Source organism: Falco cherrug, chromosome Z (assembly GCF_023634085.1).
Source record: "Falco cherrug isolate bFalChe1 chromosome Z, bFalChe1.pri, whole genome shotgun sequence".
Taxonomy (NCBI): Eukaryota; Metazoa; Chordata; class Aves; order Falconiformes; family Falconidae; genus Falco; species Falco cherrug.
In genome coordinates this window covers 27535675-27606491 of record NC_073720.1, presented here as the reverse complement: position 1 = coordinate 27606491, position 70817 = coordinate 27535675, and the positions used below count along the sequence as shown (strand labels likewise).

Genomic DNA, 70817 nt, shown 5'->3' with positions numbered 1-70817 from the left:
TAGAGACACTGAGCTAATCTCTCCTAATGGATATATAGGTAGATCAGGACCTTGGGTGTAAGCCCAGGTTGCTCATCAGCCAGAAGTCTATCTCTCAATGCTACTATCATCCACTGCATGAAACTGAAGGGAAAGCCAACAGACATCTTGTAGTCGTGCTTTCCATTATCATACACATACATCTTATAGGACTAGTTTGCAAATTACAGGCTGTGAGGTCATGGGAAGTAGTCCACAGAACCAAAGTAAACTGTGAAGTTTATATTGTTCCTAATTCAAAAACTTTGATGGTAAGACTGCATGAGAAATTTGGAAGCTGAACATGGTTTGTTGGGGACCACTGCTTTAAAGAGACAGAGAGTACAAGATTTTCTGATTTTTATGGGTTTAGGACAGATCCAGACAAGTATTTTAAAGCAAGCTTGTTTGTGTAAGTATGGCTTTATTAATTTTCCTGCTCAACAATTCACCACAAACATCTGGAACAGCATTAGTAGTAGTTTTGAGGCCACATTAATTCTGCATGTTCCTAAATAGCATTTTTACAGATACTTAAGAACACTTAAGAAAGGAACACTTTTGAAGGCTCTTGGCAGAACATGAGAAGATTAAAATAGACTCTCAGTTACCTAGTCTTATTCTGTGAAGCCTGATGATTGCAAGGACTAAGTAATCTGATTCCAGACATTTTAACAGAGTGAAATGTGTCTTACAGAGCTGGTATTTCTGTGGTGTAGATTGTAACTTTTGAACATGTTGCCTACAGCAGGGGTTGTTTCCCAGGCATTCTTATATGCACAAGTAGCCTCAGTATCCCATCAGCCTATGTCTGTTTAATGAGAAGGACTTAAAAGAACACACTTATTTTAAAAGACTTGTTTATGTACTCTCTCAAAGCCTTTATTTGAGACTTTATTGTTCTTGTGTACAAAGGAAACCGGTGAATTGGATCCTGCCACAGAGCCCCTGTATTATACAGAGGTTTAAATCCTTCATGGTGTTGGTTTGAATTTTATCTTTTTTATTAGCAAGCCTTTGTAGAAGATTAATTCACTGTTGATGTAGTGCTGCTGCATTTAGATCTGCAGCAAAACCTTTTTTAAAAAGAAAAAAGTTTATGAGTGAAGAAATGTCACATCATAATAGGCAAAGAAGCCTTGCAAGTTCAATGTTCAACTGTGAGAGGAAACCAGATTTCTTAGGTGAACCATATTCCAAAAAGGCCTGTTATGTCTCTGCTCTATAGTTTGGACAATTTAGTTAAGCACAAGTCAAAGGGCTTAAACTTGGAAGAATGTGTAGTGTGGGTAAAGCTTCAAAACTTCCTTCATACAGTCATTGTGGCATTCACTCTGGTTATTGATTTGATCTTCAAAGCTCTGCTCTATTTCAGGCTAATGGAGTTTAATTAGAGATCTGATTGCTGCTGAAAGTAGTAAAAATGAAACTGTTGATGCTTTATTTGAGCTAAACATTTTCTGGCAGTTCTCCCAACCTCCAGGGCATGTCTGAACATGTTTTTACTTTCCTACCTGAAGAAGGAGCCAGTTGGCATGTCAACATATGTATATTTTGGCTTAAAGAAAAGACAGTAGTTTGGAAGTACAAAAGACAGCTTCTGTCTTTTGTAACAAGTCGTGTGTTAAAATGTAAAAGAGGTAATACATTAAATTAGAAAGAATTTTGAAGTGCATAGTTGGAAGATAGCTAACTGATCACTTGGGCTTTCTTAAAGAAATGTATTTAAGGTTTTAGTTAACAGGCAATTTCCTTTTCAGAATCTACTTTCATCTGTATGTAAACTTAGAATTTTGCTCAAATAGAATAACAAAGCCTCATGACTCACCACATCCAAATAATTGATTGGAAGAATCATCCGGTTTTCCTTAAAGGAGTAATGCAAATTCAGCTGTGGAAGCACTCCTACCCTGTGCTGGCTAAAAGATTAGAAGATTCCCACCAGTACATTCCCTAGACATCTCTGAAATTAACTGCTTATCACAATAAACTGCACATATCCTGAAGTATTCTAGATAGAAATATACTTTGCAAGCTTTGTCATATCACAATAAACAGATGGGGGCAGGGGCTGGCAGCCTTAAGACAGTGGTCCTCACATAGCAGTTGTAAAGCACATATAAATGGATTTTGTAGCTCAAAAATAATAGTTCACCAAAATATTTAAGCAGATAGCTCTAAGTGCTCAGTAGCTTGTGTGAAATGCTGGTACAGTTACAGCACACACACAGACACACAAGCCCAGCCTACAGTATGCACAAGCCCAGCCAGAACTTGTGTTTGTACACGTGCTATCTCATTTTCTCAGCTAGAAACATAAAAATTAAATTTGTGGATAACCAATTATATTAAAATTCATCAGGTTTGGAAATCTGGCTTCGAAAATTTCTACAGCAAATTTTACGTGTTCATTGTTCATATGGAGATTGAAAAGACAAGTAAACTTCAATAAGTATTAATACGACTGCCAGATTTTCATGGAAATGAAAGCTGCATGCATATGCAAGCAGAATCCTAAGATTTGCCTAGAGGATTATCTGAGCTCCTATGACTAAGATGCTAAGAAAGACCTTCTGTTTCTTTTCTGCTGAAGTACATTTCAAGAAGCTTTTCTTCTGCTGAGGGTCTTTGAGATTCCAGTAAGTTAAATGGGGATAAATCTTTGAGGTACAAGATGTCTGACAAAAATCATAAATGCTTTCATCAGATGCCATTGGTTTTCCCATATCACAGTCAGATTAAAAGAAAAAAGAAATATTAAAAAAAAAAAAAAACAACAAAAAAACCATAGAATTCTCCTTTACAATTGACAGCGGATTCCATACAGTTTTTATAAAATCAATAAATAAAATAATTTTATGTTGCTTCTCTGAGCAGGTCTAGTGAAGATGTGTTTCTGCAAAACAGCTGTGTTGTCCAAGAGCAAAACAGGTTTAAATTTTCTAGAGTTCCTACTTCTTATTTCCCACCAAATAGCATTAACATGTGGACTTCTAAATCATGCATTAAGTAATGTGATGTCATTTAGCTTTTTCATGCTAATGAATCTCAATAAACAGACCATAGAAATTAAAATACATATAAAACACAGGGCTCCCAGCCCATCCAAATATAAAGCATAAAATTTTGTCCATGATCTTTATTTATTTATGTAAATTTTAGTAAATCTAAACGAGTAATGTTTAGACTCCTTAACCTGTCAGTGTTTTTCTTCTGGTATATCCTAAATGTTCTATGTATTTCGGCATACCTCGTTATACTCCTGTATGAGAAATAAGCTCCAAAAAATCCAGTCCATTGCTTTAAAGGACCAAAAGAAAAAGATCCTTTAATAATTTATTACTACAACAAGGTTTTTACGAAGAGGAAATGTCTTCAAACCTTCGTTCTTCGTCTAGTGTTATAGTTACAGTGCCACAACTACTACCATGGAATTACCGCCACATTCAACCGTTTACTTGCTAGGTGCGGTGCTTTACACAGCTCTTTTTAAACAGTGACAGTCATGAAGTCTGGGCTGAGTTCTGCAGCCATCTCCCCCCACTGTCCCTCACAGCGAGGTGGCAGGAGCCTGCCCCAAGTCAGCACCTCTGCAGGCAGGGAGGACATCAACACCCTCTCTGTCGGACGGGGGGCAAGAACATGGCACCAGGTAAGGCAAGAAACTGCCCAAAGCTCATGAGAAACCACGTTCAACTCACTGTTTAGGCAATCCCTTATCATGGACAAACATCAGACATTTGAAAAGGGATCAAGTGAATCCTGGCTTTGTTGAAGACAGTAGACAGATGATCGGAGACATGGTTTTGTCTCACTAATTATTACAGAGCTAGGCAATTATGTTTAGTGAAACAGACATGTATTTATATTACCTAGGCTCACAAAGGTAAAATAACTCCACCCTTCCCTCTTTAAATACAACCCTCCTCCCTCTTTTATTATTACTTACGGTACAATTACTTATTCTTTATAGATAAACACATGCTTAAGGAACTCATGACAATGGTATTTTTTCCTTTCTGCATGTATTTATTTCTCATTGCACATTCCTGTCTTGCTCCATCTTGGTGCAGTGCATTCAGGCCATGTCCTAACTGTTAACAACATACAATTCTCTTAGCTGCCCTCCTAGCTTAGCAGTACTTGTCCGTAAAGGTAAAAGGAGCCGCAGAGAGAGGGGAGCCTGCCAATTGCATGGCCAAAATATACTCAGTCACACCCTGGTAATGGACTGATTTTGGAAGGATTGCACAGATTCCACCCCAATAGGTTTTGCTGCCACACCCCCTCCCTGATCGACTTATTTCAGTAAATCCCATAGCCGTGAAAAGATAGGTCTGACCTGATAATGCCTGGAGGCATAGTTGTCCTCCCTGCCCTGATCTGAACCAGCAGATTAACTCAAAGTTTCTGAAGCAAATTTCCTCAGCATTATTCAATTAAGAGCAAAACCCAGCTCCTGTGAAGTCAATGGGAGTTTTGCCAGTGAACGTCAATGCCTCTGCTATTTTATTCCTTGTCTTCGCAAGCAGGAACTGCCAATCATGCTGTATTACACAGTAAATTTATTAGGCATCCAATCATGCTTTCAGTGAAGTAGAGACAAGTTACCCTTTGCCTTTGCCAGAAAGAGAACTAGGTGCCTTCAGCAAACCACCAAATTCTATACATTTTTTTTTTTGTTGGAAGACACAACTCTAAATGACTTCAAACCATTCTGACTTCTGAATTGAAAAACTAAAACATTATGCCATTACATATATGTAGCATCAAACTCCTGTCTGCAAGCCTATTTTCTGGCTTCTTTCCCCTCTATTTTTTTTTCCTCTCTATTTTTGAGACCTAAATATTTTCCCATTTCCTTCCTAACAGCAAAACCTGTAAACTAGACATTGGTAGATTCTATGTTGTATCATGCTGCTAATATGAAGTGGCAAGAAAACAGAAGAAAATTTAAAAAATCCAAATCTTATTTTTCATCAGCAACTTGAACTTTATAAAAATGTGTAATTATTACTTTAGACTCTGCCTAGAGGTATGTATTTTTGACTGAGGGGTCTTTGATTATTTTTTAAAAATAATAAATCTACATATGACAAAACATATGGCTAATGATACGAGGTAATCTTACAATATTGGCATCTTGACACAGCAGCTTTTTGGCAGAACTGAAAGCAGTAGACAGATACGGCTTTACACTGTCTTCTTCTCTTTGTTTCCCTTTCCTCCAGTTCCAGCTACAGCCAAAGCAAAAAGCCACCTCCAAGCTTCTTTTCACAATGTTTACATTCAGTAGCCCTCAGGGAGGGAAAGCAGAAAAACGGCAGTACATGTATGCTAGTTCAGGAACACGAACTGTGAATAGCACAAGACTCCTCCGTCCAGGGAGGATTTATCTTGCTTTAGATTGCTTTAAAGCCGTTTTGCACCACCAGCATTGGCAGAGGCAGTTCTAAGCATGGGGTGCCATTTGACTGCACGCTCCTCCTACCCACACAATTGACTTGAACAAAGCTGGCTTTTTAAGCACTCTTGAGTGAACAAACTTAGTGTTGAAAGTGATAATAATAAAAGGCATTATAGATTAGTATAGTCTATTTCTGATACTATTTATTCATAGCGGTACTATGAAGAACATTTATACAAAGCATCCCAGGTAATATGAGTAACTAATGTCCATGAAAAGCAGGAGTTAAATAACATGGTCTGACCGCTTCTTCTGACAAATTAAACTGCAAATACAATACAAAAGCCTTAGAGATCACTGAACAAAAGGGATTACTTACAGACTGCCAAAAAAAAAAAGCAACATCTGTTACTGGGGTCTATACAAAGAAAATATTACTGTTTAACTGCAATCAAAACCAGTCTGCAGCTCTTAAAATCCACAGTTCACTTTAAATGTATTGAGGGTTTTTTGAAACTTGATATTTTGTAAGGTTTTCTTTATCACTTAAAAAAAGCTTTTCTCTAAAATATTTCACAATAAATCTTGAAATTGTTTTCAACGGGTCTTAGTATACTGAGCAATACTGCTTACAAATGCCTTTTTGTTACATCGTGGTAGCTCTTTGGATCATTAATCATTGTTTAGTCATATCTTTCTTTGAGACTGTGGTCATAGCTTTCAGATCACAGCTCTCTGGGTGCACACTGTACTTCTAAATGAAATTATCACAATAAATTTAAATATTCAAGTAAAGATTAGGGGCTTGGGGCGGTGTATGTATAAAAAACTACATTGATTATCTATTAAAGGATCAATTAGTCATTTATTTTATGAATACAGAGAAAGTGAAAAACTTTTCAAATCTAAAGTCTTTCTTATATACACAGCACTTTTAAATACAAACTCCATAAATTCCATAGCGTTTACTCTGCTCTTCCCCATTAAGTGATTAAATTAATTTTGAGAGCTGAGATTCCTCGACAGACTAAAATATGTCAGGTAATCTTTATTGTGTCAAAATCATAGAATATTAGCTGGAAAGGGTCTTTGGAGGTGTCTAGTCCAACTTCTTGCTCAAAGGAGGGTTACTTTTGCTGTTCAATCAGGCTGATTATGGCTCTTTTGAAAATTTCCAGGAGGATTTTGAAAAATCTCCAAGAATGGAGAATATTGATTTCCCTCAGCCCACTGATGATGGTCTTGCTTATACTGCTCAGGATGCTGTTTGTCTTCATTGCTGCAAGGTCATGCTGCTGACTCAGGTTCAACTTGATGTCCACCAAGAGACCCAGTCCTTTTCTGCAAAGCTGGTCTCTCACCAGTCGGTGCCCAGCTTGTACCAAAGCATGGGGGTTTTCTGCCTCAAGTGCAGGACCTCACACTTGTTTTTGTTGAACTTGTTCCTGCTTGTTCCATGGTTGCAAGGTTCCATGGGTTCTATATCACCAGCTTATTTAAGTATTTCCTAATTTGATCCTCCTCTACTGTGGGCAGTATCTCTCTCCTCCAAACTTTGCTAGTAGACTAAGAAACCTTATTAGAATAGAACAGAACAGAACAGAATAAGCAGAATCGTTCAGTTGGAAGGGACCTACAATGACCATCTATCTAGTCCAACTGCCTGACCACTTCAGGGCTGACCAGGAGTTAAAGCGTGTTGTTAAGGGCATTGTCCAAATGCCGCTTGCACACTGACAGGCTTGGGACATTTACCACTTCTCCAGGAAGCCTGTTCCAGTGTCTGACCACCCTCTTGATAAACAAATGTTTCCTATTGTCCAGTCTGAATGTCCCCTGGTGCAGCTTTGAACCCTTCCCATACATCCTATCACTGGATCTGAGGGAGAAGAGATTCCCCTCCTCAGGAAGTTGTGGAGAGCCATGAGGTCACCCCTCAGCCTCCTTTTCTCCAAGCTAGACAAACCTGAAGTCCTCAGCCACTCCTCACAGGACATTCCTTCCAGACCTTTCACCAGTTCTGTTGCCTTCCTCTGGACACATTCAAGGACCTTCACATCCTTCTTAAACCGTGGGGCCCAGAACTGCACACAGTGCTCAAGGTGAGGCTGCACCAACACTGAATACAGTGGGCTGATAGCCTCATTTGACAAGCTGGTTATGCTGTGTTTGGTGCCCTCCAGGATACAGTTTGCCCATTTGGCTGGCAGGGCACACTGCTGACTCCTCTTGAGCCTGCTGTCAGCCAGCACCCCCAGATCTCGCTCTGCAGGGCTGCTCTCCAGACACTCTGCTCCCAGTTTACACTTGTGTCCAGTATTATCCTGTCCCAGGTGCAGAATGCAGCATTTGGTCTTGTTAAATTTCATGCCATTGATGATTGCTTAATGCTCCAGTCTGCCTAGATCCCTCTGCAAGGCCTCTCATCCCTCAGAGAATCAACAGCACCAGTTTATTATCATCAGCAAACTTTTTAATGGTACATTCAACTCCTGTATCCAGAGGACTGATAAAAGGATTGAACAGAAATGGCAGAACCTGGAAGGCTTAACAGGAGATTCTGCTGGTAAAGACTGGATTAAATAAAGCAATGGGTACCTCAGCCTCTTCCATGCTCTTCATTAGCAGATCACCTGCCCGATTCAGCAGCTGGTCTGTATTTTCCCTGGTCTTCCTTTGGCTGCCAACATACCTGCAGAAGCCCTTCTTGTTGCAACTTACCTGCTTCAATACCAAGCAAACTTTGGATTTGCTAATTCCATCCCTGCCTGCTGAAGTGATGCATCGATACGCCTCCCTGGTAGTACATCCCATCTTCCACTTCCCATACACTTCCTTCTTGTGTTAGAGCTCAGTTAGGTGGTCTCTTTTTGACCGTGCTGGTTTGCTGTGGTGCCTCCTATATGTCTTGCATATTGGTATAACCTCACTGGCCAAAAAAGACGTCAGGCACAAGCAGGTTGAGTCTACTTGAAAACAAGGGAGACAAATGTCAAAAAAAAGGTTCCAATTTGGGCTTCAAGAGCACGCTGTTATTTTGGCTTAGAATGATTTTTTTCCTAATGGAACCACTCCACGTTGTCCCTCCTATCTAAATTACACATTGAGGCTGAGACATACTAGTGCCTTAGTCCCTTTCTGTCAGAGCTATAGGTTATGAGTAAACCCCTATGTGACAGTTTACTTATTACCACAATCAAGGGGTTGCCAGAAACACTGTTTGAATCTTGGACTTGAATGTCATGCCTTTTTCTCTAAGCCATGGTTTCCTTTTGCCTCCTCAATCTTGTTACTGAATGAAGCATGTACACCCACTCTGCTCATTACAGAGTCAAAATCAGAAAACGAGATAGAAATCCAGTGAGAGTTCTGAAAAGCAGAAGCTTGATGTTGAACCTGAATTCAAAGATGCCCGGCTGGAGGGATGGATGGAGAATATAAATGCAAAAGTAATCTAATCACAGTATTCTGGGTCTTCTGAAGCTTAAGAGTACAGGGATTTAGAAGAACTATAAAAGAAAGCGTTGGAATGGTTGAGACAAGAAATTATTTGAGAATGAGTAACAATTTCAGCAGAGCCAGAGCTGAAGCAAGGAAGAAGCCTGGCAGTGCTGTAGAGATTGTGAGAGGCCAGTGACACGCAAGCAAACTGTAAGGAGGGTAGCAGTTTTGAAAATCAGTTCAGGCTCAAGGATGGCTTCAAGATTTCTGGCCTTCACTACTGCAGAAGATAATTACGGAAATTATTGCATTAGTTGGAGTCCTCTTACAAAGTTTTTTAAAAAAATTAAAAGATTTCATAGCTGCCAAGCTAGCATCCCTGCAGGCTTTCCCTCCCTTTCAATAAATGTTAAGGGAAGGAGGGATGCACTAGAAGAACTTCAGTGGTATTCTGGTACTGACACCTGTCAAGGCTGGCTTCAGTGCACTTGCTTTAAAACAACCTATAACATATATTTGGAAATCCACATATAGAGGATTTACTTGTTTGAGAATATATTGCAGAGTAAAAAAAAATAACTAAAGAAGCTGTAAGAGAGATTTGACATTGACAGCTCTTCTACAGGTAATAACAATGGAAAAGGACATGGAACAGAAGAGTTATCACAAATGCAGAATATTGTAGGATCATCTCACATAGACAGAGCTTAATGGGGTCAACAAAAAAGGGAATGGTACATGAAAGAAAGCTGTAGGTGCCATTCTTGAAAAAGCAGTGACAATTCAGGCTGAAAACAGTAAAAACCTTAGACAAAGTAAAGGTATAGAGGAAAGAACAGGTCAGTTACCTGCTTTTCAGGGCTGTTTGGAAAGTAACAACGATGAAAGCAAGGTGGGCAGGGTTCTGTAGAATCCCTTTTCCACCCGATAAATGTTCAGTTCACCTTGCTTGAAAATGTTGTGCAAGGCTGTGAAAATGGAGACTGTGCAGCTGGCTTTTATGCAAAGCTGTTGTCTTAGTGAGAAAATATGAAAGGCTGAAGAATAAACGTAAAAGCATAATTATTTCATAGACCTGTAAATGTAACAGAAAACAGTCCTAGAAAAGAAATAAACAACTCTTTGATCAAAGGATTCATAGATCACCTTCACTGGAGGAATAAGTAGAATTTTATTAGTTGCCTTTTTCTTTTTTTTTTTTTTTCCCCAACAAGCTCACAATAAGTATACAGCTTAATGTCAATTTAAATTACATCTACAGTTTTGTGACAGATTCATTTGGTTTTTCAGGTTTATGTCTAACACACTGACAGTTTCTAATCAATAGGAGACAATTCCCTTAGAGAGTTATTAAAATATACCTTGCATTTAAATGCAATAAAAAGCATGACTGAACATGCCTCTGTTCCTCATAACACATAAATACCACATCTGGTCCATAAAAAGCAAGCATTATAAAGAGGTTGTATGAATGCCAGATACGTATTATTACATGGAACTGTTTTATCCATCTAGCCTAATTTCCAGATGTTTTATTACTTGTAGACAAGAGTATTGTCAAAACTGTTGCTGGAAGTCCATTTATTTCAAGAGGGCAAGGGACAGTTATAGTGACTTAAGCCACAGGAAATGTTTGTGATACAGTTAATGGCAAGTCATGTGACTAAATCATCAGTGCTATCATGTTTAAAGAGATGCACTTAAAAATTCAATTCCAGACTAAAATTTCAGTTGACTGCATTTTAAATACGCATTTACCTATTTTTCCAGCAGTAAATGGCACATAATTGTACATAATATTTACAAAAACAGAGCAAGCAACTAATGGAAATGAAATGGAAACCATTAGTACAAAAGTTGCTGGTAACTATAACCATATCCAAAAAGATATCAAGCAGTTAAGTGAAGATTCTGAAGACATTGAAAACTAATATCCTTTACTTCCTCCAATTTGGAATGGGGCTGTGGGATTTTTCCTGGATTTTTTCTCTGTAGGGAACAGAAATGCGTTTTCAAATGTTATTTGAAATGCAAGTGACAGCTCTCAAGGAGCTGTATGACATTCAAAAACCTTGTTTGGGCCCCCCACAAAAGCAAGTTTTCTAGTGCAATAGTGAAACTATGAGGTAGAGGAGAAGATGAAAGAGCATGTAGGTGAGCGCATAAAGGAAAGAAAAAGCAGCAGACACTATGTCATAAAAATGGTGTTTCACCAAGATATCAGAAGAGACAGGGCTAGGTTTAGTTTGAGCACAGCAAGGTAGAAATGAAGCAATTGCAAGAATGCCACTAGAAAGCAGGCACTAATGTAGGGGTTGGACAGTAGCCACTAATTTTCCTTGTAATGAAAGTACATTTCATTAAATGCAGGGTTTGGTTTAGTGAAGTACAAGCTATACAGAGATGTGAAGATTACCAAATGAAAACACAATGATTTTAACAATATTTGGTATATCAGTGTGATATTTGTGATTTTATCTCTTAAAAAAAATCAGAATGACTACAGCAAATTTACTTTACAATTCCATTCAAAATGGCACCATAATGTGATCTCATAACTTCTGTTTCTAAGAAGTAATATTAATCCCAGGCTCTTTTCTGTCCTGAAACATTTCTTATACTGGCACTGAAAACCTAAAAGTTCCTCTCTTCAATTCATTCTGGGTCCTGTTTCAAATTCTGTACTACTTCTCACACCATACCTTGTTTTTTAGTAAATCCTGAGCAGAAACACAGCTATTTAAAAAAAACCCCACCCGAACATCTCAATGATCAGGTAAAAGAAAGCAGTCCTAACAGTGTCGTAGAGAAACCCAGAGGCTACAGTCTACAATTCTAAGGTCAACTACCCAGTTAAATGGTTAGTTTGACTACTGCTTTTCAGATTTACTGAACACCAACATTTGAAAAAGGTTTACGCTATATCTACTAAAACCCTAGAAAGTATTTCCAAATTGTTTTAGATACATCATGGCTGGGAGGGTAAAATTAATTCCAGCTCTGTGAAGCTCATGACCCCATAACTTGTATTTATCTGAAACCCAGCATAAACTATAAACGTGACCCAAGGCTTAGACAGGACTCAAAAATTGGGAAATTTTTCATCAGCCTGCCCATGAAAAACATGATCACTCCACCATCACTGATAGTTCCTCAGAAATCAAGTGAGGATGATCATCAATAACATACCCTAGTTCTCCAGTTAAGCCCTGTCCTGCTGCAGCCATTAGTACTCTTCTCTAAAGACCCCTCCAGTGGTTAGCATTTCAGCAGGCCCCTTAAACCAGACAGAAAAAACTTGGTTTGGTGTGCTGCCAACTACAAGACTGGGGCATCCAGAATTACGGGTGGAGTAGCACAGCACAGAACATTATCCTTGGTAAACACCAGACCTCTTGGTGGAAGTGTGGAAGTGAGTAGCCGGCTGAATGGCTTCTCACTGTGATCTGTGTCCAAAGCCTGGAGGGTTCTCATGTCGCCTCTCAAAAGGTTTGTGTTTGATGATTGAGATAACTGTGATAAGATTAAGGAGGGGATTAATATTTCTGACTGTACATATCAGCCTAATCGCTAATGCATTCCCTCCCTTTTGCTTTCAGACTCTGTGTCCTCTTATGGCAGAAGGAAAGCAATCTGGACAGAAAGCATATCTGATTCTGCTTGTGCAATGGATTGGTCAAAGAGGTCAGAGCACGCAGAAATATCCTGAGTACAAACACTACCAAGAAGAGAGAGAAAATGCACTTGCGCAGTGCTGGAAGAAAAATAGCCTGTACATTCTCTGCAATGTTTCTGCATTGGAAACATGAATTTTTCCTTTTTAGATCCCACAAAGAAGCACTGGTTAAATTAAACTTGAGACTCTGCATGACTCCTGCTATTGAAAGTAAAAAAAACGTTCTTCTGCACTGCCAGATATCCTGACACATCTAGGAATCAAAACTGTCACTTAGAATATGTCTATACTATATCTAACAGCATGAAATTAAACTTGACTGACTACAGCAATATAAACACATAATAATAAGAGAATTTGAAACAAGCAGCTTGTTACAAACATCACAAGACTTACACTTTTATGGACAGAATGGATTTTTTTCTCCAAACCTAAGAACATAAGGACTATAAATATTAATAGTAGTGTTTATGTTAGGAGGTCTTCAAATACTTTGCAACAGAGACACAGCTCTCCAAATATAACATGCTAGCCAAAACCATGCTAACCAAGTGACGGAGATGGAACACTCCCAAGGCTGAATCCGAACAGCTGCAAATTATATGTCAGATAGAACTGGCCTCATCCTCAGTCTTTAGAGTAATGCATTCACCTGCATCCCACTATCAATTTTTATTGAAAGCATCTGCAAGCTCTTACACACTATTGTCCAAGAGAAAGACAAGTGTTGTTGAAAACAAAACAGTATCCTCAAAGTTTAATCCTCTGGGGATATTTCAATATACTGTTATCTATGTTATTGCCTAAACCACAGGGTATTCCTTTTGCAGTTCTTGTGAAATCCAAGGAAAAAATGGATATCCATCTATCTTCAATTTTCTGGACTAGAAAATGAGTCTGCCTTTTATGTACTCTGGGTCTTGTTTGCATACATGCTGTAATCCTAACACATGTTCTTATTTCATTTTATAAGGACCAGCGGAAGAGTTTGTATCCACTGGCTTCTTTACTGCTCCAAAAAGCATGCCTCTTCTGTAATCAAAGTTTATGATAAAAATGAAATGAGCCTAAGGAGCCTAATTCATACCTCCTTCTTCCACATCCCACATCCACTCCATCCCGCACTAAGGAGTCTGTATTTGACATTGGTTTAGGTTATTTTCTTCTTAACAGACTACCTGCATGCAGATTGCTAACTTTTAGGATCACAGTCCTGTTTTAAAATAATGGAAAATCAGTAACAATTTGCCAGCAGTGAACAATGCGCCAGACCTAGTTTGGCAACGCAGTAGAACACATTAGTGGTGAGCAATACAGTCTGAGTTTTTGGATGTACAGATACCAAATAGGTATCGTAATAGAAGCAACCCAAACATTTTTGGAGCATCTTTCACTTTTACGTTTTGCTAACCCCTTTCTTAGGCGATCTCACCGCTCTTGATCGATATGGGACTTTACCTCAATAGAAAACCTGGTGTAATACACACCCCCTTTTTCTTCTCTTCTGCCCTCCCTACAAGACTTACGCCCCTTCCAGGCCCACATAAACACAGTGGTAGCTCTCCTCCATGTCCTGCACCCTCCCTATGCCAGTGCACCAGGGCACAGTCACAATGACGCTGCAGGGTCTCTCTCCACCTGCAGCAGAGAGGGGCATAACATGGTTGGGTGGCATAGAGCAGCTGAACCTAGTTAAGGGTATCCAAAGAGGACAGAAGGCAGTATCGTTAGGGTACTGTGTCTAATAACTTTGTACCTCATTGATCAGTGCATATATTTAATTTAACTGTAGTATATGTTATAGATCTAATGCAACTAGCACTAAGCCACAGTAGCGTTGATCAAAGGGTATCGGCAGGAAAGGACTTCTGCGCAGAGTGGACTAACGCCAACACCAGATAAGGTCAGCCACAGCTTCACCTGGCCAGGCTCACAAGCCCCTGTGGATGAAACACTATGGCCTCTCCAGGTAGCTTGTTCCAGTGCTGGGCCAAAGAAGTTACCGGCCTGCACTCTGACACACTTCTTGTCACTGAAGTCCACGAGTTTTCTGTATGTCTGATCCTCAAGTTTCTCAAAGTCTCTCAATAGAAGCTCTGCCTGTAGGCATGTCACCCTCTTCCACTAAATTGTACTGCCACAAATTGGACATCTCATCGCAACAGACCCAGCACAACCCTTCCTAGAGAACTGGAACTCCACTTGAAACCACTATCTGTGTTTGTAAAATCATTAGGAGGAAGAGATCAAAACTTCTCCAGGGCCCTGGCATTTGAATTCATCCTAAGTCTAACATTTTCACTGACAGTGAGGAGGGAGGCAGGAATAAAACAAGATCCACTCAGGTCCTGAGAAACAATTCTGTTTCTCGCCTTTCTAAACAGCTGGTTTAGGGTTTTGCTACTGGAAAATTCCTTTAGTGTCCTTAAAAAGCATGGGCTTACCACAGTGCATTGAATTTTGCCATCTCAGAAGCTGCAACAATTACGCAATTAACTATTATCCTGCAATCTGTAATCAGTAAATTTGAATGTTAACTACTCAGAATACAAGTAATCATCAAGTAGGCATCTGATTTGCATGGATTTCTTCAGTGACAAAATGCAGTATTTATTTTACCATATACGCATAGCACGGAGGAATACAGAAAAAAAACTATGTGTGCGGAATCCCGGGGCAGTTTTTAATCTGCTAACAAAAGGTGCAGACGAGACTAATTGCTATTTCCATCTCACCTGTAGTTCCACTTCCAGAGCGATGTCCTCCGGAGTGAGTGCCAAGCGCTGATTCACTGAGAGCATAGCGCCACCTGCTGCCCAAGTTAGGCTTCAGAAGGAAGACGTTTTTGCCATCTTTCCACGTAATATTGCTAGGTTTAACTAAAAAAAAATAAAAATAAACTACCTCTCTGTATAGACCTTATCCTCTGATTATTAAAGAAGTCTCCAACATATAAAACTTTCAAGGGTTCTGCACCTCAGACATTGTGTGGATACTCCTACTAGGTGTTTCTGAGCCATTTCAATTATTTTGTCATGTTCACATTCAGTGCTGCCAAGGTGCTTCTCTAGAAAACATGCCTTATAGCTTTTGTACACACAGGTAGTTTAGTCTAGTATAAAGCAAGGGATGTAGAAGGACCTGTGTCTTCAATGTGTAATTTATTACAATGATGCAACAAATAAGTGACTAAGATGCTCTGACAGTAATTCAACCTCAAACAAATATACAGTAGTTATGTCTGTGTGGGTCTGCCTTTGGTTCATAACACATTAGCAGGTGCCTTCCTGTACCGCACCTCTTCCTGATCCACCAGCCTACTCATGTGGATGCATTCTGCTCTCCTGACATCTTAGAAGCTTGGTGTCACCTCTCTTAAAAAATGCTGCTGTGCAGCTGGGAATATTGGGTTTGCATGGCAAGGTTTTTGTAGTGGGAAAGCTTCTGTGAGAAGCTTCCAGAATTTTTCTCCATGTCTGACAGAGCCAGTGCCAGCTGGCTCCATGATGGACCCACTGCTAGCTGAGGCTGAGCCCATCAGCAGCAGTGGTAGCGCCTCTGTGGTGTATTTAAGAAGGTAGCAAAACCCCTGCACAACTGCAGTCGTAGAGAGGAGTGAGACTATGTGAGGGCAACAACCCTGCAGACCCCCAGGGCAGTGCAGAAGGAGGGCAGGAGGTGCCCGAGGCACCAGGGCAGAGGTTCCCCTGCAGCCCGTGGGGAAGCCCATGGTGAGGCAGCCTGTGCCCTGCAGCCCATGGAGGTTAGCGGTGGAGCAGGTGGATGTTCCCAAAGGAGGCTTGACCCTGTGGGAAGCCCACGCTGGAGCAGGCTCCTGGCAGGACCTGTCGGGGACACATGCTGGAGCGGTCTGATCCTGAATGACTGCACCCCGTGGAAGGGACCCATGCTGGAGGAGTTCATGAAGAACTGTAGCCCATGGGAAGGACTCACGTTGGAGAAGTTAGTGGAGAACTGTCTCCCGTGGGAGCGACCCCACGCTGGGGCAGGGCAGAGCATGAGGAGCCTCCCCTGAGGGGGCAGGAGCAGCAGAGACAGCGTGTGAGGGGCTGACCGCAGCCCCCACACCCCGACCCCTGTGCCACTGAGGGGGAGGAGGAGATAGATAAATTCAAGAGTCAAATTAAGCCTGGGAAAAAGGAAGGGATGGGGAGAAGGTCTTTTTAAGATTTCATTTTATTTTCATTATCCTACTCTGATTTTCATGGTAATAAATTAAACTAGTTTTTCCCCAAGCCAAGTCTGTTTTGGCCACAATGGTGATCAGTGAGTCCCTGTCCTTATTTTGACCCACAAGCCTCTCATTACATTTTCTCTCCCCTGTCTGGTTGAGGGAGTGATATAGCAGCTTTAGTGGGCACCTCACATTTAGCTAGGGTCAACCCACCACGCTGGGCTTGGTCCACTTCCAGAAGACAGAGCACCTAACTAGCAGGCTCGGTTCCCGGTTTATGTGCTATGCTGCCTTGTCCTGTTATCAGCTGGAGCTCTGGTGTGATCCTGGATTTTATTTCCCCCAGGAAGCAGCAAAGAGGCAGGATGCCCTGAATGCTTAACATCAGAAAACTTCTGAGGAAATTACTGTCTTGCACTGCTATCATAGCTATCTTGCACAGACAGCCTAGTGGCTCTGTCTGAGTTCCCTCTCCTCCCTCTCACCACCTGAGTTGCACCCTCTCTATATATGCACAAAGAAGCTCTAACATGATTAGAAGTTTTGCACAAGAGACCTTTTAATAGCTCATGACTAAAGGAATGCAGTTGCAGGAAACCAGACAGATAAGGGGCTGGAGACTATAGCGCATAATTATGAGGAAGCCTGCCCAGAAGTGAAGAAGAACAACTGGAGCTGTTTTGAAGGACAACTTTTTTTAGCAGGCCAGAACCACTTGAATGTTTGGTCTGTAGTGGTAAAAGACCTAGAGATCTCCAGAGAAGTGGTCCTAGAAGTGTAAGAAATTCTTCTGCTTGAATAGTCCTTATTTCTCTGTGCTCAAATTAGTGACTCATTTGCTGACTACCTTGCTTCTAATACAGGACAACTCTACCATGTCCTACCCTGCAAAACTGTTGTGCAGTGATGGACAACAGTCTGAGAAACCAGCAGGTAATGAACAAGCACAAATCACTACTCAAAACAGACTGTGCCCTTATTTGCTTCAGCCTTTTCCCCCATCTGATAACTCATTGCAATCACTGCAGACCAAAGAGCCAGGGCTGATAAAACTAAAGACCCCAGAGCTATCTACTTGGAAGCAGTAGTTCTCCACCAGAATAGGAGACTCCATTAGTCTGAAGACCTCAAACCCAGTGACAACACTGCTTCAGACCTCAGAATTCCCAGACAGCTGTGAAGCGAAAAGAAAAATCAACAAAAGACCACAAGGAGTTTTATAGCCAGCCAGTAGACAAGAATATTTCTGCTGTGCTGGTGCTTTCTCCCAACATGTTTTTCACACCTTCTAGGGGCTTAAATACCGAAGCCACAGACTTGACTCAATACCAGAATCATTCAGGTTTTCTTTAATTCAAACAACATAGCAAACACTGAAACACTAATCACACAATAACACACAGTGAGGCTGCCATCGAAACCACAATTCCCTTTACAAAACAATGTGAATATTACATGTGCTGTGTCCACAGTTTGCTTTGTAGGTGGTTCACATACTTACACTCATCATGTGTCTGGCATGTGCATCCATTCACAAACTCTTGTTTGAGGCAGGTTTGGCCTGTGAGTTTTCTTCAAGTTACACCAGTTAAACATCCTGTTTTGGTTAGTTCTCATCCCTAATTACTTATGTATGTCAACATCAGTACCAGCAGTCTCAGTGTGTAGCTCACACACAGCTCCTGTATAATCTTCTTCCATTTTGAAATTCTCTTCAGCCAACAAACATACTTGAAGTCAGCTGGTCCTGAGCTCATAATTCAAGCACTCTGTGGTTACACACAGGATTTGTAGTCTGCTGGGGGTTTTCAGCCTTCTAGATCTAACAGGTACCTGGACACCCCTGATATATAAAGGATGTCCTTAAAAATAAATCTGTACAAAGTAGCCAGAATAAAAGAGAACATACATCTGGCAAAATCTGGGCATACAATCACCCTACAGAAGACTGTGTATAAGCTAGGTGAGGAATTTACAGTGCAGCAAATGACACCCTGCTAGAAGTTTATTCCATTTTCAAACTGCAGAGTCTTCACAGCTTTTCCCTATAGGAAATTCATGTATGTAGCTACTTGTAGTATGGAATTATCTACCTATCTTAGTCATAACTCCTCCTTGTACACAAGTCCCTCAGCTGCAGTACTCTATGCCATTTACATAGAGAGTAAGCTACTGCATGTAAAGTTTCAGGCTCGTCTGCAAAAAATATGACCACGCATACTTAAAGGACGTGTTCCACTACTAAACAAAGTCAAACAGCTCAACTGCTTACAACCAGGGTGAAAACATTTAGCTGTAATTTAAGTCAGTTTCAGTTAACTTAGGAATTTAGCTTAGCTTGGAAAGGCAGCAAGTAAAGTATCAACTGGTTTCCAAATAATGGGAAAGTCACACTTCTTGCTAACTGTGATAAATTTATTTCAAAAATTAACCAACGGGCCTTCAGCATACTCTAAAAATGTCTTCAAGAGACACCAATGTGGAATTCCCAGTCTGGTGTCAATTCACACCCTATTTTACTGGGCAGTAACATCCCCATGTGTTGGCCAGACTACAGAGGCCACAGAATTATTACTCAGTGATAAGAAGTCACTATTTCCTCTCTGCTGCTTTGTTATTTCTCAAGTAAGAAGGGGAGTCAAGTGCAGAGACTATATGGTAAATTTCTTTGCACACCTGGAAACACTGCTGGGAGATCTCCAATCACTTTGAAGTGACTGTGGTAGCCACAGCAGAACTGGAAGAACTGGGAGCCAACTTTACCACTTCCTCCTGTAAAAGCTATGGCTGTCCACTGCTGGGAGATCTCCAATCACTTTGAAGTGACTGTGGTAGCCACAGCAGAACTGGAAGAACTGAGAGCCAACTTTACCACTTCCTCCTGTAAAAGCTATGGCTGTCCAGCCCTCTTCCACCATTTTGGTTAGCAAGATGAACCTTTGAGATTCCTTAATGTCCAAAACTGCTTTTGTTTTTTTCTCCTTTTTAACACAAGGGGGGTGATGTGTGAAAGAACCTGTACAATTCTGTTGTAGAAGTCAAGCTCAGCTATATTCATATCATGTTTTATTTTTCACTGCAGAAATTTTTTCCCCCTTCAGACCTCCCAGAAGATAGGGTTAAACCATAACTAATTGATGCTTAACTTTATACCTTAGAGAATGGAAAAGCCGTCACTGACAGAACCAAGGGATGCAGATTCCTTATCCGAATATTGATTCACATTTTCACTGCTGAGTTTTTAAAAATGTCCACAGAAATGCAAATGTACTTCTAGTACTCATACACTAGGTATTTATAAGCTATAAAGTTGTGTAAGTCTTTACAGGCATAGATAAGTGTACATTCTTGTTCTACACAGTTTACAATCTAAGCAAAAAGTCTACAGTAACAAAGGATCAAAATCCAATCCTCTCAGGAGCACGACATCAAACATACAGACAGGCTAAGGATAAAGCATGATAGATTTCCAAATCCAAGACTTTGAGTTGATAGTGGAGCACAGTGATCTGTAAGACTTACTGCTTGTCCAGGTTGTCCTATGAATTAGAGGTATAAAGTCATAAAGCACAGATACTTTAAAACAGCATTTGCTAGTCATAGTACAGTCTGGAAGCATTAACCTTTAAGGATAATCTGTTATCATTAAAGTCTTAGTTATCACTCGATGTATCAGCTTACTGACAGTTTTCAAAAAGAAAATTCTCCCCCAAATCATGATATGTCTTTAATCCACTATAATGAGTATAAAAAATAAGGTGTACCTCATACCTGAAATCTACTTCACTGTCAAAGCCTCCTTACACAAATGAGGTGTTTTTTCCATCACTGTCCCCAGCTGTTATGGCCCCATTTCCTTATTTCTACAAATAGCTGCAAACTATTCCTTCCTTCCCAGACTCCTCTTCAGCCTCATTTACTATATCTCATCCTGCTTCTCTCCATTGCCAACATACATATCCGATTCTATAAAACAGGCAAGTTGGAGGCAACTACTAATTCTGTCAAAGACAGAAAAGTTACTCAGGAATTAAATCCCACGGTGCATATTCTTCAGGTAAAGGAAATGACCATGCCACATGTTGCCACTTACATGTCCTACTAAGAACTTCCACTAAGAAAGTCCTCACGTCCCAGACCCCTCCCCACAGACTAATAGGAAATAACACAGCACATACCTTCTATTGGTGTCCTGCTGTCCCCCGAGAACATATGGAACCATTTGTTCTGCCAGTGCATGCAGATGTGTTTCCATCACTGACACCAGGGTTTGTCATTCATGTGGCAGAGGGTGCATGCCATGTTTTTTTAGGGTAGTAATGGGGCATGGTTATGAGGTTCATAAGAGACAAGGTAACTGAAACAGGCTGTCTGGCCAGGAAGCCTGTCATGTCCTTGGCTTTAATAATAATTTAAGTGTGGTTATTTTCTCTATACCCCTGTGAATAAAGATTTTGTTTGGGGGATTAATTAATCTCAAAGAAGTTGCCTCATATTGACAACTGATTTACGCCATGCGCATATTTTCTTTCTGCCTTGTTAGCTGTCTTCAAGGAACTGAAAATGTCAACTGTGTGTGCTTGGGATCCACTCAATCATCCAGATCTTGTGTTCATTCCCTACCAAGGAAGTACAGAGGAAAAGGACAGACATACATCAGTCTGTGGCTGTCTAACCTCAGACTCCATTCCACATCTCTGCAATGCTAGCCCCATGTCTTTATTGTTTTAAAATTTCCCCTTGTTATGTTCCTTGAATTGACTGGGGTTTGGGTTTTTTTTTTCCCCTAAAGAGCATGAATCACACTGATGTCTTCTCTCCTTGTGCACATGCTGGAAACAATTACAGTCCCAGCTCTGCAATTTCATCAGTCTGCTATGCTCAGCGGAAACCCCACTGAAATCAGCAGGCCTCTGAAGACAGACATACTGGAGGACTGCAGGCTGCGGTCAAATACTCTTCAATTTTGCCTCTCCCTGCTTATCTTCTACTTCTTCCCTGTGAGCTTAGAACCAGTCCCCAGATGCAATATAAAACTGGGTTACATTACAGCACTTCAAACGTAAATAGTGTCTAAAAATACCAATGCAAACTCAGACTGCTTGTGGTTATTAAAGACTCTACAGTCAGGTTTCCTCAGAAAAAGAGGATAGCACATTCATGTCTGTCTACTCCATGCTCCCATCCAATAAGTTTTAAGTCCTAGTGGCCAATTTCAAGCAAAAATGGCAGAGAGCTAGATGTCTCAGAAGTACTAAGTTCCTGTAAGTTCATTGAATATACAGATGAGTAAAAGAAAGAAACTATATTCATAGACTTAAACAAGGAAAGGCTACCTGTTCTCTTCATTGATTATCAGAAAATCTACCCAGAGAAGAAAAAAAAAAAAAAGCCAAATTATTTAATTACTTTTCTGTGCACAGAATTGCTTATTTAAAGAGTGAAAATAATAAATAAATAGGTCAGTATTTATTAGGTGACTAATAAATATACATACTTATTGGTATAGAAACTACAACCACCGAAAACGGAGCTGAAAGCAAAAATGCTTAGTGTGTCTATAGCCACCAGCATTTTCATAGAATCATAGAATAGGTTGGGTTGGAAGGGACCTTAAAATCATTTAATTCCACCCACATGCCATGGGCAGGGACATCTTCCACTAGGCCAACTAGGCTACTCAAAGCCACAACCAGCCTGGCCTTGAACAGTTCCAGGGATGAGGCATCCACAGCTTCTCTGGGCAACCTGTTCCAGTGACTCGCCACTCTCACAGTAAAGAATTTCTTCCTAATATCTAATCTAAATCTACCCTCTTTCAGTTTAAAGCCATTAGCCCTTGTAAAAAGTCCCTCTCCAACTGTCTTGCAGGCCCCCTTTAGGTATTGGAAGGCTGCTTAATAAGGTCTCACCAGAACCTTCCTTCTCCAGGCTGAACAACCCCAACTCTCTCAGCCTGTCTTCATAGGAGAGGTGCTCCAGCCCTCTAATCGTTTTCATGGCCCTCCTCTGGACTCACTTCAATAGGTCCATGATCTTCTGATGCTGGGGCTCCAGAGCTGAACACAGCACTCCAGGTGGGGTTTCACAAGAGCTGAGTAGAGGGGAAGAATCCCCTCCTTTGACCTCCTAGTCATGCTTCTTTTGACGCAGCCCAGGATTTGGTTGGCTTTCTGGGCTGCAAGTGCACATTGCTGGGTCATGTTGAGCTTCTCACCAACCAGCACCCCCAAGCCCTCCTGAGGGCTGCTCTCAATCTGTTCTCTGCCTAGCCTGTATCTGTGCTTGGGACTGCCCCAACCCAGGTGCAGGATCTTGCATTTGGCCTTGTTGAACTTCATGAGGTTCACACAGGCCCAGCTCTCAAGCCTGTCAAGGTCCCTCTGGATGGCACCCCACCCTTCCAGTGTACCATACTACCAGCTTGGTGTCATCAACAAACTTACTGAGGCTGCCACTCAATCCCACTGTCCATGTCACCAACGAAGATGTTAAATAGCACCAGTCCCGATACCAGTCCCTGAGGAATGGCACATGTCACTGGTCTCCACTTGGACACCGAGCCATTGGGTTGAGTGCAACTCTCTGAATACGACCATCCAGCCAATTCCTTATCCACTGAGTGGTCCATCCATCAAATCCATGTCTCTCTAGTTCAGAGAAAAGGATGTCATGCGAGACAGTGTCAAATGCTTTGCAGAAGTACAGGTAGATGACATGAGTTGCTCTTCCCTTATCCACCAACGCTGTAATGCCACCACAGAAGAATATCAAATCTGTCAGGCATGATTTACCCTTAGTGAAGCCATGCTGGCTGTTACCAATCACCTCCTTAATTTCCATGTGCCTTAGCATAGTTTCCAGGAGGATATGCTCCGTGATCTTGCTGGGCACTGAAGTGAGACTGACCAGCCTTTAGTTCCTTGGGTCTTCCTTTTTTTTCTTTTTAAAAATGGGAGTTATGTTTCCCCTTTTCCAGTCAGTGAGAACTTCACCAGACTGCTATGACTTCTCAAATATGATGGATAGTGTCTTACCCACTCGACCTGCCAGTTCCCTCAGGGCCCAGGGACGCATCTCATCAGGTCCTATGGATTTGTGCACCTCCAAGTTCCTTAGATGGCCTCAAACCTGATCTTCTCCTACAGCAGGTATTTCTTCATTCTCTCAGTTGCTGCTTTTGCCTTCTGTGACTTGGGTGGTGCAGCAGGAGCACTTGCTGGTGAAGAGTGAGGCAAAAAAGTCATTAAGTACTTCAGCCTTCTCCATGTCCCAGGTAACCAGGTCTCCTGCTTCCTTCTGGAGAGGGCCCACATATTCCATAGTCTTCCTTTTATCATGACGAGCCTATAGAAGTTTTTCCTGTTGTCCCTGGTCAGGTTTAACAGGACTTTAGTTTTGCTAACCTGATCCCTGGCTTCTCAGACAATTTCTCTGTATTCCTCCCAGGCTACCTCCTTGCTTCCACACTATGCAGGCTTCCTTTCTGTGTTTGAGTTTGTCCAGGAGCTCCTTGTTCATCCATGCAGGCCTCCTGGTGGTTTTGCCCAATTTCCTTTTTGTTGGGACACATCACTCCTGAGCTTGGAGGAGGTGATCCCTGACTACTAACCGGCTTTCTGGGGCCCCTCTTCCCACCAGGGCTTTATCCCATAGTACCCTACCAACAGATCCCTGAAATGGGCAAAATTCTGCTTTCCTGAAGTGCAGGATAATGAGATTGCTGTGCACCCTCCTCAACGGCCTAAGGATCTGAAATCTACTGTTTCATGGTCACTGCAGACAAGACTGTCTTTGAGCTTCATATGTCTCACCAGCCCCTCCTTGTTCCAGCATAGCATCTCTCCTCGTTGGCTCCTCTACCATTTGGAAAAGAAAGTTATCAATGTGTTCCAAGAACCTCCTGAATTGCTTATGCCCTGCTGTGTAGTCCCTCCAACAGACATTGGGGTGGCTGAAATTCCGTGAGGAGCAGGGCTTGTGAACATGAGCTGCCCCTCTCTGTCTATAGAGGGCCTCATCTGCTTAGACTACCTGGTTGGGCAGCCTCTAGCAGACCCCCACTATAATGTCACCTGTCCCTTCCCTCCCTTTGGTCCTCTCCTGTAAACTCTCCCATTGCTCTTCATTCATCCTGAGGAGGAGCTCCATGCCCTCCACCTGGTCGTTGACATAGAGAGCAACATCGCCTCCTTGTCTCCCCTGTCTGTCTTTCCTGAAGAGCCTGCATCCTTCCATCCCAACACTCCAGTCATAGGAGCCATCCCACCACTGTCTCCATGATGCCAATAAGATCATAACCCTGCAGGCATGCACATGTCTCTTAACTCCTCATGTTTATTCCCTGTGCTACACGTGTTTGCATAGAGGCATTGAAGTTGGGCCCCCATGAAGCTGACTTACCGGCTGGAATGGCTGGAATTCCTTTGTGGTGCTCTTCAGGTGCTCTCCTGCTCACCTGAAATCCCTCTCTGAGCATCTCTTGCTGGCACTGGCATCAAACTGGTAGGAGCGGGATGGACTGAGGTTCCTCTCCCCCTGCAACTTTAGTTTAAAGCCTTTGGGATGGCCAGGCTGGTTAACACTTGCCTGTAAACAGCAGACCTAGTTTAGTATCTTAGAGCTCCACAGCAACTTCAGCAACTCATGTTTGCCCTCTACCTCCCCAACAGTTTACTGATCTCTCAGTTGTGCAAAAGAAACCTATGAAATAATCCAGATTTTCTAAATATGCCTAAAAAGATGAACAGAGGTAGGCAACACGAACAGCTAAGTCAGCACAGTTGAGGAGACAGCCACACCAGGCAAAGGGGAGGTGTATCTAACAGGCAAGCCCAAACCTCTGCGGCCACTTGAGCAGCGAGGTGTAACAATTGCCTCTGACAGGGCCAGAGAGGCTGCACTGCCATTTCCACATACCTCACAGTATGCTGGGAGTGGGAGAGGAGATGTGCAGGCGGTGTGTGCTGTGTTACCTGTTTGGTATCACATAATAAAGAATTGCTTTTTACTTACAGCATGACAAGGTTAAATAACATTCTGCCACGGACAGGCTGCATCAAACTGTTCCATCAGGCCTTCACACTCCAGCTGCATGAATGGGCACAGTGAATGACAAAACAAGGATGTTTTGTGAGTCATTCCCTTCAGGTGCGTTCCACAGTCTAAACAGGCCTGGCACAGTCCCAGCCTTCCGCTCATCCTGCCATTTATTCCCTCTCTTTCCAAGGCACCATCACCTTTTTGGAGGGGGGCGAGGTTAGATCAGCCCCCCAGACCTGCTGACTGTGCAATCACAGAAAGCGTGACCGGGAGCAGAGCGGGCAGCTGGGACTCACCTCTTGAACTGCTGTGCAGCCCAGGCCCACAGTGATTCACCACGTGGGTGAGGTGCCAGGGTCTCCCAGGGCTTCTTGTCAGTAGGAAGAGCCGCTCCTCCAGACTTGCAAAGCGACAGGCCAGAAGAGGAGGACAAACCCTACTGAAGAAGAGGGGTTTGGCTTCTTGGTAATTCTGCAGCAAGACGCCTGTGTTCTTTGCAAAGAGATGCAACCTTCATTATGGAGACACTTTTTTTTCTGTTGTGTGGTTTGGTTTTTTGCTTTAAACTTAAGAGTCAGTTTGTAACCCAGAGCACGCGACCACAGCCAGCCTGCCGCAGACGGAAGACCGCTGAGGGCGAGATGGCTGACCAGCTCCTCAGTCACGCTGCACCGACAGCGGGCAGGTGCCAGCTCCCTGGCACTTCAGTGTTTGCAAGAACTGTTCCATCAGAGGTGGCTTAAAGCCTGAATTCCTGCCACGGTCACTTCCAGTTTTCAAACGCTCCATCCGTCCCCTGAGCACTTCACAACAGCTTCCACAATTTTGTACTGAGGTCTGCCGAAACACCCAGTTTATTCGGTTAAAGCTCAGAATACTTCACTGCGACTCGGACTCCTGCTCAGTCACAACGCAGTTTGTGACACAGCCGGCAGAAAGCCAGTTCAAACGCAGTTTCTGCTAAGGCTCAAACTGCTCTGCAGCAGTGCGAGAGATGCGTTCGTTCTCCCTTTATAAACACGTAACCCAACCCACGCCCGTTCCGCACAGACATGAACCTGGCCAGAACTGCCGACCCAGCAGCGCCCGGCCCCCGCTCCCTCGGGCGCCCCCACCGCGGCGCAACCCACCCCCCGCCATGGCGGCGGGACGCACCGCCCGCCCCGCCGGGACCCCGCCCCCGGGCCCGCCCTGGCCGCGCAGGCGCGGCGGCCGCGGAGGAGGCGGGGCCGGGGTGTGCGGGCGGGCGCGCAGGCCGCCCCAGCCGGCTCCGTGATGGCGGAGGCGGGGCCCGGCGGCCTCGTGTGACTGTCGCCGCGGGCTGCCGGGGGTGGGGGGCTGCCGGGGGTGCGGGGCCCGCCGCGGCATGGGCAGAGCCATGGGGCTGGCCGGGCTGCTGGCGGGGCTCTTCTTCGTGTCCGCCGTGTTGGTGAGCACCAGCCTTCGGCACGGCGCCCCGCGGAGCCAGCCCGAGCCGGCCGAGTGGGAGCCGGCCTCGGGCGCCGTGCCCGCGGAGGACTCGCTGTGGCCCCTGCCGCAGAGGCTCCGCACGTCCCGCCGCCAGCTGCAGCTGGCCCCCGACCGCTTCCAGCTGGTACACGGCGCCGGCTCCTCGGCGGGGCCGGCCTGCGGTCTGCTGGAGGACGCCTTCCGCAGGTGAGGGGCGGCGGGGCCGGAGGCGCGGGGGGGGGGGCGGCGGGCGGCCGGAGCGGTTACCTCAGAGCCCCGCCGGCGACTGTGCTTCCTCGGCAGGTACTACGAGTACGTGTTCGGGCGGCCCGGCCGGCGGACGCGGGGCCGCAGGCAGCTGGGCGCCCTGGCGCGGCCCGAGCTGTTGCGGCTGCAGGTGGTGATCGGGTTCCAGGACCCCGGCTGCCGCGGCTTCCCGCACCTCTTCTCCAGCGAGGCCTGTGAGTACCGGCTGGCGCCGCACCGTTACCGCTTGCTTCACCGTCCCGTGCCCGGTGTCACAGTAGGGTGTTTTTTAAGGAACTGGAAGTCACAGGCTCGCCGAGGCACTCGGGAGCGTTTCACAACAGTGGCAACCAGAAGATAATCTCAGCCCACAGTGAATAATGAAGAAAGGGCGATCTTTGGCTACATGCAGATCTTGCCATACATACATAACCAGGTAAGACCTCTGATTCTTAACGACTGTTACCAGAAAGGCTAGCAGCAGAAATCACAGGTTAGCTAGCATTCAGCTCGTTCGCCTGCTGCTAGCCTTTCTGGTAACAGTCGTTAAGAATCAGAGGTCTTACTATGTTGTGCTGTACCTGGTTATGCATGGTGAGATCTGCGCGTAGTCAGAGATCGCCCTTTCCTCCAGCACAGGGTGCTGAGCTGAGTGAGGGCTGGCGCTGCTTGTTCAGCTGCTTTGCTTAGAAATAACAGCATTTGAACTGAAGCTGCCAACACTGGCTTACATACATGGTATTTCTGTTTTTTCCAGCAAAACTGGAAAGTGTTTGTTGAACTTCTTGTTATTCATCTTGCAGTATTATATATCCCCTTTCTTTCTATCAGTAGGGTAATAAGAATTTTCTTAATTACAAGAAAGGATTTAAAACCACAGTGGTTACCTTGGGTTTGTTCTGCTATGTTGCTTCAGTACTGTGACTGGAATCCAGAGTGGAGAAGTACTCTAAATCAAGTCCTCATCACCAGAGAAATTTTTTAACAGAAATAAGGACGAGTGGGTAATACTGCTTTCTGTCTGGACAGGTTATCACAGAATTCAACATATTCAGTTAATCTTGTTCTGTCTTGAGATAATCTTCAGTACTTGGCAAGGCAGTTTTTTGGTATCCAGGATACAGGTCCTTAGAAAAAGATCCTTTTAATCTTAAGTCATATATCAGCAGCAGGATTAATTCTACCTGACTTGTAATAGAATGTACTGATATTAAATCTACTCAGTCTTTTGGGGACACTTAACCAAGTAGCTTAACTTTTTGGGCAAGTTTATCATGCATTTCAGTGCAAATAGGTTATAGCAGCAAAATTGCTAACGCTTTAGAATTTTCCTGTCACAGGCAGGTTGTTATACTGCTTTACAACTAGTTGAACTTTGATGTTGTTTGTGAACTTCAGATCTGTGCTAAAGCTGGTTCTTCCCTTCTGTTAGGGAATCTGTCAGATCATTGGATTCTTAGGTGGCACCCTTCAGAACACTCAGAGTTTTTCCCTCTGCTGTAGGAAAGGAGTTTCCTGTTAAAAATGACATGGAGGTTTCCTAATGTAGTAAGCTGAGCTCTCCAGGCTTCAGCAAGATTTTAATTTTCTGTTAATAGGATAGCTTGTTTAGGGAACAAATACTGAAATACGCAGTTATTAGTCACTTGCTGGATTGAGCAGCTTTGCTCCTTTTCTTAATAGAGAGGGTATGGATCAGTTGATGACTATCCTATAGAAAGAGTAATAATAACTGAAAGAGGGTAGATTTAGGTTAGGGATTAGGAAGAAATTCTTTAATGTGAAGGTGGCGAGACACTGGAACAAGCTGCCCAGAGAAGCTGGATGCCCCATCCCTGAAAGTGTTCAAGACCAGACTGGGACTTTGAGCAACCTGATCTAGCGGAAAGTGCCCCTGCCCATGGCAGGGGAGTGGGACTAGATGATTGTTAAGGTCCCTTCCTACCCAAACTGTTCTAGGATTCCATGAAGAATATTGGATATGTAATCACAGTACAAGTTAATTGCCCTTCTCCCTGCTGGCTTCTTGCCTGCTTGCGTAAAAGGTTCCAAGCAGCCATATAAAATTTACTGTTCAGTGTTCATTTAAGGTTATATGTTCAGAAAAAAGCCTGCTGTCTTGGAAGTAAATCCCTGACTCAGCTACAATTTACCACAGAAAGACCAGTGGAGATTGCAGTGGTCTTCTAAGTTCTCCTTCTTACCCAGAACTTCCAGTATATACAGTCAGTGCTTACGTTAAAATGGAAGCGTGAGGTACTTTCTTAATGTCCCTGAACGGCTTTTCTCTTGTAGTTTAGATAAATGTTTGAACCGTATAACTTACAACCCACCATTCTTTCATACTGAGGCAGATCCAATAAAACATTGTACAGCAATTTACCCTTCTGACTTTTCCTCTGCTGCTTCAAATGTGTGACTCTGGTCAGTTTATTACTGCTTTGATGTTTAAATATTAATATGGATCCATAGATTTATAGTGTATTTCTATACATATATATGTATGTGATTTTAAAAAAAATAATTAACATATTTAAAATGTATTTGTATTTGTTCACTGAAATTTACCAAATGATCTTAAATGAAAAACCAAAATTATTTTAGCTTTTTTTTTTTTTTCTTTTAGCACTTTGTACTATACTTCGGTACCCAAACTAAAGGGAGGATTGTTATGGATACCTTCTGATACCATTCTTCATTTTACTTACCTGATTTCATTTCACTGTCCCTATACATGTGCTTATTAGATGGTGGGGTGGGTTGGTTGGATTGTTTGTTTTTCTTTGGAGTTAGAACTTTACAGTAAGCACCTAACAATATTACTTGACAAGGTAAGCATAATCTCTATAAAAGGTAGGTAAAAGGAGGATTAAACTTTTGCAGTTAGGTCTGGCTTAGTTACCCATCTCTTATCACTTATGTCTTAAATGCAAAAATATCATCTGATATGTTTTAAATCAGTTGGGTTAGACTTGGCTGGAATTCTGGCCCATTAACATTGCCATTAGTAAGTACTATATTTGTTTTATCATCTTACTGATTAACTGTTTACTGTCTGATTAGTAGCTTGCATTACTTCAGAAGCACATAAGTGAAAAATAGCTGCATGATACCACCATTAAAAACAACAGTAGTCAGAATTTAAAAAACAAAGGGAGATGTGGGACTCAGCCTCCTTAATGCTTGTTAGCATTGTCCTGTCAATCATGCTTTCTTAAGGAATAACTTTTTTGTTTGTTTGTTTTTATTTAGATCATTTAACTATAACTGAGCCTGTGGCTGTACTGAAAGCAGATGAAGTATGGGGTGCTTTAAGAGGTAAGCTGATAATTTTCCTATAGAGCTGTTTGTTCTGGGCTGACACGGGCCCCATGGCAGACTAAGAACCAGCTGACCACTGAGCCTTGCCTGTCTTCAGTCCTTAATGGGAAGTAAGCTTGTGCGTAGAGGCCAGAAGGATACCCAGATGCATGTTGGTCAGACCCTCAGTCCAAATGCTCACTATCTCAGATCCAGTAGCATGCTGTAAGTTAACTCTGCTGTGCCTGGAATCAGCCAAGCCAACCAAATCCTGGGTGCTAAAATGCTGTCTGATCTACAGTGTGAACACATTATTCTCTTGGTGCACCTAATAACTGGACATGATAGACACATCACCAGGAAGACCATAATGCTGAAGTTTCAGTCTGCTCTTCTTACTGTTAGTCTAAATTAGCAGATTTTTCATGCTAAATTAGAAACTTCACCAGCTGCAGAAATGACCAGCATGTTAACACCTTTTGATGAAATTCCTACCTTACCCTCAGTAACTTCCATGCTATTCAAGGATTAATTTGGTACAGCTGAGCTGTAGTACTAATATTCAGTATGTGTGTATAATAGAGAGTTTGAGTAGTTCTGTCTTCAGAATTTCTTCAACTGTGGTGCTTAAGCAATCAAGGAACTATGCTAAAGAGAAAGAAAACTCAGCTACAGAGCATTCTTTCTAGCTATGTGAGTGTCTGTAAATAGTTCTGGTCCTGTTTTTAACTTAACTAAACCTGGACAAGTGCTAGCTTATACTCCCTTTCTCTTTCTTGGATTTTTTACCAGGCTTGGAAACCTTCAGCCAGTTGGTTTATGAAGATGACTATGGAAGTGTGAGTATAGCTATTAACTAAAACCACAGTCCTGATAACAGACAACCATGTTCTTTATTAGGTACTTTTCTAGAAACAGCAGTTCTACTAGTTTCAGTAAGTATTTTTTCAGAAAATGATCTTTGAAAAGCTGATAACAAAATTAAAAGTATTTCCTATTTGCAAATATGAATATAAAGCAGGAATTCTGATTTTTATATCTCATAGTTTCTTGTCAATGAGTCTGAAATCGACGACTTCCCAAGATTTGCTCATAGAGGAATCTTACTAGACACCTCAAGGCATTATTTACCATTGAAATCTATTCTTACAAACCTGGTAAGTGAGCAGTTTTATATCATTAATAATGAAATCTTTAGGTAGCAACTGGAGCTGGTATGTAAGGACAGCCTGTCTTCTCTGGCTGACTTCTAAAAGGACAGTGATCTCTGCTAAGTAGAGGTCAGAACACACATCAGAGAGTAATTGATAGGCGAGAGAGGAGTTGCGTAAATCTGTAAAGGAGGCTGGGATTTGTGGTACCTTGGGTTTTCCGTATTTTCTGTTGCCTAAACCAGTTCACATATTTCTTGGAAGCATGTTTTGAGACATTCAACTGTTACCAAGCAATACATGGGAGACCTTGCAAGTCCTAGCTTCAGTGCCAGTGGTTGCAGGAAAATCCCAGTCCTTTCAATAACCAGGCTTTGGTAGTCCTGTATTAGGCTGCTAAAAGCAAGCCACTAATGAAGAAGTACAGAGCAACGGGGGAAATCAGAAGCATTCATTGGAAGCTACTGATTTCTTTCACTGTGTCACTTCAAAAAGAAGAAAACCAGACAAAAAAACCCAAGAAAACCTTCCTCTGAAAAGCCTAAGTAAGCACACTAAGGACTGTGTACTCCAACCTTGATGGGAAGGTGGTGAGTTTGTATAAATATAGCAACCGAAGCTGTGAGTTTTTCTGTTTTGTACTCCCCTTTTCTGCTGTTGAAATCCTTGTAGTGTAGTAGGGATTATTTGGTGGGTTGAAATGGAGGAGCCTTTGAGTAGAGGAACATGCAGTTTCCTGTCTTGACTCTGCAGAGCAGGCTTAAGATGCGCAGGAAGAGAGTGCAGGTAAAACCAGTCTTCATTTCTGAGGTCATCCTTGAACTATGGTCAAAACCTGCCCCTCCATGGGTATTTACCACTTTTATTTACCTATAAGGTCAGTCCTTGTTCAGCAAGTAGTGTTTGTGTAGTGTTTCATTTGCAACTGAGGGTGCTTCAAAGACTCAGGTAGTTACTTGTATCAGTATTTATTGTCTTTTCTAAGAGACAACAAAGTCAAAAGAGTAACCTGATTTTTGACACTTGCATTTCTAATCATTCTTGTGTTTCTGTAACTGTTGCTATTCTGTTTTCTTTCCTTAGATTATGCCTGTCACTCTAATACTTTTCTAGAGTGCATTTTATGGCATTTTGCTCGTTTAAGGACAAGTGTGCTTTTCCTCCCACCTCTGTGCCTGCTTGAATCCAGGCTAACCTAATAAAAAGCAGCAGTAATCCCTTCACTGACGTGTGGTAATTAGATGCTTAAGGCAGCAGTTCAGGTACATTTCTTGTTTGTGTTCAGCTGCTGTACTGTATTTCCAGGAAGGGTGTTGTCCACCTTGTGGCAGAGGTGAAGGTCAGGAGGTAGAATTTTCTATGTGGAAAGATGTTAATTTGATAGAAATGCATGAAGACATGTGGTTAATTAAAATGTAATGCTGTCTGATAAAACAGGTGAGATATTTTGGGGGAGTGGACATAGTATAAATCTTCCTTTGGATTTGGTGGGAATTCCTGAAGAGATTTCATCACTTTTTTAAATGCAGCTTGGTGAGAAAAGCAAGGCAGAGGGGTGGAAATAATTGTATTGTGGCAAGGGGTTGGAAGCAACTGTGTTGCAATTACTGAGTCATGAACAATGTAGAGAACATTTATTCTGTCTGCCCATAGCACACACCACTTCTAGCGACGGACAAACTTGGGTAACTTGGGGTATGTGTGTAACCATCCATCTGGAGTCATAATTTGAAATATGTGTGTTAAATGTTTATCTTGATTATCTTCAAGAAAAGGGAAGTGCTGACACTAATGACTGAAAACACAAGGGGAACACTATCTTCTGCAGGGAAAATGCGTGGTTTATTTTGCATGCATTTGAAATGGATTCTGCAGAAGTCACTAGTAAGTAGGCATGTATGAAATAGTAGGGAACTCGCTTGTGTTCTTTAATTTTTGAGTCCAAAGTATTTAGGTAGAAAAGTTCAAGCTTTTCTGTAAGCTGAAATAGCTGATGTTGCATAGAGAATTACCCAGATATGTTTTGAAGTGGAAGAAATTCATAACCATTTATAGTAGTTCCTCTTCAGCCAGTGTAAGCATAATCAGATCAAGAGCTTGTTAACAGGAGTGGTGCAAATAGATGGCAGAGGAATGGAGTAGCAGTATAAACAGGCTGGTGCATTTTGTTGTGTGCTTCTAGGATTTGTGGAACACTGTATGGCTTATTGGTTGGTTCCCCCTCCTCCCCCCTTCAGTTGCTTTAAGCCTGTAGGATGTACTGGGATAAAGCCAGCTTTTTGCATCAGTTTTCTGTGAGAGTGAAGTGCTTAACTAGACTGTGTTGCATTATTTGTTACAGGATGCCATGGCTTTTAACAAGTTCAATGTTCTCCACTGGCATATAGTAGATGATCAGTCATTCCCTTACCAGAGTATTTATTTCCCTGAGTTAAGTGACAAGGTGAGTAAACATCATTGGAGCAGAGTGGGAGGGCAGAAATCTGGCACTTATTTAATGGAAATAAAATGCAGAGCCTACCAACAGTTCAATACATCTGCCTTGGCTGATTGCAAAACAGTACCAGAGGACCAGTAATCAGTAGGTCCAAACTCAGGATCCTACCTGAGTGTCTATGTGGACCATGTTCAAGTCTTCCTTAATGGATGCATGGTAAATGACCTTCCTAACTCTTGTGTGCAAATTTGCTAGTGATGCTGATCCGCAGTGTCTGCAGGCCTTCAAGCAGTAATGGCATGCAAATAGCTTGATGTGCACACTTCTCGGATTTTTGTTGTTTTGTTTGTTTAACTGGTAGACTTCCTGCCACTCAAACAAATATAAGGGAGTTTCCTGTCAGCTCGAGGCTTGGAACCACTGCAGTAGTACTTTTGCCCTGTCTGAGACCTAGTTAACTTTACAAAACACAACATACCTTATAAGAGCTCCAAAAGTGAAGTTGTTTTCTCAAATAGATATAGTTGCAATGTATCTCTTTATTTCAAGATTCACAGCAAATTTTGCTAATTAATGAAAGCCATCATGAGGTTATTGCTCAGTCATGGTACAGTAGTAGCCAAATGAAGCACGAATAATTAAGTAGACTGGACCTAAGCACGAGATTTGTGATTCTGTTTTAAAATGCTTGCTAGAATCTGACCCTCATAAAAATTACGTAGGCAGTGGTTGAGCAGATGCCATGAAGAGTTTTATAATTCAAAAACTGTAAATGTTGCATGGTGCATTCAGATTATTTTTCCTAGTAATGGCTGTGGAATTCTGTCCTGTTCCTCACTGACAGCTGGAGAGGGAGATGGCCAGTGTCTCAATAGCCATCTTTTTGAAAGGCTTTTTGTTTACCGTTATCTGTTTTTGAATAACTCGGCTGTGGAAACCATTTCCAGATAAATGGAAGCTTAAGGTGCTACTAATCATGAGGAGTCATGATGCTTTTCTTTATGTAGTTTCGCTCTTTGGCAAGCATCTGTTTCACGGAACTGTAGGAACTGTAGCAGTCTGGGCAGTTTGTCATGGTCCCTGACTGTGTGGGAATGGAATAATGCCCAAATTCAGTGTCACAAAACAAATACACCTGCTAAATTGGGTATTGTATCAACTGACAAGCAGAGGTGTTGGAAGAAGACACCATTCTTTCTGACTTGGCAGAATTTTTCCATTAGTCTTTCATGTCATGTAGCAAGGGCCCCTATGTTTTGGAACTAATGATACAGAAGTGGAGGGAATACTAACTTGCCTCTGTACAGAAGAATTGAAAAATGCATCTTTCAAACATCTGATGGAGTAGAAGCTAGCTTTTCTGTTTCTTTCAGTAACTATGAGCTAAGGAGGAATGGACAGTCTCAGGAGATTTGTCTTAGTGTGGAAAAAGGGGTTAATTTTTGTTTGGGGTTCCCCCCCCCCCCCCCCCGCAGCTAGTCAGCTGAAAAGTTCATTGCAGCTGCCCATGTGATAAACCAGAAAAGGCCAACTTGTAAAACTGCTCAACAATCTAAATTATAACATTTTAATCCCAGTTTTATTAGCTGCTGGTATAATGTTTTGTAAACTGTCTCTGAATGTGAATACTTTACAGGGAGCATACTCCTATAACCACATCTACACTCCTACTGACGTCCGTCTGGTGATTGAGTATGCCCGGTTAAGAGGCATTAGAGTTATCCCAGAGTTTGATACTCCAGGACACACGCAGTCTTGGGGAAAAGGTATGTCCAAGAGAATATTAATGGTTAAAAGACTGACGTAATTAGGGTGTAGCAAGCAAGTGAACTTGGTAAAAACCAGCCTTTAAAGTGCCTTGGAAGGCCCTTGATAACAGGTAAGCAAGGGGCTGACTTGGGAATGGTGATGACCTTTACGTATCAGAGGAACTAAAGTGAATGGAGAAAGCTTGACACTTGCTGTGCTGCATGTGTGTGTGAAGGCACAGATATTTTCTGTCTGCCTCAGACTTCATGTTATTGTTATGCCCCCATCCAGTGCTGGGCTTTCGAGTAATTGGGCAGTAGCTAGAAATAATGAGTTGCTGTCTCTAGAGTAGATATTTCTGCTTGGGGAGTGTTCTTTCAAAGTGATTGATGTTTCTGGATATTAGTAAAGTGGTAATCTGTCAGTGTACAAAACAGAGCAAAGCAGGATGCTTCTTCATGCTCTGTCCTCTGGGTTTCAGACTAATGCTTCTCTTGCTAGAGAGTGCTTGAGTCCTGAAAGCGGTGGTGTTTACATGTACTCGAGGACCAGGGAATCTTGTGCCTTAGTTCAGGGTGCACTGACTGTGATTTGACTGCAATTAATATAATATGGTTTTGGCTAAACTGGAAATAGTAAAGATTTTTCTAGTGCTTCATAGCATTAGCTTTATCCACAGGGTGAGTCTTGTGCTCATCCTGTGGAGATATGACCATAACGTTGCAAGATGCCTCAGGCTCTTTCTCACTAATTTAAACTGCAGAGGAACAAGACAAAAAGTAAATTTGCTGAACACTCATTTCCGAGTCTGTCATCTTATGGAGTCTTTGCTGTTACAGAGCACTAGTAAAAGTCAGCTTCTTGCCTGATGATATGTGAAGTGGTCTACATTCATATTAAGAGCAAGGTTCAGGTCCCTTGCCTAAAAAACAATTGTACCTGATAACTTCTTGTATAATAGCTTTTTTTTTAATGTGATGCACAGGAGCTAGTCCTGGCTTTGCCTGTGAACCTGGGTAACTATGCTTTGTTTGCATTAAAATTCAAGATACTGCAGAGAAGTCTTAAGGCATGCAAGGAGGGCAGTTGAAGCAATGTATCACTAGGGCTCTGTTTGGGGGAAATGTGCTTAGGGCAGGAAATGCACTGCCAGGAAGCTGATGCAACCACAGTTTACCAAAGAAACTGGACTTAGGAATCTCCAACCTAGAAATAATAACTTTTCCCTATTTTGTTATCCTGGCTTGTGTTCCTTCAGTTACCTTGACCCAAGAACCAGTGCTTAGTTTTGATGTCTGTCTAGCCTTCCTTGTGTAGAGGTAAATTCCTAGCAGATTGATGTAGGACATCTACCTTGAACCATGTACCACCTACTTAGGTGTTAACAAAGCAGAGTAATAAAAAGAGAGGAGAGGCCTTTGGAGCACACTCATTATATTTGGCTTCCTTCTAATTGGCTTCCTTCCTAAATCCATTAAAGCTTTTTTTATTCAAGTAGTCATCCAGAAGCTGTTTTCCAGATATAGTGACTTGTTCCATAAATTAGTATGTGTTAAATCACAAATCTAAAAGTCAGAGTCCTCATTCCAGTTAGAGGGTTCTTCAACCTTGGCCAAGTTGTTTTATTTCATCCTGCTTCTATTTGATTATAATTAGAATGATAAGCACTCAAGTCATTAATATTAACCTTTTAAATATGGCTAACTGCCTCTTCCCACTAGCAAAGCTGACATACCAACGTGGAACTGAATATCCTCTATTAATTGTTTCTACTAGGTCAAAAAGATCTTCTCACCCCTTGTTACAGTGGAGAACAGCCAACTGGGTCCTTTGGACCTGTAAATCCCATTTTGAATACAACTTATGACTTCATGACTAAATTCTTCAAAGAAATCAGCAGTGTATTTCCAGATGCATACATTCATTTGGGAGGAGATGAAGTGAACTTCGATTGTTGGTATGGTGACAGTTCAAAGAATAAATATCTAGTGCCTCTTAAACTTGCTTAAATCCATCAATTAGGGAACTCAGTTGCATGGGACTGTTTTCACTGCTTAACCCAAAGATCTCCACTCCTACTTCTGTAGCTATTTACAGGCAGAACATTTGTGATTCTTAACAAGCAAGTGATGTTGTGCAGAATTTTGCTTTGATTAGCAGTTTCGCAAATGTTCAGGTACTCTAAAGGATTTCTTTATGAAAATTAACATGGCAGGAAAGAGAACTAGCAGGGTAGAAAAGTACCATGTAAGATAATGAATATTTAAATGCTTTGTGTTAAAGGAAAAGCAGTTCTTTCCATTGAGTTCTGTCTTCCAGAACATCTGCTAACATTAAGTATTACAGTACTGACTCTTTTGTGCTTGTATCACAAGCACGGCATTTATTAATAGGGTTCTTTAGTTAGTTGCAGATTTTGAATGTTTTGGAGCATCTCTGCTGGAGTAACTAATAATACAGAATTTGGAGCAGATCTAATTGCATGATATTCAAATTGATCTAGTTAGTTTTTGTCTCTTGTAACATCAGATCTGAACACTTGCTTTAACTTTGAAAAAGAAACAATTTCTGACAAATGCTTTGTCACAGAAGTACTTGTTAGCTTTGGGGAATCTTCCCAAATTCTTGATGTCACTCCTGCAGATCCCCTGGTACTATGGCTGCCGTTTCCAGACCTGCTGGCAACCTTCCCACAAAGTCGCAGAGAAGCCAGAAACTCCAGAGCTCTTAGAAGCCTGGGTCAGCCTGCCAGAGGCTGCTTCAGGACAGGGCCTCCAGTAGTTCTACCAGAGAAGTAGGCCTATTGGCAGCTTTATTTCTAATTAGCATGAAGCTGTTTCAGTATATCTAAATCAAGTTAACCTGCTGCTTCTGCAGGCTGTGGTGTGCCTAAGGCACCAGCTAGGGTGCTGTGCGTAGGTGGAAATGGTTGGGAAGTCTGGTTTAAAGCAAAGCAAAATTATTCTTGTTTTGTTGTTGTTATTTAAGGAAATCTAACCCTGAAGTGAAAGAGTTCATGAAGAAGCAAGGATTTGGCATCGATTATGCTAAACTGGAATCTTACTATATTCAGAAGTACGTTCTTTTCGTTAATTTTTGCTCTGCTTTTCACAGCTGCCATCTGAGGGTGGTGGTCAGGTGCAGGTACTGAAGCTAATTTAGGTTAGTCTATACTGTTTTCAAAAACTGCTTTGTATTAGGGACTACCGACTTTAATACACTGAATGTTAAGTTCACAGCTTTAAAAGGTGGGACACAACAAGGATGTGTAGGCTAGTTCTATGGACAGTATGAACGCATGGGGTATGTTAAGCTAGGTATCTGCTGTGATGTCAGCATGCAGGGTGGGAAGGGAAAGTCCTATTGTTTTTGTAGCTATTTATTTCTCTGTTTCTTAAATAACATGGACTTAAGACACCTGTATGAGTTGCTGGTAGTTCTGAACATCACTTTGTGTTACTGCACATGCATACCCTTCTACATGGGAGAACACGCTCTTCGAGGCAGAGCACTGAAGGCCAAAACGAGAAAACCCTGTTTTTTCTTGGTCCCGTATGCAGTGCTGGGAAAAGCCTGATGTGACTTAGGGTGGAAAATGTCACTACGTGATGTGCCTGTACTGATCTCACTGAAGTTCACAAACATGATTTTATTTCTAAATTCTAGGGTTTTGGACATTGTTTCCTCCTATAATAAAGGATACATAGTCTGGCAAGAAGTGTTTGATAACAAAGCAGAGGTAAGATGGGAAAGTAAGTAAGGTACTCTTGCATAATCATATTGTGGGAGGCTTCCAAAGGGGACTGTTGAAGTAGTTATGGTTGTGTCTCTTAAGAGTTAAGGCAAGTCTGCGCACTTTAGCAAGTCTCCCCAGGTATGGGGCCTGCCTTGAAATTATCATTTGTTGAACATGTAAAACAGGTGGAACAGGAACACCAGCACTGAAGTGCTTTCTGCAGGTGAGTACATAATACAACATGTTTTAGAGCATCAGAGTAAAGGGTAGGGAAATTTCTGTAAGTTTTCACACCTTTGTTTTCTCACATAACTGCATCTCATCTAGCAACACCAGGTGCTCAGCTTTTTGGAGCTGGTCAGATAACTGGTGCATGTAGGAACCCTCTTAGGGCATTAACTGTCTATAGTATAACCTAGGCTTCACTCTAGTGTGAGGTTTTTAAAACCAGCAAAGAGCTACTTGCCTTTAGACTGGGGGGTGGGGGGGTGGGGGTGGGGAACGGGAAATTACAAAAGGTAGCTTCCAAAATGTTCCTCTTGAAAAAAAACAAAACCAAACCATATATTTGAAATCTGTCATCCTTTCCTGGGAACAGCAATTAGGGTTGTCTTTAATGTTTTGGGGTTTTCTTTTGTTCTGTTTTTTCCCCCTTTTAGCTGAAACCAGACACAGTAGTTCAAGTGTGGATGGAAAACAACTATGCTCATGAACTGAGCAGTGTCACTGCAGCTGGGTTCACTGCTATCCTGGCAGCTCCCTGGTACTTAGACTACATTAGTTACGGGCAAGACTGGAAGAAATACTACAGTGTTGAACCACTTAACTTTCCTGGTTTGTTACATTTTTTCTATGCATGTTCTGTGCATTAAAAGTCTTTGGTTCATAGTAAGGTGTAAATGGAAAGAATAAGGCTATTTAGAGTGGTCATGCAGTCACTATGATCAGATACACTGTGTAATCAAAGGACTTTAATTTCAGCTAGAACTCTGGAAAATTCTCAAATAAAAATACGCAACTTTCCAATTCTCACAGGGAAAATTGTTACCTTCCTCAAGCATCTGGCAGTGGTGCTTGTATGAGACAGGATGCTGAACTAGGTGGGCAGATGCATCATGCACTGGGGGCAGAGTTGTGCAAAATGTTTGCTGGTAGACATTGAGTACATACATTAGCAAGCTTCTAGAGCGTTAGACTGTTACAGACAAAGACATGTTCTCTCCCTCCAGCTAAAGCTGATACAAACATCTAATGCTTTCCCCAGGGCTTGAATTTTGTGCAAGGTAGCTCTCAGACCTGATTAGGGAGAATACTTGAATGTAGCTTTTTCAAGGAATGTTCTGTCTGTGATAGAATGAACAGTTTTAATCAGGATTGAAGTCTTTGAAGAATGTCAGGAGGCTGAGGAATTTCTTCAGAGGATAAAAGGTAAAATCCTTTCTGACAGAGAAGGGAAATTGGTTCTCTGGGCAAATGGGCCAGTGGTTCTCATATTTAGTAACAAGACTACCAAAACATTAAGTTAGTGCTCAGGATAGATATTTTATATCATAAAACGAACAACTGAACATCAGTCCCCTCTCAGTATTGGAAAAGGAAATTGCTGATACATGCCCATCTTCCAAGCAAATAGAAATTCTAACTTTCTGCTTTGAATTCAGGATCTGAAAAACAGAAAAAGCTTTTAATAGGTGGAGAAGCCTGCCTGTGGGGGGAATTTGTGGATGCAACTAACCTTACACCAAGATTATGGTATGGACTGTTTTATTGTTAAATTTTGGAAAGCTAGCTATATGGAGCATTAATCCAACAGGACTGTATGTTAGTGGTAACCGTGCTCTGTGCTGAATGTAAGCAGCTATAAAAATGGATGCTTCTTTCTGTTTAAGACCTGGTATTAAAAACTTTTATCCATTCCTGGTTATAGACCATACCTACTCTAAAATTTAGTATATCTTTACAGGCCTCGAGCAAGTGCTGTAGGGGAGAGACTCTGGAGCAGCAGGAATGTAACCAACTTGCAGGATGCCTATAAAAGACTGACTAATCATCGATGCCGCATGCTCCGGTAGGATTAATAGTTATAGTAATGCTTGGTTCTCATGCCTTATGACCAATGGAGTTCAAGTACAGGACTGAACACTGGCCTGGAGATGAAGGGAGGAGAGCTAGCTGTCATCCTGTGTGGTTTTTGTATCCACAGAAAAGGTGAGGACAGATACATTAAGACAGGAGTTCTAGACAGGCCTGCAACTAACATTTTCAGAACTTAACTTTCTTCAGTGAAATACTAGAACTCATCTATATCTCTCTTTAAAGGAAAAAACAACACCGTGATTGACTTATTTAAGATAAAAAGGTTATTAAAGTGTATGTGGGAGGAGTACACAGGAGAAAAAATAGACTTTAAAAAAAGTTTTAGATTATTTATTATAAATCATAATTAAAGACCTGCAGCAGGCAATCAAGTGGAGCTGTGCATGAGAGGTGAGCTTTAGCAAGCTATATTCTTTCAGGTATTACCTTAGCATAGGGACTGAAAGAGGTGGATAAGGAGTCTGATAGATTTTAATTCATTTATGGCTACTGTAAACAAGGGCAGTTCATAACATACTTTTCTCTGCAGTTCTTTCCTGAAAAGTACCTAGACAAGTTACTGGTTAATTACTGCTAGTGCTTTGTATATTTGCACTTTTAGAAGTCAGTGATTTCTAGGTCTGAAGTCCAAGTTTGACTCCACTTTTAGAAGTATACAGTCAGAGAGCCTTTTAGGTTTTCCCAAATGCTGCTGCAAAGTTGGACTGCAGCAAGAACATGTCATTTGATTTCTCTGCAGAAGTTTATGACAGGAAACTGAAAATCCCAACAGTGTGAAGTATTTCAAGGGAGATACAAATCAGCTATTTAGAGCACAAGATACAATGGCAGTTAGCACTTAAAACTTAAGCACTCTGCTCATGTTCCTGTAGATATCTTAGCATGATTATGTTGAAATCACTGACTTTGAGCTTACAGTATAGATAGTGATATACACAGAGTGACCAAAAGACTTGTAAATTTTGACTTGTTGGGTTTATTTCAAGGTGGCGAAAAATAACCCTATGTAAATTATCTCCCTCAGTCATGAGAAAAGTAGATACATGAAGAAAGAGTTAACAAATACATGTTAAAAACAAGATCAAAGGGCTTTAAAGACTTAGGACCTAGCACTTAACAGGATGGTACATCTCTTGGTGGGGCTTAGAGAAAACATGGATAAAACTGAAAAGTGAAGCGTACAGGGACTGTACCTCTAAGATTAGGGTTTTATAGTTCCTGGGCCTGGTTAACTATTGCTGCATCTCCATCTTCCTTTAATGCTGGCACTTGTATTGCTGTATAAGGAGCTGATCCAGGTGGCTGCAGCTGCTCTGGTAGTGCAAGTGTGAGAGATGGAGAATGCAGGGGCAGACTAAGGGAAAAGTGCACGAGTACACGGAGCAGATCTTAAACTACTTTGTGGTGCTAAAACTGCTTTGTTGGCGTAAAACTTGAACAATTCCTGTTACAAACAGACTACCTTAATAAAAGGACATGTCCTCCTGAAAATTATTTCTTTTATATAGGCTTTGAACCTGAAGAACATTAGAGAAACCATTCCCTTACTGCTGATTAAATGAGCCTTCCTTGGAGCAGCAGTTCTGTTGCCTTTTATGTATACAGGGCTTCCTCATCACTGTGTGAACTCAAAGAGCTGATTTAATCAGCCAGGTTGTTGTAGTCTTAGAGTGTGGGCAAAAAGGCTATCTCCTTACTAACATTTTTATATGTGGTATATACAGACCATGGCAGCTGTGGCAGGCCAAGGAGCTTTCCAGGTAGAATGAACAGCTCTGGTTTGCTCCAGAGCTGGGTACCAGGGAGTGAAAGAGCAGGTATATAGAGCTCCCTAACAGTTGGATCACAGTCACTATAAGAACAGTAGCTCTGCCTATCCAAGGTCACTGCTGTTGAAATAGTACCATGAAAGCAGAAGTTGCTATTCAGATCTAAACTCGGCTTCCTGTAGAATACAGCAGCCCAAACCGCAGAGAAATGGTGATCAGAGAAGGGAAACAAAAAGGTGGGCATATATTCCAGAGACTGAGACAACAACCCTGTCATTTACTAAGAGCAGGTCTTGCTTGGGGGCAAGCAGTTCAGCTGAGCCATTTCATTATTCAGTTTCTTCCACAGCAGCTCATAAGTGCAGTTTAAACACCAGTGTGTATTACCCTACAAATCACTATAGCAGTACTGTCTAGCTCTTAAATAGCCAAGAAGCGGAATTTTGACTGTAACCACTTTAACCCTGAAACATCTTTTTAGACTATCTTCCTGCACATCATAAGCTACAGTGTTTTTTTGCTTGTTTGTTTTTAAAGCCACAGAATAATTTATGATAGCATAGCTGGGAAAAATCTTGTTTACTAAAACTGGGTTCCCTCAAAAATTAATGAAAATTACTTAATTAGAGCTGCATATGAAGGAAACTATTTAGGTTGGTGAGTGTGCAAATGTCAACCGATTGATATTTTCATCTTCTTATGACTTTTATTCAATAAAAGCAATAGATTTTGCAGAATGTAGAGACAACCAGCCCCTGAATGTAAGCTTTTAACCTGTTTTCTAATACCCTGGTGCATCTATTTCTTCATTAATCAATCACTATTAACTTAAGTTCAGTTCTCTGTTTCAATCAATGGTATAGGGCCCTTTTTTCTCCCTAAACAGGCCATCTGTTATTTCTTCAAAACAGTTTTGCTTACACAGAGTAAGATGGAGTGCTGTTATCTGTCCACCTACACAGTGGGCTAGTTGTTTGATTTAATCATACACATTCTACTTTATTTTAACAGCCGTGGCATAGCAGCCGAACCTGTGTTTGTTGGATACTGTGCCCATGAAGCAAGAGGGCAGTAATTACTGCAAAGACTTCTAGTCAACAACCTGAAGTGCCTCTGGGGGGTGAATCAATATATGTACCTGTGTTGTATTTGAACCAACAGTTAAAATTTTCACTTTAAAAATAAAGTTCTTTGACATTCTGGTTGGAGTAAAAATGGTGGGGCAATAGGAGTAAATTAAAAAAAATGGGAGTAAAAATAATAGCTTTCATTAGAAAGAGGGATTCTACACTGTTAAGTCCTGAAACTTGATGCCATGGTTACTAATTCCAGTTTCCTTACACCTTCTAAAGCTGAGGAAAAATAAAGCTAAGATGCTACTTAAATAAAGAGCGAACTATTTTTTTATTTCCAAATATCTTGTAATTTTTCACTTCATTTGTCATTGTAGCACATAATCAGATAATTGCAAATCAGAACTGACTTGTAACACATAGCAATTCAGAAATGTTACAGGTTAAATAAAAAAAAAAGTCAAAAAAATCCTCCCTCAACATACTCCAAGGTGGTAGGTAGAACTCACCGTTCTGGGAGACTTCTACTTTTCTTCTGTCTTTTGCACAGACCTCAGGCAGAAGTTACACCCAGGCCTGAACTCTGGTACAAATTTGTTTCTAACAATACAGGAAGTAATACTTACAGTTGTACAGTTTAAAATGCTTATTAACCATATTCTTTTATTCAGAAAAAAAAAATCAAGACAGACCACCACAACTGTAGTTACTTCATTTATAGACATAAACTTCACAAACTTTGGTTACTGAAGTAAGAAACAGTCCTAATGGCACATTAAGGTCCAATTAATGCTCATTTCTATGGAGAGGATTTGCATCACTTATAGATATCTACAATGATAAGGTAAGAATTTGCAAAGCAGCAAATTGTGGTTGCATCTCTGCTTCAGCTGCTTTGCAATTACAAGTTTGTGCCAGAAGAACAGTGTCTCTTAACCTTCCCTTGGACAGTTAAAAGCAGTCTGCTCATACAGCTGCTCATTCACAGCAGTAAATTCAGCATTTTGCCACAACCAGCTGGTCCCAGAAGAACACACTGGTGTACATAAGCAGGCTCCTGAAAATATTTAATAGGGAGGACAGAAAATACCGTCTTCGTTCTACAGAGTAAAGCAAATCACACCAAGCCCATCCTCCTCTGAAGAAGTGCGCTTTGCTCTTGGCTATTCAGGGCTTGGTAACTGGCAAGCTCCAAAGTGAAGGTTGCTGAGCCTGATGTTAGAGAACGCAAAACGGTTGAGTAGCCCTGGACAAAATGGACAACACAAGTCAATTTAGGATAAAGGGAAGCTAAGTTAGCACAGAAAGCTGCTTAGGTTGAGGGGGGAAGGGGAACATCAGAAGTATACTGCAACATAAAAATAAACACAGTAAGTTTGTTTTTATAATATTACTGTATTAAGAGTGCAATACATTTATCAGTCAGCCTAATAACATACTTTTTAAGCAACTACTCTCTGTAAAACCTGTTTTAATAGTGTTTACTACTCCTCTGACTTAACAGTTGAAAACATGCTCATTTAACAATGTGAATCAGGCACACACACTACTAGATTTGTGGGCACTTGCTTCAGGCCTTCAGTAATCAAAATACAATAAAAAACATACAACCATCCACAACAACAGGAAAATTGAACTGAAGCCTGATTATTTTTAAGAATATAAAAAAATATCAATTTGCATTTTACCATTAGTAAGATAATCACATACCATCATTTCTGCTAGTGGAACAGCAGCAACCACAACTCTGTTATCTTGACGACTCTGAATTTCCTGAATACTGCCTCTCCGCTGTGCAAGGTCAGCGAGTGCTACACTGAGATGATCTTCACTTACTGTGATTTCTAGATTCATCAGAGGCTCCAGTACTTGTATACCAGCTTTTTTCAAAGCCTACATGGAAAGGAAGGATAGTTACGTTTACTCCCACACACACCTTTTTTTTTTTTGTTAGAAAATTGACATAAGTACTTGCATAACTCAAGCTAACACTGCCTCTCAGATTCTCTACTTCCAAAAGCTATGAAGTCCCCAGCGAGGGCATTACACTGTCAGACTAGAACAACTTCCAGATATCGATAACACACGTATTTTCCCAGTAGTGTAGCATGCTACTGTGTTCAGCATCTTACGGTTTCACTGTACCTTTTGCATGCAGCGGGAGACACAGGCTGATAACATGGTGTGGGACGTGTCAGGATGCACTGTCAGCGACTGCACTGTCACATCTATATCCTGCACTGGGAATCCAAGCAAAGGTCCTAGGAAAAAAAAAAGAAAGAGATAAAGTTCCCTAGTATGCACATTCATACCACCGTTAGCAAAAATGAAGTTATTTTTTAATACATTGCAGTATGTAAAACTTGTCTATTGAAACCAAAGCTCATCTGAAACAGTGAAAGCTTTTGTTTAACAAGAAGCCAGAATATCTTGTATTTTCCTTTTAAACACAATGTTACCACACAAAACCTGATACTAACCCACTACCAGAACTGCAGGGTTAACTATTCCACAAGGGCTGAACCACATCTAGTGTCCCGGGTAGGTTATCTCCCTCCAACGCAGGACTTTCAGCCAGACCAAAAACTGTATTAGATCAGATGGGACACCTGAACCACGTCTGAGGAAAAACACATCCTATATGGCTAGAATTTTTATTTATTTATTTAAAGCATTTAGTGGCATGAATTTTAGGCTGGAGACAGCATCATTCTGAAGTTTCTTCAAGGAGCATGGATAAAACACACAGTCAACACTCACTCCACAGCCAGAGACAAGAGATGCCTTCAAACTTAACAAAGCAACATGGAAAAAACACCTCATGCTTCTTCTAGAGTAATTCTCATTTATCAGTCCATTACCTGTTAATTTTGTTGTAAGGGCAAAATTTTTCTTTGGCCACAAGTTATTAAATATTTTTAATCACTTTAAATTCTCTAGAAATCCCACACTTTGCAGTTAGGTAAGGCTTTTTATTGTCTACTTTAATGGATTTAACGTATTTGAAAATAAAAACGTCAGTGACTCTAACAGAAGTGGTATGCACATGTTGGCTTCCCAATCCATTTCTCTTACATCACTGCAGTTTACATGATGTCATCAAGCAAACGCCTCATCTCTTATACTAGATTAAAAAGCAAACCAAAAGAACCCCAAGCTCACTGTTGAATGAGAAGAAAACCTTAAAACCAAAGGCATGCTGACTTCCATTCCTGGCACAGAGAAAGGAGCATTTGGCAAATTTGTAGTTAAGGAAATTTTAGAATTTTCCTTTGCATCTAATGTTAATATGTACTATCTTTTAGTTTTCAAGCTGCCCAGGAGTTTTTCCTCCTAGAAACATACTAAATTGCTTTTTACAGAAATGTTAGACCAGTATAGCTGTCGTAACACTTTCTTTACCTTGAATGCATGAATTCATGACTCCATTTTCTATAGCTCCTTGGAGTTCTTTGGGTAGTACTTCAATGACACTTGCAGCATACTTGATGACAGGTTTTGTCATTGCTTTCTCCCCCAACCTGGGCCTCACCTCTAACTCAGCAGTTACAAAGTGTCGTTTATCTCCTACTGTTTTGTCCAATGTATCTGCAGAGGGAAAAAAAAGGCAAAACAACCATCTGTGAAAAAAACTTACTCGTAAAATTCATCTGAAAAGTTCCTCATAAGATCCTTTAAAGTAAATCAAGCTACAAAACCAGAAACAAGATGTTTCTTCCATTCACCCATTTTACCTGTAGCTTGGGCAGCATTTAGGATGGTTTCTCTGTATGCTATCTGAAGAGGTCCCAAATAAGTCTCAATTCCATATTCACGTTTGATTCGGTCATGAATGATCTCTATGTGTAGTTCTCCCATGCCACAAAGAATAGTCTAGTAAGAAGAGAGTTAAGAGAGAAAAGGAAAAACATGCAAAACTCAGGTTTTAACACAAACTGTTTAAACAAGGACTTTCATGCTCTTAATAGTCTCTTAGAAATATTTCAAATTTTAAGGAGCCTAGACTGCTTTAGGTCACCTGACATAAACACCACAGAAATGAGAGGGTAATTACCAGTACAGAGACCACTATAAAAAAATGTCATCTTACATTATCTTTAAGACTGATTCAAACTTTTTTAAATACAGAACTGTCAAAAACATGCAGAGCACAGGATGATTGCCTCTACTTGTAAAGCACAAGTGCACAAGACTCTATTTTAGTTTGATACACAGAACTTTGTACGTATATGACACAAACATTTAGAGTCCTTTTAATGTAAGAAAAGCTCAGTATACAAATGAACTAACTGAAAGGTGGTCTTGACAGTTTTAAAATAAAGCTTGGTTATAAGGTGAGCAGTGGAAGATTCATCTTACTTGTCCTGTGTCAGGATCTATCTTCACTTTTAAACTTGGATCTTCACGCTGAAGGCAGCTCAATGCGTTATCCAAGTCTGCACGTAAGTATCAAACAAGAGAATTCAGTAACCTGAGGATCACAAGGAATGTCTAAACATCACTTTCCTCATAAGGTCAGATTCTCAGAAGGAATCAAAAGGGCCTCAGAGAAGCACAGATTTTGGCAAAGTCAACTCAAATCACAAGCAACTTGCATCTTCAATTCTCAAAAAAAAATACCGCATGCTACAGAGCGCTTTAACTTACTAAAAATATTATTTTCAGAGTGATATTTTGTAGTTGTATGAAGACAGAACATAACCAATAAATGCTTCAAGTCAGTAAAAAGTAGTAAGAAAAATTTTCAACTAACTCTTGTATGACTTGCTTAAATATTTGATTACTCCAACATGTGTCCTGGTTTCAGCTGGGATAGACTTCTTCTCAGTAGCTGGGACAATGCTCTGTTTTGAATTTAGTATGAGAATACTGTCAGTAACACACTGATGTTTTAATAGCTTCTAAGCAGTTTACCCTAAGTCAGGGACTTTTCAGAACTGACCTGAACTAGCCAAAGGGATATTCCATACCATAGAATGTCATCCTCAATATATAAACTGGGGGAGTTGGCCAGGGGCTGCCAATCGCTGCTCAGGGACTGGCTGGGCACCGGTCAGCAGGCGGTGAGCAATTGTATTGTGCATCACTTGTCTGCCTTGGGTTTTCTTTCTCTCTTTTTGTTGCCTTTCTTTCATTATTTATTATTATTAAATTGTTTTACTTGAATTATTAAACCGTTCTTATCTCAACCCATGGGTTTTACCTTTTCTTTCTGATTCTCCTCCCCATCCCACTGTGGGTGAGCAGAGTGAGCAAGCAGCTGTTTTGTACTTAGTTGCCAGCTGGGGTCAAACCATGACACATGAAAAGGTTCAAATGCAAATTATTTTTTGTGATTCCCCATTATCTTAACTGCTGAGGAAAGGAGGTACAGAATGATAAACTCACAGCTGAGGCTGCATTTATCTTACACTCTTCGGCGAAAAAACCACCCAGACACCACGCCCACCCCCCCAAAACTAAACATCCAGATTCCCCCAGAACAGGAACACCTTATAACCCAGTGCCTCAGCCTGCAGACATGTTGCTCCAAATCCGCATTCTACCTTGTTCCATTCCATCATCTACACTGGTACTTATCACTCCTCCTCTTCACACTCAACCAAGCTCAGTTTTGTTGGAATGATGATAGAGAGTTTGAAGTATGTATTTCCAAAAAGAGTCAAATAACCAAGTTCTCTGGTACAGATTCTTGGGAAAGGCAGTAAGATTACAAGTCACGCTGCACAGGTGAACCATAACCAGACACACAGAAGTCTTGGGAAGTGAAGACTTCTACACCATAAAGTAAAACTGTGAGTGCCAACTGAAAAAAAAACCAAACCCAAAACCACATTTCAAGGTTATTTGCACTCGGAACACTATGTACAGCACACCAGCGAGTCTGCAACAAAACTAGGCATGACAGGAGGAAACGGAAGTGCCTCCATCTCTTCTCTAAAAATGAGGAACTACTACTTTTTTAGATTCAAAAATTAGAAAAAGTTCTAGTACTAGTACTGCTTGACATAGTAATAGCAAATAATATTGACAACCACAACCTAAAATGTATCTTCTTTGCAAAACGCCAAAAAGGCCCTTAGTAGATCACTGATTGATAAGATTTGTGCAAGTCACTCATGTCAACCAGGTGTGTATGGATTGGGGACAAGCATTGTTCCTTACACATGAGAACATGGTAATGCTTGAATACCTCTTTTGCAAATATGTTAATCATATTCTTCAGTAGTTACGTTGTACCTTGTTGTTTGGCCACTGAAGGAGGTTCAATTGTGCAGAAGAAGACTGGGTCAGGGATCTCAACACCTGCCAGCAGAAGGCTCTCTATGTCACTGCTAGACCTCTTCTCTCCCCCAGCATCCCTTCCAGCTTGGCGTGCTGCAGCTGCTGCTGAAGCCTTTGACGACACTATGGTATCTCCAGTGGCACTCTATAGATCAACACCCAGTGACCCAGGAGACACAGAAGAGAGGATGGTATATGGAAGAAAAATCCCCAAACCAAATAGAAAAACCCAGAACCACAAACCCTGGCCATTTCTCTTCCTCAAAACCACTTGTGCTAAACTCCTTAGTTATAAATAAATAATTATATAAAAAATAAATATACTAATACATGTAAATATATAAATAAAATAAATAATAATAATTAAAATATTTATTAAAAAAGTAAAAAAGCCACCTACTGTAACTTCTCTCTTCAAATAACTAAAATTACCTGAAAAGAGGAAAACCTGCGCTCAGATTTAAAATAACATTTCTTTGTCCAGTTCACTGCATTTTAAATCTTAACTTACCAGTCAAGATATAAAGCCACAAAGAACGGTATTGGTAAATGAAAATTTATGTTTATGCATGCCAAAGTTGTTTACATTTTAGAAAATCTATGCAAATGAGATTATGCAGCCTGCTCACACAATAAAACACCGAAGGAGTAAACTAAAAGAAGCAAGCATGAAATGAACTTATTTGAACTGAATTAAACTGTTGCTTTCAGGTAACTTATTTGGAATATCACTGTCCTTTCCCACAGGAGGTGTCTCCATGCCACTGCATTGTATTTTAAGTGTTACAATATTGATAGAAGCTCAGAACCCTACTGAAATACACCTTCAGTTTTCAGTTCTTTCCACATAATCAGCACTACATCTCCCACATCAATTACTGACATTTGTACATTGTAGTACCTCATTTTAGAGGGAAGTACACGTACATGTACTTCAAATAAAGCAAGTTTACATATATATTACAATAATCAAAACCACATCTGAGATACAATACCATAGAAGTAGCAAACACACTAGTTGAACAAGCTCCCTTTCAAGTTGCACCAGGGGAGGTTTAGATTGGATATTAGCAAAAAGTTCTTCACCGAAGGGGTTGTCAAGCATTGGAACAGGCTGCCCAGGAAAGTGGCTGAGTCACCATCCCTGGAGGTATTTCAAAGACATGTAGATGTGGTGCTTAGGGACATGGTTTAGTGGAGAACTTGGCAGCCCTGGGTAAACAGTTGGACTTGATGACCTTAAAGGTCTTTTCCAACCTAAATGATTCTATGATTCTTACAGAATTAGTATTTTGCATTACCTGTTTTAACCCAACAGCAAGGGCAATGTTGCCAGGCATTAGTGATGGTATTTCAACCTGCTGATCAGCAAAAGGCAGCAGCAGCCGGCTCATTCTCTCCCTGAAAAAGAAATTCTTGTATTAATCGGGACTTTAACAGACATTCCAATGCTACACTAAACCACACCCCTAACTTACTCACGTGCAATTTTTGTTAATGTTATATACAGCTGACTGAGGTTTTAGTGAACCTGAGTAAATCCGAATGAAAACTAGTGGTCCACGGCATTTATCATGGAGAACTTTAAACGCTAGGGCACACAGGTCATCCTTGTACCACTGTCTGCAAAATAAAAAGTACAACAAAAAGCATTCTTGTATGATTAGTCCACTCAAACTTACATTTACCTAAATTTCCGCTCATTTAAGAAGTGATATGTTTGTTATTGTAATATTAATAGAGACAGATTTTTTAAAATAATTCATACTAAAAAATATTAACCTAACCAGTTTCAGCTCCAGTAGGACATATAAGATATCATGTGACTCGTCCAATACTAAAGATGATCCCTAAACCCCAATTTTGTAAAATGGCAATATCCTCAGATTAAAAATAGATTTTAGAAAACTAATATGCAACTTCGACAACTGGAGATAAATGCATACAATTCCAGTAGCACTGACCAAAGCAGGTTCAGTAGTCCAAGTGTATTTTCATGTTCACACATCTCTATTGGTATTTAATACCTAAAACCAGTAAACATCTTTAAAGATGTGAATGCTTTGTTAATATTTTTCATTTTCTCCTTTTATGCTTTCCAACTTATTTTTCCTGACCCTCCTTTTCTCCCTGTACTTACAGAAAGTCATATGAACGCTCATTAGGTGCAGGCAAGTACATAGTAACAGCATCCAGTAATGGCTGCACTCCTTTGTTCTTCAGTGCACTACCACAGAGTACAGGTACTGCTTTCTGAGCTAGCGTGACTCTGCGGATAGCAGACTGTAACTGCAAAAAGGAATTATCTTCTGTTAACATGTGAACTACAATTTGGCCTTAAATTGCATTGCAGCGATCAGATATTGCTAACAAATCCCCAAAAGTTAAAAAGTACATTTACAACTGTAACTTCACTCATTCAAACTGCTTTCACTGCTTTTCATGAGCTCCAAACCATAAATCCAAATGTTTAGATGCTAAATCACTGCTTTTAAGATTTCTAAACATTTCATGCAGATCTGCACCTGTTCTTGTTTTTCTGACAGTCCTTTTAATTCAGAATGTTGTATCTCCCCATTTTCAACATGCAGTGCCTGAAGATCCAACCAATTCATAGCAGTTGAGATGCTACTTCTGTTAAGAAGAATCAGCAGCTTGTACACAAACTGCACTAAGTCTATCTGGAAATTTCATTCACCTTTCCATAAACTCTTCTGCAGCAGCCTAACTTAAAAAACCCCCAAACAACAAAACAAAAAACAACAAACCACCAACCACCTTCCTGAACAAAGGTACCCTACTTTTACTCATGCCTAGCATGTCTGAGAATCATAGTTAGCCCATTATCACATAAAATTCATACTAAAGCTTGAATATACTTTGTCCTAAATTCACAGTACTGTAAATTCACTACAAAAGCTAGTGTGATTTTTTTAAAATAAAAAAATACACATCCGCAAAATCATCATCTGCATGTGCCAAAAGGAAGAAAAATGCAGCCCTGAGAATAAGAACTTGCAAGAACTTGTTTATAAATAATGAAATTTAAAAAATACCTTGTCAGCTGGTATTAAGTCTAAATTTTCACTATATTCTCCTAGAACCAGTTCAGCAAATTCATCATCCAGATCTGCAACCTTCAACAGAATAGTTCTTTATTATTTGGCATATGGCAGTTTCACAGACAAGTCACAAATCTTAATTATTTAGGATATATAGCTAAACAGAGCAGGAACAAAGCCTTTAAAGACATCAGATCATAAACCCATACCATGGAAAATTATGGAAATGAAGGTTTCAAGGAAGGATGGGGGACAGGGGCAGGAAACAAATCAACTTATAAAGCTGCTGTCAGGTAAAACATCAGTGGGAGAGCTTGTACTTCTCCTCGAGACTGAAAAAACCTGCAGTCATACAGTGACAGCCATGAAGGGTATAACTGAGTGTATTTCAGATGTGCAAACAAGGCGAAGTCTAAAGTATGCAGCAAGTAATCTTTATGAAACAACAAATATAGAGCTGGAAAAACCAGACAAGCCTTCAGGGCATTTTGACCTTCTTCACGTCAAAGGCTTGTAGGTCCAAGAGCTGATCTGGTTTTCGAGCTGTACCACTTAGCTTGACAAATAACTATTCTTTAAACCTCGTTTCATATACACTCTTGCACTGTCACAGACTCGGGACACCCTACGTGCAGCAAGGCATTTTGCCCCTCTAGTGGCTACAACAACCGACGACATGCCGAAATGAATTGCTGATAAAACAATTAGAAGTCTAATCAAGCTGATAGTTACAACATGAGAAAGGACAGCTTTCATTTATTTAAGTGAAAGCAAAGTGTTCAAGATGGCCAGTATTCGAACTACTAAATTTTACAGTGTTTCTGATAAGAAGTGTCCATAGTCTAGAAAGCATATAAGAAAATACTTCACAAACACAAGGTTATTTCAATTATCACACTACTGGTCCACCTCTTCCTGCTTCAGAAAAGGACCAGAAACCAAAGAAAAAAAAACCAACATTGTTCTTACAAACCCTTCTGTCTGACAATACATTTCTGAAGATAAATGGGAGTGTTACTACTCAGCCTCTTAAAACCAGGAAATTTTGAAAAAACATTGTTTATGGGTTTTACTTGAACTCAGAGCAATATAAAATGGATATCTGATTCTGATATTTTAAAGGAATCATAGTGTTATTCGAAGTTGTATGGAGGGCAGCCCTTTCAGCAAAATGGATTGATATCTGAGATAGACACAGTTGTTAACCTCCCACGTTTTTGCTTATAAAATCATGCATTCAAATGTAATCACTACAACACTTTTAAGCTGTATATAAGCAAACTGAATGTAATAAGGAAAACTTTTTACTTGGAGAGAGGACTTGCTTAGTCTCTCAAGTATAACCAAATCTTCCAGTATCATCATGTCAATTACACAAAATAATGTGGGACCTTAAAATGCCAGTGAAGGGAGAAGAAAAACACTCTGGACAAACTATTTCAAATGTTCTGTACCTTTGAATGTACATCTGTACATTCAACAGGCAAATTATTATTTTACTTCCATTAATCCTTCCATTCTTCACCCCTTCTAAACTGTCAGCTGCGCAAAACCTGGTAGCAAGTAGGTCAAGTTTCTGTCATCTTTCCTAGTTTCAGTAGGACAATATATGCTAAACAAGTATTTATACCGTTCTTTCCTCATCTCTCCCATGGACTTTTTGGATGGATCTGGAACAAGATTTATGGTGTGATTCAGCTGCCTCTCACACAGTATTTAGTGCCACTTTGACCAGCCTGCAACACCCCATCCCGCTTCCAGCTGCCACTCCAGAAAGGTATGGATATCCTGCAGGTTCTGAGTCACATCTACCAGGCCTTGTGTGAGTGCCCCACATATCTTTTGACATCTAAAACAGTACAAGATGCCAAGTTAGCCAACTGACTGTGAAATTTAGCTTTCGTCAGTTCCCTATTTATAAAGCAGGGAGTATTTTCCATTTTACACATGTATTGTACAGCCAGGGAGTCCAATTCTCTATATTCAGCATATTTTGCCACCACATATTAGCATTTACAAGGTGCATTAAGTATCTGACAGATGGAAAGGAAGCGAAGAAAATCTGAAATGAGTTTGATAAGGACAAATGCATAATCTCACACCTAGGACAGAACAAATCCATGTGCTGATACAGAGTGGGGATCAACTGGCTAGCAAACAGCTCTGCAGAAGTCAGCCAGAGGGTCTTGCCGGACAAGTGAGCTTGAGTCAGCAGCATCCCCTTCCAGTGACGAAGGCTAACTGCACACTGGGCTGCACCAGGAACAGTATAGGCCAGGGAGCCTCAAACTTTTTAAACAGGCGGCTGCTTGGTTTCCCCCCCCCCCAACCCCCAGCGGAGTGGGGGGGGGCAGGGGGGGTCTGTAAATACCGGGGGCCAGACTGAGGACCCTGGGGGGCCGTATCTGGCCTGCGGGCCGTAGTTTGAGGACCGCTGGCAGAGCCAGTGGACTGGGGCAAGTGGTTAGTACCCTCTACTCTGCACTTGTGAAGCTGCATCTAAAACACTGCTTCTACGCTCCCCAGTACAAGAGAGACTGACAAAGTGCAGGAAGTCCAACTGAAAACCACTGAGATGGCTGGAGTGCAGCTGGAGGGCCAGAGAGACAGGCCTGTAACTCAGACAGGCTATGGCAGGATGTAAATCCATCTCTTACTACTTGAAATGGGGTGGTGGTGGGCCTGCCTCAGGGACAACAGAGAGTGCCAGATTCTTCTCAGAGGTACACAAGGAAAGACAAAGTACCACTGCTGCAGGTTGCAACCCGGTAAATTCCCTTTGAACAAAAAGAAGTATGTTTCGCTACAAAGATAATCAAACACTGGGACAGGCTGCCTAGACAGATTGTAACCATCAACCTTAAAGACTTGAAAACTCAAGGGAACAAGGCCTGAGCAACCTGACCTAATGCTGAAGTCAGCTCTGCTTTGAGCAGGTCACTGCACCAGACACCTCCAGAGGTCCCTTTCAGAGGTCCCCTTTTTACAGTTCTAAAAAACAGTGTTAAATATATTATATATTTACTTTAGAACTTTACTTGTTCTATTAAGGTATTTCTGGCATCATGGACTTCTTGGAATAGGTTGGGATCATCAGCCTTCAGCAGCAACTTTCGCTCAAAATTTTTTCCATCATCCAAATCAGAAGTAGATTTCCAAACTATTTGTTCCTTAGTCACAACATCAACCAGTCCTCTGAAGGTCTTGGCTTCCCCAATGGGCAACTGCAAATAGAGTGCTGATTTTAGATAGCTCCAAAAAATGACGAAAGGAATTCCATTCAAAAGAAAGCAAATAAACATTTAATTTCTAGGCTTACCTGTAAAAGCAAAGGTTTCGTCTTCAACTTTTGTTCGATACTTTCAACAGCATATGTAAAACTATATACAAAAAACAGATACTAAGTTACAAAAACTTAATGGCATAATAGGTTTACCATTCCTTATTTACTGCAAAAATTACTCCTACAATTACACAAAAATACACATATGCATAATCAAAGATGTATATAATAAGTATTAACATAACTGGCTTGTCTACACTCAACAGCAAAACTTATTAGATACATTCCGTTACAAAGTTTTTATTAATGATTACAATAACAAAATACCTTGCCCTGGTTTTGTCCATCTTGTTCAAAAAGCAAATTCGTGGTATCTGATGTTTGTCCGCTTGTCTCCACACTGTCAGAGTTTGGGCCTAAGGCAAAAGACAAAATGGAAACACTAGTGCCAACAGCTGAACTTATACAGTCCCCAATACCGCTGAGGTACTGGGTTCAGAGGACAGAAAGGAACTGTGCTGGGTGTGTTGTGACAATCCCATTGTGAACTTCACATGCAGCTTTGTCTCATCTTACATCTCACCTGCCATCATTCCTCCTCCTTCACTAAGGGCAGACAGGTATACGGTCAAAGGAACACGGGAGAGAAACTAAGCATTACAGGGGATATATACAGAAAAAACTCAGTCATGTAGAGACCTCAGACTTTATTGACAAGCTACTTAAGTGTACCAGGCAAGCATTTCTGTGGCTACATGTACAACTCTAAAAACTACTGTGGTTTTGCTAGTAATCTGTGTACTGCTGAGCCACTTATGATATGCATTGTTATTTGAAAGTTAAAACAGGTACATATGAAAATCAGTTCCGATTCAGAAACAGTCTCTTATCAACATATGGAAATAATGCAAGAATTTCCTACACAGTTTTAGCAAAAACACAAGCAGATCTGATTGTTTTGTTCTTGGGTGTGGTGGGCTGTTACTCAGTTCAGGTTCAGGTTTATATATGACGGCACCTGAATTCTAAGTTAAATAATGTGACTCACACTGATCAAGCATTCTCTCATGCCTCATCTAGGAAAAAGGGATGTCCCATAGAACACCACGATTTCACAACATGTAACTTTTCTACAGGATTGAACATTAAACCATCCCATGCTACGAAGTCAAATTCCACCTTTTCTGCACTATGCCCCAAAGAGCATGTTAAATAGGCTGTTGGGGAGGGAGAAATTCTGGCTCAAATTTACTCATTTTCTACATGAAATCTGAAAATGAGAAATGAACAGATATTTCTTTCCATTGGTACAGGTAGCCAGAGGCATTCAGCTTAATCAATGTGTATAAAGGACAGCAACAAAACAAAAAAACACCAGACTTTAATGGGAATCTCACCTATTCGCCCCTTATTACCATGGATATCCCTGTACAGTACAGAACTTGAAATTAAATGCTCAGCTTCTTGAAGCTGAATTTTGATCAAAGCATCAAAAGAGATAATACTGAGCAACATCTCTGTGCTATCATTATTATTATTTTGGTCTGATTTAAGTCATTACACACAAAAAAATAAATATCTACCAGTTATTTTTACCTCAACACCAGCTGAAGCATCAAACACCGCTACTGCTCCATCCAGGACTCTCAAGCAACGCTCAACTTCCACTGTAAAGTCCACATGACCTAAAAAACAATCTTCCATTTACACCATCATAATTCAAACAGGCAACATTAACAGTTTTACATTTTTAAGTTTTACATTACAATTTTTTTTTAAATCATGTCAAAACAGCCCTGTCTTTACCTGCAGAGAAATAACACCCATCAGTCCTTTAAACACAGAAGACTGTTACACTGCAATCCCAGAGCTGAGAGCAATTTAGTGTGGAAATGTCTGAGTTCACTTTAAACAAACTAGATTAGGCACCAGAAAACAAAGCTGAACAGAGCTCAGTATAGGCCTTTTCACTGATGCAATTAAACCAATTAAATATTGCGCTACGACATTCTACGACATCCCACCTCATCTACTCTCCTCTAATAATATGAGTACTGCTAAAGTGTAGTACCTGGGGTGTCAATCAGATTGATTCTGTAGTCCTTCCAGTCAAATGTAACAGCAGCAGACTGAATGGTAATACCACGTTCTCGCTCTTGTACCATAAAATCTGTCACTGTGTCCCCATCATCAACATCTGTGAACAGGAGGCAGGACTACAGTTAGGTACCTAAATTATTCAAAAGCTGAAATTGTCTTGGAATACAGACACTGAGAGAGATTTGGAAACACTGTCCCTTTTATATAAGCTATGAAACTAGTCTTTTTCAGAAAATTGTAATGTCAGCCAATTTACCCAGGCTCCCTTTCCAGGGAACAAATGCTCTGTAAGTCAAAGACAAGCAATTCTAACAACATTTTTGTTGTTCTTAATCATAACTAACACCACAAGAAACTTAAAAACCAAAGCAAAGACCAAAATCACGAACAAACGACAGTTTTAAATAACATGGCTCCACTTACTGTATCAACGTGACTGACATTTTAAAATTTAGTAATTAAAAGGTAATTAAAACTAAACTGAAGTCAAAAAAACCCCCAAACAATTAAGATGTTGAGTTTTACTTCTGTTTTTTCTTATTTTCATTAAAAAGAGAAGCAGTTACAAATTTTTAAACAAGCAGGCCACCAAGTTCAACCACTCCACAAGCCTAACATCATCTACCATTCTCATACACAGTAGAGAACAGGAAATTAAATTCAAAAGTCAAGAAGTAGCACAAGCGGAGGCTGCTGTGACCCCTTCAACCTTGACGAAGTTTGTGAGAGTTGTCGAATCAAGGAATTCTTCATGTGCTATGGCTTTCAAAAGAATGGTGACTTTTTGTTAATCTGGTTTCTTTACAGGTTAGGAAAGAACTGAAGGAACAGCTTTACCAGAAAGGCCAATAAGTAGCAACGAAAACATGGAGATACTCTAATTAAGTGTTAAACAAAACATAATGCACTGAAACTAAAAGAAATATATGAACCTATGACCTCTCAAAATACAAATGCCTTAGAACATAATGGAACGTGCATTAAAATGAAATTTTACAGAGCACAACTTTGGAACAGCTGGCTTTACGCTAAGTGTAGCAACCTCTAACTGCGATGCATGTTACTGCATACTATTAAATCTCTCAAAGCTACTGAAATACAAAAAATACTCCTAACCTCCAAGTGTTCTTATGTATCCAGAATAATACAGCATTCTCTCTGTTGTCGTAGTTTTCCCTGCATCAATGTGGGCCATAATGCCAATGTTTCGGATTCTGCATGAAGTGAAAACATTGCTTTTACTGCGATTTTTTTTTATTCATTGATACTGTTATTTGTATAAACAATTACTACTGACTGAGAATAGCATACCAGATGAATAACATTTTCCCTCTGTTGCATATACAGTATACCTTCTGATACTGAAGCACATTAGTATTGAAATTGTGAAGTCTTGAAGTTTTGATGAGGTAAACAAGAGACAGTCCAAGACTTCTCTGACACCAAAACTCTTACATATTGAAATGTCAGAAGGCTAAAAGTAAGGAAGTACTAATTTTAATTTAGAACATGCACATGACCTATGCACATAATGGGCACGCAACCCCTGACTTTTTATCACATCAGTTCCTTTGACTGCCAGTTACATCCAAAAAATAAGCTAGCATGACATACCTGGATATATGAGGATTAATGACAGAATGTAGAGACTTAATATCTCCTGGAGACAAACAAAACAAAACAACACAACAATCTGTAAGACTGATCCAAATGTAGAAATTATAGATTTTAACAAAACTAAATATATTTCAGACAATTACAGAAAAAAAACGATTTAGAACCACAACTCATGACAATCTGTAATTTTTAACACCTCAGATATGTACATCTACAGATATGTACACGTTCATTTTCAATAAATTTCACTCTCTCTCAGATAAAGATAAATTCTCCAGAACAGCTGTAATTTATAAACAATAGGGAAAAGCCAACACAGAAAAGCATCAGCAGCACAGCAAAATCTTACTGTGCAGGAGCAATAACAAAACATGCCACAGTTCAAGACAATTCTGATGATGACTTTCACCTGAACCAGCTATTAGGTAACAAATTTCAAAAGTCATTTCTTCTTTAAACACTGAAGCTAAGACAGCATAACTCTCAGGGACAAAATGCAAACTGACCTAAGTTAAGAAAACATGGTACTGAGGAGTTTTAAATGCGTATTTTCCTGAAAGATATTTCCTTTCTCATACCCTGTTTAGTTGTAAAATAAGCTGCCAAGCTAAATTTTTATGAAACTAACCATAATTCAGTAAGCCCTGGCAACGCCCCCAGAGAAGGTATCGCTTCCCTTGGCTGACTGGTGTCTCAGCCACTCCTGCAACTGGAGCAAGAGAAGGTTCCAGAAGTCCTGGAACTAAGGCCAATAAATAGGGGCATGTGCAAGCCTCTGGGGTGCTCTCCACACTGAACACCCCTGTTGGCAGGTCTGGGGCTGGATCCAGGACTGGTGATCTCCCTCCCTCTTTAGCTCTAGCTTCTGAGTCACTCTCCCCTGCCTGCAGGTGGGATGTGACAATTCTAGCACGCTTCACAACTCACCTGACTTCTTATACATCTGTATCTTTTCTTTCTCTTATTTTCTAAAGGCTTTATACCATACATCTACTGAGAAAAGAGCAGCAATACGAAACACCTCTTTCCAGTCCCTGAACCTTTTAACTGTTCTGTTTGTGCTTCAGACACCAAATTCTATAAATAATGACCAAAAGATAAACAATAAAACACAATTTAGAAAGTATTCTCACTCATTTTTAGAGTAATCTTTACTATTACAAAAATAAACTTATACCTGGTGGAGAACTGTACTTTCTTAGACTGCAGTCTTGCCATGTTACGCTTACGAGTCTCATTTTTGTCTTGCTGAAACACACACGCTTAAAAGGGAAAAAAAACACAAACCCATACAGAATACTTATCACTATAAATAATTACTTCGTAGCTACATTTTTGCCAGCTGTAAAAAACTAAACTGAAAAAAATATCTACGGGAACGGATACTGTTGTTGGGTATTTATATAAGCTCAAAATACCAGCAATTTGGAAACAAGAAGCATGAAGTTGGTAGCACCGTGGTTTAAATCAAGTCCAATCCCAATGTTATTTGGGAAGTCCAGTAAAAATCTGTGATGGCACCAAAACATGCTGTCAGTAGCCACAATATTTTAAATAAGTCCAGTGATTTGTGTCAATAATATAACTTTAACAATGACTTTCAAATTCTGACTATGTGAAGTCCAGTTCCAACATGAAATTATATCTTCAGTTCAGATTACTGAATTGTAAACCAAAACCAACAAAAGTGTGTTTACTCTGAGTAACCAAACTACTTCTTTTGCTCACAGTGGCAGTATCAAAATTTGAGGAAAGAGTTTACCTCATTGCACAGACTTGATGACTTGAATGCGTTCACCGAAAATTTCCTCACAAACCTCAACATTCTGACTCCTGTACCTAAATCTGTTCCCTGCCAAGACAGGTAAGGAAACATTGTACAAAACATTTACATGGAAGTAATATAGCTACCGGTCATAAACAAGTCATGAAACTTTGCTATTTTTCAAGTTAGATCAGGTTACTATTCTTCACATTGCTGCTTTGCAGGTTAAATCGGTGTCAGATCTGTAAAAAATGTTATTAAGCCCTAAAAATGCCGCTTAATGCATGCCCACAAACACTAAATGTATTTCTCAAAGAAATCTGTGAACAATAAAGCTGCAAATTCACCATCGGAGTTTACACTCGCGCTCAGATGAGCTCCAGGGTATCGATTACCAATCACTGGAGCATAAACAGGTCTCCCGATTTTGGAGGAGGAAAGGGGGCAGGGAGAAGCACGTATTTGGGATAGAAACAACACAAAATATTAAATACTATGCGCTTTCAAGCGCTGCCAAAACCACTGCGACACAGAGGCCAAGTGCGAAAGTTTCAGGAATAATCCTAGCCGGCTGCGCTTTTTTTACGGAGGCGATGTCCAGCTCTAGCGACCTTACGCTCCGCGGCAGTTTCGCGGCGAAGGAAGGCGCCTGCGTGCAGGCCGCGCTCCGGCCCCCGCCGCCGCGCCGAGCGGGCGGGAGCGGCGCCCTCACGCTGCCCCTGACGAGCCGACGAGCCCCGCCGCCGCCTCGGCGGCCGCTCCGCAAACCGGCGCTGCCCTCCCTGCCGTGCTGCGAGCCGCCGGCACGTTACACCGCCGGCGCCCGCGTTACCTTCTGCCTCCGGATGAAGAGTTTTAACGCGACCACGCTTGGGCGGTCGCTTTGGGCCCAGACCGGGCGCCGGCCGCGACGGCCACCATGCCGCCGGAAGGCGCTCTCCTTTTTCCCTTCCCCCCCAGCCCCGGCACCTAGCCGCCCTCCCCCCGTTCCGCCTTCCCGCCCCCACCTGACAGACCCAGGCGGCAAGACAAGACCCTCTCCTTCGATCTTTCCCCCTGCGTTTTTCCGCTCTTCGCGGCCCCGCCAAGTCGGAACAGCCGCCCTTGGGGGACGCGGACCGTCGCCCCCTCGCCGGCAGGAAACAAAGTGCCGCGGGGGAGCGTTTCCAGCCGGGGCCGCTTCTCGGGCGGCCCGCCCTTTTCGCCGAGGAGGAGGCGGCTGCGTGGAGGCGTCGGTGGAGCGTGGGGAGACGCCGCGGGGCCTCCGCCATGGTAAGGGCCGGGGTGGCGGGGTGGCATGGGGGCGGTGGCGGACGGGGAAGGGGGTGAAGGCGGCCGAGGGGGCCCCGCGGTCGGGCTGCGGCCCCCGTCGGGCCCCTACCGTGTGTCCCAGCGGCGCCGGGCCTCGGCCGCTGCTGCCCGCTCACCGCGCTGCCTTGTGCCCTCAGCCGCAGAACGAGTACATCGAGCTCCACCGCAAGCGCTATGGGTACCGCCTGGACTACCACGAGAAGAGGAGGAAGAAGGAGGGACGCGAGGCTCACGAGCGGTCCCGGAAAGCCAAGAAGATGATCGGGCTGAAGGCCAAGCTCTACCACAAACAGCGGCATGCTGAGAAGATACAGATGAAGAAGACGTGAGTACCCGCCGCTTCTGTGGCGCCGTCCAGTCATCCTGACAGCTGAAGGATGAGATGAGACGTTTCAAAGAGCTACTCATTACTTGGAAAAGTTCTGCTTCTAAACAGCACTCGGGTTGTAGGAGGGTGTGGGTTTTACCTCAGCGAAGACATTTCTGATTTCCTCAGTGGATAATTCTGCTCCTAAAAGCCATCCATAAGATAATGCATTAATTAGCAATAGCAGTGACTAATGTAGTTATGACACAAACATGAATGCATTTACTTAGGTCTTTTACATCAACTGATGTATTAGTGTAGCAGGAGGCAGCAGGCATTCTCACAACAGTGTTAATAGGAACAGTACAGTAACGTATGCAGTATTTGGGCAGAACATGAAGCTTGTATTCCAGGATAATTGCAGCATAGGTAAACAAAAGCATTTTTCTGAAAATCTCTTGTTCAGAAACTGAAATCAAAGCTGTTAATGGTATTCTCTTTTATCCACCGTGGTGTTCTTGTTGTTTTCCAAGTGTAGATAGTTATTTTCCTCTGCTACTTGTTAAAGTATTTGGCTTGTTAAACAGACCTACAAACTAGTTATTTCCCCCTAAATAGCCTCAAAATTAACAAAACACAACCTCTTTTATGCACATGTGTTCCTGGTATTTGTACATGCTGCCATCAAATCGTGGAAGAGTAGTAGTTTGTTTTTTGTCAGAGGAAAATTTCTATCTCTCAAAGTGCTTGGCTACTTGTTTTAAGTCATTCAGAAATCCTTGAAAGTTGCATGTCTTGTGTTCTTGCCTTGTTGTGAATTGGCAAGCTTTTATGCGCTGTGCAGCCTGTCAGTTGTTACATTAAGTGAAACTACTAGTTTACCTTGAAAATTATTTAGGATTATTCCTCAAATATAAGCATGTACTTGTTTACAAATATTTCTTAAAAGAAAACTTTGAGCAGACATGAGCTAAGTTAAAATACATAAACACGAACATTTCTTTTTTTTTTCCCCCCTGCTTTTAATACTGGTTTTCTTTCCTTGTAGCATTAAAATGCATGAAAAGAGAAACACAAAGAAAAAGAATGATGAAAAAACACCTAAAGGAGCTGTACCAGCATACCTGCTGGACAGAGAAGGCCAGTCCCGGGCTAAGGTTCTCTCTAACATGATCAAGCAGAAAAGAAAAGAAAAAGCCGTAAGTAATTGTATTAAAATTCAGATACTTACAATTACTTGTGACAGTGACCACTTTGTGTTGCTGATGCTCAGGTGTCTTATAGCCTAAGTAAAACCTGAATCCTTGAGTAACTGAGTAATCTAGGACAAAGTAAGCAGATGCAATATCTTGATTTTCATAACTTGTAATTGCTAGTTAAAATAAGTAGCTATGAGTTATATAAAAAGTATGTTTACCACTACACTCTACATAAATTTTATTTTATGTTTTGGTTGTCCCCTTTCATTCAGCAATGCAGCATGTAAGATTACTGACTTTTTTTTCCTCACCTCTTCCAGGGGAAATGGGAGGTTCCTGTGCCAAAGGTCCGTGCACAAGGAGAAACAGAAGTTTTAAAAGTGATACGTACAGGAAAGAGAAAGAAGAAGGCCTGGAAGAGAATGGTTACAAAAGTTTGTTTTGTTGGAGATGGCTTTACGAGGAAGCCTCCTAAATACGAGCGATTCATTCGACCAATGGTAATGTTCTCCAGCCTTGAAGAATATTGAAGTAACGATTATTTTTACTTACTACTTTGAGTTTCTGTGGTGAGGAAACTTTCTTCTGTGATAATGCACTTGATTACTACTGATGCAGAACATTCCTTTTAGTTCCCTTGCAGAAACCTAAACTTCTAATAACTTGAGGGTGGGGAGATGCCCCTGCAGTCACAGTCTCTGTTGAAATCTCTGCTCTTACACCCATAACTGAGATGGTGCCAGTAAGTTAGAGCTACGAGTTGTCTAATTAGCATGGGAATGTCTCTAGCAAAAGCACTTCGAATAGGTTTTAAAGTTGGAGGCTTCTGTTTCAAGCTACTGTGATTCTGTAAGCTGCAGAAGCCAACTTTGTTGTAGGAACTCATGAACTCCCTCCTCCTGGCCTGTTAAATAAGCTTGCAGCACAGTTCAGACCGTAGGCAAGGGGAGTGCTGTGCTGTGTTCTTACACAGCTGCAGGAACAGTGCCTGAACTCTAGCAGCCTGGCAGTGCACAGGAGATAAAACTAGATTCACTAAGACTGTGTAATTTTTCTGTGAATAGCTGTTCCTGTTTCCTCACAGGAATCAACAGAATCACTACGCAGGCTGTGTGTTGGATCGTACTTCATTACTAGTTCAACTAGTTCAATTACTAGGTCTTACACAGAAGCCTTGGATAGATTTTTATTGACACAGAGAAGTTTATGGTACTTGATGGTAAAGTACCCTTTATGAAGCACAGGTCATTAGATGGAAGGTGCTGTAAGAGATGGGTATTTAATATTTCACAATATGTGAAGTGTTTTTCTGTTTTACAAGAAAAAAGGAAAAATTCATAGTCTTAAAAACTAGTAGCACTGTTAAATGTGTTACCATAAATGTCTTATTTCTTCATGAAACAGAAGCCATCTGAGGTAACAAGTATTCTTGTACAAGTATTAAGAATTGACGTCCTGAATATATGCGTGGAAAGCTTTATCTTGCCACTAATCAGGTTTTTAAGCAAACCTGGCATTATGTAGTAGGCATTCAGTATTCAGTATTCGAAGTTGTTTCATTTTTCCCAGTGTCTCAAAACATCTAAAGCTGAGGACATAATGCTTAAAGTGTTAAACTAGATTAGTCATGAGGGCTTAAAGCAAATATTAACTCATTCTGTCACTCCTTATACAACAGGGCTTACGTTTCAAGAAGGCGCATGTGACACATCCTGAACTTAAAGCTACATTTTGCCTACCTATCCTTGGTGTAAAGAAGAATCCTTCTTCTCCTTTGTACACAACACTGGGTGTAATTACCAAGGGTACTGTCATTGAAGTGAACGTGAGTGAGCTTGGCCTTGTGACACAAGGGGGCAAAGTCATCTGGGGTACGTAGTTAAGCTAGCTGCTTTTAAAAGTTTTCAGTCTTCATTGCCTGAGGTATTGTTAAGACAACATCCTATAGTCATAATTGATCCATTGTTAAATGTTAGGTTTGGGCTGTAGCAGAAGCAACTACTGGGCAACTCTAAAAATGCAAGTTTTCCGTGTTAATCTTAGGCTTTCTGTTTACACTTTCAAAATCAAATTAGGTGAAGTTCAGAACAAAGATTCAGTTTGTTTGCCTGTGTCTCAGATTAAGCAATGCTACAAGTCTAAAGACCTATCCACGTGAACAATTAACAACTGTATTATGTTTTTAGTGGAAGTTCTGTGTAGAAGCTTCTTTGTAGGATTAGGCTGACTTCTTTTAACAGAGGGGTTGACATAGACAATAGCAGGACCTCTGATGTTATTTTTTTGTTCACCCAGAACTCTAAATGGTCCATTTATAAAAAGCAACCTGCAAAAAGTTATTTTGAGAACTTAAGTTTTGCAGCTCAGCAGAAGATAGATACAGATTTCAAAATGCATTTCAATTTTGGAACAGGAATTCCCTACACTTAAGAGACTTGTGGATTGAACTTGCAAACATAGAAAAATCTAATTAATTATATGAACTACTTCAAGCTTTTGTAGACATTTAATTCCCTTTTCTCTCTAGGGAAATATGCACAAGTAACAAACAATCCAGAAAATGATGGCTGTATTAATGCAGTTCTACTTGTTTAAGTTGTGTTTGATACTAAGCATTGGACGTGGGCTCCTGCAAAATCAGTGGTTTCAACAAGTTTGCAAGATCTCCGGAACTGTCAACCGTTCAAGACCATTGACCCCAGAGGCTGGTGAGGAACTTAAACATGCCAGAAGTGACTGCTCAGGTTTTAATATGTATTATGTTTGCTCAGCTGAACGATGTCCAAATAAAGTGTTTCAGTTTTCATGTTTTGCTGATGTGGTATGGATTTGATTAAAATTTGTTTTTTTCACAGTGTTTTCACAGTAGTTTTTTGGCTTAGATATATTGTGTAAAAGCTTAATTCAGCTCACACTCCTACTGATGGGAGATACAGCCACTGTTTCCCGTGATGGCTGCTGTAACAGCTAAAGGTGCAGAAGAACATGCTAACTCGGGAGCTGGAAGAATGCAGCTAGAATCTTACTGCAGACTGACAACAGAAATTAAGCACTCAGTTTGATACTTGCCTCTGTAGAAGCATGGACGTGAGAACGTATTAGGAGCATGGGGCTGCAGGATGGGAAGATAACTAGGAGGGCAGCTATTCTCTTCAACCCCGTCATCCTGCCTTACCTCATGTCTTTCTCCCCTTTGCTTCCATGACTGCATTAATGGAAAGAATAAGGACTGGAGAGTGTAGCACTGTAGTCCCAGCAAGAAAAGAACAGTTTCAGAAGTTTACATTGGGGTTTAAGATGTGAAATTTGAGAATAGTGTGATAGGCCTGATACTACAACTACTTGTAGATATTTTGGTGACTTTAAGAAACATTCAAGAAAAACTAAAGGTGACAAGCATCAACTGATCAATATATATTAAGGTTTTGTCCTTGAAATACAAGAAACAAAAGCTGCTTCTAAGGTGGAGCCTTTCAGCAATCCTGTATGTAACTACACCAGTAATATAATCAATCAAGAATTTGGTGGTAAACAAACAGCACAATCTATCACTACAAATAAACATCCTCGCCATTTTATATTCCTACTCTTAAAACAGTACTTCACTTCAAGCCAAGGAGCTTTTAACACAAAATCCAAGTCAAACCCATATAAGCTGTCTCCCGTTGATGAGGGCACTCCTATCTCTCAACACTGTAAGAAGGAAACTTTTAAACAAAATGCTTAACATATTTCAGAAGCCAGAATGTAAATAGGAGTGCATGGGTGTGGTGGTGTGCCTTCCCCCCACCCGAGCTTTGTTTCAGTGGCAGTGCTCAAGTAGCCTGAGGCTGTCAAAATGGATGTGTCTTGGAAGTGGATGTGTCCGGTTGTGATGGCTGTATCTGACTCAAAGTGGATTCCAGAGAGACAAGTAACAACAGGAGCCAAGGGCTAATTTGAACAGTGCGCCCACCTAGCAGTGCCAGTCAAGGTCCGAGTCAAGCCAAGTCTGAAAGAAACGAACATCTGTAATCAGAATGCAAATATGACTATTAGTCAATTATCTTACTCCATTAAATAGTGGACAGCCCAAAGCCCGTTGAGCCCTCCTGCATGGCAGCAGGCTGCATGCCAGAATCTCCCCTTGGGTAGGGGCGCCCCTCAAGGTTACTCCCTGGGGCTGCACAGATGATCGGCAAGTGATTAATAGCATGACAGAACTTCGAAATCTTAGCTAAGTGGTATAAGGGATTGATTGTGCACATGTAATATTTTAGACATAAACTGTTGATTAAGGCTGAGACTAAGCCTGGATCCAGGTGCACCTAAACTGCCTGCTGAGAAGTTCAGAGCACAAGGGGGTCCTTTCTGAACCTCAACTCAATGGGAGGGTCTCCCTGACAGTTTTGTCTGACCTGTCTTCTGTGCAGTAAATAATAAGGTGTACCTTGCCATCAAATCTTGTTAAACCACTGTTGCATTTACTATCAAACCATTAAATAAATAAATAAATAAAACCACTGTTTTATACCAATAAACATATTGCTGCTTCTCTTTTACGAGCGAAGTGCGTCATCCTCCATCTGTGACAGTGGGGGTTTTTTTGCATTAACAAAAGTCTAAGCTAGAGGTGGTCACATGCAATAAGCAGGTTGAGTAGCAGATTATAGAATCACTGTTAGTGTAGTTACGGTTGGAAGGGACTCGAGATGGTGTAGTGCAAGCCCCCTGCTGAAAGCAGGGTCAGCTACAGCAGGTGTCCAAGGGCCACATCCAGTCAGGTTTTGAGTTTCTCCAAGGACAGAAACTCCACCACGTCTCTGGGCAACCTGGTTTGGTGTTTGACCACTCTTAGAGTTTAAAATGTTTTATATTTAAATAGAATTTCCTATATCCCAGTTTGTGCACACAGCCTCTTGTCCTGTCACTGGGCCCCACTGAGAAGACTCTTGCTCCACCTTCTTATACCCACCCCCCATATTTATACACAAGGTAAGATCCTCCTGAGCTTTCTTTTCTTCAGGCTGAAGAATTGCAGCTCTCACCCTCTTGTATGACAGATGCTTTAATCCCTCAATCATCTTCCTGACCAGGTCATGTTTTAGACCGTGAACTCTGGC

At 41.2% G+C, this 70817-nt stretch overlaps 3 protein-coding genes and 1 long non-coding RNA gene across 6 annotated transcripts; 2 read left to right on the top strand and 2 right to left on the bottom strand.

Annotated features, from left to right (window-relative positions):
• Positions 1–18070: 18070 nt before the first annotated feature.
• LOC129734766 (uncharacterized) lies at positions 18071–26846 on the bottom strand. The gene is made up of 2 exons (XR_008730373.1): positions 25753–26846; positions 18071–25326 (listed from the first exon to the last, which is right to left on the bottom strand). It is a non-coding gene; the product is annotated as an uncharacterized LOC129734766 (long non-coding RNA).
• Positions 26847–27107: 261 nt separating this feature from the next.
• Positions 27108–44913, top strand: HEXB (hexosaminidase subunit beta). 2 transcript variants are annotated; one of them, XM_055699748.1, is made up of 15 exons: positions 27111–27435; positions 27532–27689; positions 30727–30792; positions 31567–31613; positions 31821–31931; positions 33696–33809; positions 34267–34368; positions 35999–36128; positions 37888–38068; positions 39100–39186; positions 39778–39850; positions 40507–40681; positions 41509–41599; positions 41811–41915; positions 44725–44913. In XM_055699748.1, the coding sequence occupies exons 1-15, from the start codon at positions 27146–27148 to the stop codon at positions 44786–44788; spliced, it is 1794 nt and encodes a 597-aa protein (XP_055555723.1). In that variant the 5' UTR covers positions 27111–27145; the 3' UTR covers positions 44789–44913. The 2 variants fall into 2 exon arrangements, with proteins under 2 accessions (XP_055555724.1, XP_055555723.1); XM_055699749.1 differs by lacking the exon at positions 33696–33809 and having other exon boundaries at positions 27108–27435.
• A 509-nt stretch (positions 44914–45422) lies between these two features.
• Positions 45423–64024, bottom strand: GFM2 (GTP dependent ribosome recycling factor mitochondrial 2). Of its 2 annotated transcripts, none has more exons than XM_055699745.1 (21): positions 63906–64024; positions 62896–62985; positions 62311–62395; positions 61131–61176; positions 60633–60730; positions 59488–59613; positions 59013–59101; positions 57744–57832; positions 57453–57513; positions 57172–57357; positions 54128–54208; positions 53212–53360; positions 52554–52694; positions 52373–52472; positions 51027–51216; positions 49146–49222; positions 48521–48659; positions 48189–48374; positions 46932–47047; positions 46497–46679; positions 45423–46032 (listed from the first exon to the last, which is right to left on the bottom strand). In XM_055699745.1, exons 2-21 carry the CDS (start codon positions 62956–62958, stop codon positions 45904–45906), a joined length of 2334 nt encoding a protein of 777 aa, XP_055555720.1. In that variant the 5' UTR covers positions 62959–62985; positions 63906–64024; the 3' UTR covers positions 45423–45903. The 2 variants fall into 2 exon arrangements, with proteins under 2 accessions (XP_055555720.1, XP_055555719.1); XM_055699744.1 differs by lacking the exon at positions 63906–64024 and adding an exon at positions 63731–63852.
• A 14-nt stretch (positions 64025–64038) lies between these two features.
• NSA2 (NSA2 ribosome biogenesis factor) lies at positions 64039–68521 on the top strand. The gene is made up of 6 exons (XM_055699750.1): positions 64039–64170; positions 64347–64534; positions 65565–65715; positions 66036–66215; positions 67394–67586; positions 68243–68521. The coding sequence occupies exons 1-6, from the start codon at positions 64168–64170 to the stop codon at positions 68308–68310; spliced, it is 783 nt and encodes a 260-aa protein (XP_055555725.1). The 5' UTR covers positions 64039–64167; the 3' UTR covers positions 68311–68521.
• The last annotated feature ends 2296 nt before the right edge of the window (positions 68522–70817 follow it).

Coding starts and splice junctions, on each gene's coding strand:
- HEXB (XM_055699748.1), top strand. CDS start 27,146: ATGGGCAGAGCCATGGGGCTGGCCGGGCTGCTGGCGGGGCTCTTCTTC. Junction 39,187..39,777: donor GAATCTTACTATATTCAGAA/GTACGTTCTTTT, acceptor TCTAAATTCTAG/GGTTTTGGACATTGTTTCCT. Junction 39,851..40,506: donor TGTTTGATAACAAAGCAGAG/GTAAGATGGGAA, acceptor TCCCCCTTTTAG/CTGAAACCAGACACAGTAGT.
- GFM2 (XM_055699745.1), bottom strand. CDS start 62,958: ATGTTGAGGTTTGTGAGGAAATTTTCGGTGAACGCATTCAAGTCATCA. Junction 59,614..60,632: donor ATACATAAGAACACTTGGAG/GTTAGGAGTATT, acceptor TCCTGTTCACAG/ATGTTGATGATGGGGACACA. Junction 57,833..59,012: donor ATGCTTCAGCTGGTGTTGAG/GTAAAAATAACT, acceptor CTTTTGCCTTAG/GCCCAAACTCTGACAGTGTG.
- NSA2 (XM_055699750.1), top strand. Junction 65,716..66,035: donor AGAAAAGAAAAGAAAAAGCC/GTAAGTAATTGT, acceptor CACCTCTTCCAG/GGGAAATGGGAGGTTCCTGT. Junction 66,216..67,393: donor AGCGATTCATTCGACCAATG/GTAATGTTCTCC, acceptor CTTATACAACAG/GGCTTACGTTTCAAGAAGGC.